Source organism: Microcaecilia unicolor, chromosome 1 (assembly GCF_901765095.1).
Source record: "Microcaecilia unicolor chromosome 1, aMicUni1.1, whole genome shotgun sequence".
NCBI lineage: Eukaryota > Metazoa > Chordata > Amphibia > Gymnophiona > Siphonopidae > Microcaecilia > Microcaecilia unicolor.
Genome location: NC_044031.1, coordinates 16,541,935 through 16,613,754, shown reverse-complemented (window position 1 = coordinate 16,613,754; position 71,820 = coordinate 16,541,935). Strand labels below are relative to the sequence as shown.

At 47.5% G+C, this 71,820-nt stretch overlaps 1 protein-coding gene across 1 annotated transcript; it reads left to right on the top strand.

Annotated features, from left to right (window-relative positions):
• Positions 1-14,442: 14,442 nt before the first annotated feature.
• On the top strand, positions 14,443-43,390 carry LOC115463223 (oocyte zinc finger protein XlCOF6-like). The gene is made up of 3 exons (XM_030193540.1): positions 14,443-14,477; positions 40,336-41,808; positions 41,893-43,390. Exons 1-3 carry the CDS (start codon positions 14,444-14,446, stop codon positions 42,993-42,995), a joined length of 2,610 nt encoding a protein of 869 aa, XP_030049400.1. The 5' UTR covers position 14,443; the 3' UTR covers positions 42,996-43,390.
• The last annotated feature ends 28,430 nt before the right edge of the window (positions 43,391-71,820 follow it).

Genomic DNA, 71,820 nt, shown 5'->3' with positions numbered 1-71,820 from the left:
TATTTAAGAGATTTGAGGATATTTCATTACAATTTCCTGCTACACGTAAATGCAAGTGAGGTAAATTAGATCAATATTTATCTGTTTCTTTATTCATTAATGAATCTTTGTAATTGATGCTCAGATGTTTTATTGGGTTTATTTTGATTTTGCTCACACCTTTTTCAGTAGGTAGGTCAAGGTGAAGGCGGTAATTGGGAAGCAAAACCGGTGCTGGGCAGACTATGGTCTATGCCCTGATTGTAACTGAATAGAGATGGGTGGGCTGGAGTGTAAATTTTAAGGGGCTTCGATGTTAGCTTCAGAACTTTTAGTACAAGAACAGTGCAGGACAGACTTTTACGGTCTGTGCCCTGAGAAATGCAAGGAGAAATCAAACTCGTATCACATACAGTGGCTTACCGAGCACGGGGCGGTCCGCCGTGTGGCTGTCGGCTCCGCTGGTTCCCTGCCCCCTCTGCCTTGGAACAGGTTGCTTCCTGTTCTAGGGCAGAGGGAGCAGGGAACCAGTGGATCCGACAGCCGCGCGGATGCTGCCAGCAGGTAAGAATGCAACAGGGGGGGACACCGCTGCACCCGTTGGGGGTTTGCGCAGTGGCGATCTGCCCCGGGTGGCCGTGGCGTTTCTAGGGGGGCTGACACCCGGGGCGGATCACCGATGCGCCCCGCCCCCCGGGTGCAGCACCCCCCCTCCCGGTGCAGCGCAACTCCCTCCCGGTGAAAGAACCCCCCTGGGTGCACGCCGCTGGTGGGGGGGGGGGGTGCCGCGCGCCGCTCAGCTTCGTTTGTTTCCATGCTCCCTCTGCCCCGGAACAGGAAGTAAACTGTTCCGTGGCAGAGGGAGCATGAAAACGAACGAAGCTGACCGGCACGCAGCACCCCCCCCCAGCGGCATGCACCCCCCCTTGGTATGCCACTGCCGGGTGGCAGCCGAACAAGAATCGCCACTGATCACATACCATGTAAAATGAGTTTATGTTATGGGGCAGACTGGATGGACTGTTCAGGTCTTTATCTGCCGTCATTTACTATGTTGCATTCAGGTACTCTGGGTCTTTCCCTGTCCCTGGAGGGCTCATGTTCTGTTCATTGTGTTGTACCTTTGAAGCACATTATACCTATGCTATTTCATTGGTGTTTACAATTTGGTTTACCTTATTGCATAGATTTTGTTTATCTATATATTCAGCTACTTTTTCATACCAAGGTACTAAATGGTAGAACTCCTTGCCTGGTACTTACTCTCCCCCCTCCCTTTCATTGTGCTTTATTATTGACTTGTTTATATATTCAGGATTCTTTCCTTATTGCTATGTGTGGGTTTATGTATTTTGTGTTCAGATTTTGTAGCATTTAAGCCCACCACCACTCAGAACTGAAAGCTGCAGAAACATCCGGCCAGAGGTGGCAGCACCTGTTTTTGTCTCAGTCGGTGCTTCCTCTCTCTGCTCTCATGGGCTGTCTGCAATGTGCCAGTTAGTGACTCTATGACATGAGACAAGGAGGCTGGAAAGAGCTGAAGCCAGTGGGCGGAGCTTGGCGTCAGTTTAGTTCACGCAAAACAATAGGGAGGGAAAAGCAACAAGATCCCGCCCCTTTCAAACAGCCTCACCTACCACCTACCTAGGGATTGGTCAGAATGTTCCTGGGGTGGAGTGAAGGGGCGGAGTTTCACTTCCCTCTTCTCTTTCTTTCTCAGCAGTGCAGCATAATCCAGACCTGTCCCTGGAGTGGCTGCAAGGAGGGAGCTGGACTGGAGGTGGAGGTGTGGAGAAGGGCAAGAGGATGGAGCAGGTAGGAGACTGGCAGGAGGTGGGCAGCAGGGGAAGCAGTGCCAGGCAATGCCACACACACACAAGAAGAAATGAGCCTGGCACTGCTCAATCCATTCCCTGCTGTAGCCCCTCAGGCTCTTCTTCCTCATTCTCCTCCCCTCAGTGGCAGGAGGTGGGCAGCAGGGGATGCAGTGCCAGGCAATGCCACACACAGAAGAAATGAGCCTGGCACTGCTCAATCCATTCCCTGCTGTAGCCCCTCAGGCTCTTCTTCCTCATTCTCCTCCCCTCACTGGCAGGAGGTGGGCAGCAGGGGATGTAGTGCCAGGCAATGCCACACATACAGAAGGCTCTTCTTCCTCATTCTCCTCCCCTCACTGGCAGGAGGTGGGCAGCAGGGGATGCAGTGCCACACACAGAAGAAATGAGCCTGGCACTGCTCAATCCATTCCCTCCTGTAGCCCCTCAGACTCTTCTTCCTGATTCTCCTCCCCTCACACAGCAGCTGCTGCTCTTCTTCCTGATTCTCCTCCCCTCACTGGCAGGAGGTGGGCAGCAGGGGATGCAGTGCCACACACAGAAGAAATGAGCCTGGCACTGCTCAATCCATTCCCTGCTGTAGCCCCTCAGGCTCTTCTTCCTGATTCTCCTCCCCTCACTGGCAGGAGGTGGGCAGCAGGGGATGCAGTGCCAGGCAATGCCACACACACACACAGAAAAGAAGAAATGAGCCTGGCACTGCTCAATCCATTCCCTCCTGTAGCCCCTCAGACTCTTCTTCCTCATTCTCCTCCCCTCACACAGCAGCTGCTGCTCTTCTTCCTGATTCTCCTCCCCTCACTGGCAGGAGGTGGGCAGCAGGGGATGCAGTGCCACACACAGAAGAAATGAGCCTGGCACTGCTCAATCCATTCCCTCCTGTAGCCCCTCAGACTCTTCTTCCTGATTCTCCTCCCCTCACACAGCAGCTGCTGCTCTTCTTCCTGATTCTCCTCCCCTCACTGGCAGGAGGTGGGCAGCAGGGGATGCAGTGCCACACACAGAAGAAATGAGCCTGGCACTGCTCAATCCATTCCCTGCTGTAGCCCCTCAGGCTCTTCTTCCTGATTCTCCTCCCCTCACTGGCAGGAGGTGGGCAGCAGGGGATGCAGTGCCAGGCAATGCCACACACACACACAGAAAAGAAGAAATGAGCCTGGCACTGCTCAATCCATTCCCTCCTGTAGCCCCTCAGACTCTTCTTCCTCATTCTCCTCCCCTCACACAGCAGCTGCTGCTCTTCTTCCTGATTCTCCTCCCCTCACTGGCAGGAGGTGGACAGCAGGGGATGCAGTGCCAGGCAATGCCACACACAGAAGAAATGAGCCTGGCACTGCTCAATCCATTCCCTGCTGTAGCCCCTCAGGCTCTTCTTCCTCATTCTCCTTCCCTCACTGGCAGGGGGTGGGCAGCAGGGGATGCAGTGCCAGGTAATGCCACACACACACAAGAAGAAATGAGCCTGGCACTGCTCAATCCATTCCCTGCTTTAGCCCTTTTTCTCAGCTCTCACCCTTCAACATTTCCTTCCTTCCATTCATCCATCTCCTTCGTCGCTGTCGTCGTACCTCTCCTACTCTTCTCCGTACTCTCTTGCTCCTTCTCCTGCTCTCCGCTGGGGACATTAATCCCAATCCTGGTCCTCCACATTAGCTGTCATCCTATTTGTGCAGGTCACACCGTGATATCTTCAATCTAATTTCTGTTCCTTTCCCCTCCTTCCCTGCCTTTCTCTTGCACTCTGTGGAATGCCCGCTCTGTCTGTAACAAACTTTCTTACATCCATCACCTCTTTATCTCTCGTACTCGCCATCTGCTTGCCCTAACTGAAACTTGGCTTTACTCTGAAGACTCTGCTTCAGTCGTGGCCCTATGCCATGGAAGTTATCTTTTCTCCCATACTCCTTGCCCGGTTGGCCGCGGAGGTTGATTTGTTTTTGAGGCCTTTGCAGCTTGTGTAGTGCAGATTTAGATATCCTATATAATAATTCTCACTTCCAACGTTCGAATGTGCCTGGGACTTTAATATTCCCTTATCTCTTGTTTGTCCTGTTTGTCTGTCATAATTAGATTGTAAACTCTGACGAGCAGGGACTGTCTCTTCATGTTCAAGTGTACTGCGTACGTTTAGTAGTGCAATAGAAATGATAAGTAGTAGTAGTAAAAGAGACAGCTGAGGGGAAATATGATTGAGCTATACAAAATCCTAAGTGGTGTAGAAGTGAATCGATTTTTTTTTACTCCTTCAAAAGGTACATAGATAGGGAACACTCAATGAAATTACATGGAAATACTTTTCCTTGTCATCAACAGCAGATAAATCTATTAACTGATGGGTTGTATCCGCCTATCAGCTGGTGGAGATAGAGAACACTGAAAGCACATGGTGTTCCTGGACACCCAACTCCGTCTGCCTTCAGTATATCTCTATCTCCCAGCAGGGGTGGACGTCGCTTTCTCAGCTCCTGGATTTCTGCCTGGGGTGGCTCCTGTGCTTTGCCAGTAGAGCGGGGGGTGTTGTGGCTGCTGGTGCCCACTTTAAAGGCATACTTGGTTTTCCCTGTCCCTGCCTTACCCCATTCCCTCTCCTCCCGGAGTTCCTCTGTGGCTGGCTGCCTGCCTCTAACTTTCCTCACAGAGCTCCTGGTACGGTGCAGCTTGACTGAAGCTTGTTTGATTCCAGAGGTGAGAGTGGTGCCCAGCTCCTCCGGGGAGGTTCCCACTGACAGCGCTCTGTGCGGGGTAAGTTTTGGCGTGAAGGGGTTAAGCGCTGCTCCCACTGTGGGAAACGCAGATCAGCAGCGGGGCTTTGCAGCACATGCTGCCTAGATGCTGTGTTGGAGGCGCCGCGTTACTCGATCCTCGCAGTTTCGGAGGTCTGAGTGCAGGGGGATGTCTCGTTTCGAGTTTTCTAGAGGAGCTATTGTCTCCGCTTCCCCCAATGTGGGGGCGGATGTACAGGGTGAGTTTTTCCCCTGAATTTGTGCTGCTGATGCATAAGGCTTTTATGTTAAAAAGAGCACTGCCTGAGGCTCCTGACAATTCCTTGCGGACTGGGTTGCCTCCAGTTCTTGATAGCCCAGCATCTGCTGGAGACTTTATTTCTTCCCCCGAGCCTTTGGCTGATGCTAAGCGTAGACGAGTGAATACCTCATCTGAGGGGGACTCTTCACTCTGTTCTCCCCCGTGTTCTAGTTTCGGGGAGTCTGAGGGGGCTGGCAGGCCCTCATGGACTGATGATCCAGACGAAGGTGGCTGCTTGCCACAGGAGTTGGATGACCCTAAAGCGGTTAGGATTTTCCACCGTGACGAGCTGCCAGCTCTCATTTCTGATGCCTTACAGACCCTTTGAATTGAAGATCCTGACAAGGGCGCTGCCTCTTCTATTAATCCTCGGATGGCTAGTACTAAGAAGCCTTCTCGGGTTTTTCCCATGCATGCTTCCATCCAAGAGCTTATTTCAGCTCAATGGTCTGACCCTGATGGTCCCTTGAAGATGGCCAGGGCTATGTGTCACCTTTACCCTCTGAGTGAAAGTCAGTTGGCCCTCTTTGGGATGCCTAAAGTTGGATGCGTTAGTCACAGCTGTGACTAAAAAGACTACTCTCCCGGTGGAGGGAGGGGTCGCTTTGAAAGATATGCAGGATCGGCGGCTGGAATCCACGCTGAAGCGGTCCTTTGATATCTCGGGCCTTTCCTAAGGGGCGGCTATTTGCAGTTCCTATGCAGCCCGGGCCTGCCTTTCCTGGTTGCATCAGGCGGTTGAGCAGCCCGCCGATGGAGCGGGTTCCCTCGCTGAGGTCGGCCGCGTATAGAGTCTACTCTATTTTGTTTTGGCTGATACCCTGTTTGATCTGGTCAGAGCTTCGGCTAAGCAGATGTCGGTGGCGGTTGCTGCCCGCCGCCTTCTTTGGCTCCGGCATTGGGCAGCTGACATGGCCTCTAAACAAAGGCTGGTGAGGTTACCCTTTCGGGGCCTTCTTTTATTTGGGGAGGATTTGGAGAAGATTATTAAGGACCTAGGGGACTCTAAGTTCCAACGGTTGCCTGAGGATAGGCCGAGGCCTTCTTCCAAAAGTCCTTCTTTTCCCTCCTCTTCCAGGCCACGTTTTCGCAAAGCTCACAGGTATCGCCCGGGGCGCTCTGCGGGGTTTGTTCAACGTACCCGTTTTCAGCAGAGGAACTCCTTTCATTCAGACAAATGCGCTGCAGTGTCTGGGCAACGTCCAGGAGTTCAGGGGCGTCCTCCATAATGATGGGGCGCTGGCCACTCAACAGTTCCCACAGTAGGGGGTCGTCTCTCCCTCTTTCTCGAGGAGTGGACAAAGATTACTTCGGATCAGTGGGTCCTGGACCTGATCAGAGAAGGTTACCGACTAGAATTCGCTGCCCCGGTGGGAGACGCGTTTTTGGAGTCCCGATGCGGCACTGCCGCCAAGCGGGCAGCAGTAAACGAGACCTTGCAGGTGTTGCTGAAACTCAGAGCGGTGGTTCCGGTTCTTCCCGCCAAACGCAGCTGCAGTCGCTACTTCATCTATTTTGTGGTGCCTCAAAAAGGCGGGTCGTTCAGACCTATCCTCGACTTACGCAGAGTCAACAAGGGCTTAGGAGTACGACACTTCCGCATGGAAACCCTGCGCTCTGTCATTGCGGCAGTACAGCCAGGAGAGTTTCTCACGTCACTGGACCTCAAGGAAGTGTATTTGCATATTCCCATCTGGCCGCCGCATCAGCGGTTTCTCTGGTTTGGGGTATTGAGCCAACATTTCCAGTTTCGCACCTTGCCTGACATGGCCTCTAAACAAAGGCTGGTGAGGTTACACTTTCGGGGCCTTCTTTTATTTGGGGAGGATTTGGAGAAGATTGTTAAGGACCTAGGGGACTCTAAGTCCCAACGGTTGCCTGAGGATAGGCCGAGGCCTTCTTCCAAAAGTCCTTCTTTTCCCTCCTCTTCCTGGCCATGTTTTCGCAAAGCTCGCAGGTATCACCCGGGGTGCTCTGCGGGGTTTGTTCAACGTACCCGTTTCCAGCAGAGGAACTCCTTTGGTTCAGACAAATGCACTGCAGCGTCCGGGCAACGTCCAGGAGTTCAGGGGCGTCCTCCATAATGATGGGGCGCCGGCCACTCGTCGGTTCCCACAGTAGGGGGTCGTCTCTCCCTCTTTCTCGAGGAGTGGACCAAGATTACTTCGGATCAGTGGGTCCTGGACCTGATCAGAGAAGGTTACCAACTAGAATTCGCTGCCCCGGTGGGAGACGCGTTTTTGGAGTCCCGATGCGGCACTGCCGCCAAGCAGGCAGCAGTAAACGAGACCTTGCAGGTGTTGCTGAAACTCGGAGCGGTGGTTCCGGTTCCTCCTGCCAAACGCAGCTGCAGTCGCTACTCCATCTATTTTGTGGTGCCTCAAAAAGGCGGGTCGTTCAGACCTATCCTCGACTTACGCAGAGTCAACAAGGGCTTAGGAGTACGACACTTCCGCATGGAAACCCTGCGATCTGTCATTGCGGCGGTACAGCCAGGAGAGTTTCTCACGTCACTGGACCTCAAGGAAGCGTATTTGCATATTCCCATCTGGCCGCCGCATCAGCGGTTTCTCTGGTTTGGGGTATTGAGCCAACATTTCCAGTTTCGCACCTTGCCTGACATGGCCTCTAAACAAAGGCTGGTGAGGTTACACTTTCGGGGCCTTCTTTTATTTGGGGAGGATTTGGAGAAGATTGTTAAGGACCTAGGGGACTCTAAGCGGGCAGCAGTAAACGAAACCTTGCAGGTGTTGCTGAAACTCGGAGCGGTGGTTCCGGTTCTTCCCGCCAAACGCAGCTGCAGTCGCTACTCCATCTATTTTGTGGTGCCTCAAAAAGGCTCTCCCAAACGCAGTTCTAGCTCACCACCGCATTGCTGGTATTTGACTACCCCACCACCTGGATGAGCCAAATTCAAGACCCCTGATGACGCTTTTATAGCGAAACATGAGCATGTTGGGTCCTGGTCGTATGGTGGAATACTATAAGAATAGGAGAGATTGAAACTCTAATGGTGAAACTGGACAGTTTTGGATGTTGCTGACTGACATCATCAATGGTTGTTCAAGATTTATCACTAACGTTACAATGGTTTGTTGGCAAAAAGGACAGAACTGTTTTACAAGTTGATGACTCAATGAGTCTGATTTGAAGCAACGCTGAATCTTGTGGGAGACTCTGGAGCAGTGGATTAATACATGACTAAAGAGCTATGATCACACATTGATGTAAAAGATTGCCAGATATATGCTATTTGAATGTGTATTAAGTACATAAGTACATAAGTAATGCCATACATGTTATTCCTGGAATTTTGGAATTTTTCCAAGTCCGTTTAGTAGTGGTTTATGGACTTGTCCTTTAGGAATCCGTCCAACCCCTTTTTAAACTCTGCTAAGCTAACCGCCTTCACCACTTTCTCCGGCAACGAATTCCAGAGTTTAATTACACGTTGGGTGAAGAAAAATTTTCTCTGATTTGTTTTAAATTTACTACACTGTAGTTTCATCGCATGCCCCCTAGTCCTAGTATTTTTGGAAAGCGTGAACAGACGCTTCACATCCACCTGTTCCACTCCACTCATTATTTTATATACCTCTATCATGTCTCCCCTCAGCCGTCTCTTCTCCAAGCTGTATAGCCCTAGCCTCCTTAGTCTTTCTTCATAGGGAAGTCGTCCCATCCCCGCTATCATTTTAGTCGCCCTTCGCTGCACCTTTTCCAATTCTACTATATCTTTCTTGAGATGCGGCGACCAGAATTGAACACAATACTCAAGGTGCGGTCGCACCATGGAGCGATACAACGGCATTATAACATCCTCACACCTATTTTCCATACCTTTCCTAATAATACCCAACATTCTATTTGCTTTCTTAGCCGCAGCAGCACACTGAGCAGAAGGTTTCAGTGTGTTATCGACGACGACACCCAGATCCCTTTCTTGGTCCGTAACTCCTAACGTGGAACCTTGCATGACGTAGCTATAATTCGGGTTCTTTTTTCCCACATGCATCACCTTGCACTTGCTCACATTAAACATCATCTGCCATTTAGTCGCCCAGTCTCCCAGTCTCGTAAGGTCCTCTTGTAATTTTTCACAATCCTGTCGCGATTTAACGACTTTGAATAACTTTGTGTCATCAGCAAATTTAATTACCTCGCTAGTTACTCCCATCTCTAAATCATTTATAAATATATTAAAAAGCAGCGGTCCTAGCACGGACCCCTGAGGAACCCCACTAACTACCCTTCTCCATTGTGAATACTGCCCATTTAACCCCACTCTCTGTTTCCTATCCTTCAACCAGTTTTTAATCCACAATAGGACATTTCCTCCTATCCCATGACCCTCCAATTTCCTCTGTAGCCTTTCATGAGGTACCTTGTCAAACGCCTTTTGAAAATCCAGATACACAATATCAACCGACTCCCCTTTGTCCACATGTTTGTTCACTCCTTCAAAGAATTGAAGTAAATTGGTCAGGCAAGATTTCCCCACACAAAAGCCATGCTGACTTGGTCTCAGTAATCCATGTCCTCGGATGTGCTCTGTAATTTTGTTTTTAATAATAGCCTCTACCATTTTCCCCGGCACCGACGTCAGACTCACCGGTCTATAATTTCCCGGATCTCCCCTGGAGCCTTTTTAAAAATGGGCGTTACATTGGCCACCTTCCAATCTTCCGGTACCACGCTCGATTTTAAGGATAAGTTGTATATCACTAGCAGTAGCTCCGCAAGCTCGTTTTTCAGTTCTATCAGTACTCTAGGATGAATACCATCCGGTCCAGGAGATTTGCTACTCTTCAGTTTGCCGAACTGCCCCATTACGTCCTCCAGGTTTACCGTGAAGTCAATAAGTTTCTCCGACTCGTCCGCTTGAAATACCATTTCCGACACCGGTATCCCACCCAAATCTTCCTCGGTGAAGACCGAAGCAAAGAATTCATTCAGTCTCTCCGCTAAGTCTTTGTCTTCCTTGATCGCCCCTTTTACCCCTCGGTCATCCAGCGGCCCAACCGATTCTTTTGCCGGCTTCCTGCTTTTAATATACCGAAAAAATTTTTTACTATGTTTTTTTGCCTCTAATGCTATCTTTTTTTCATACTCCCTCTTGGCCTTCTTAATCTGCGCCTTGCATTTGCTTTGACACTCCTTATGCTGTTTCTTGTTATTTTCAGACGGTTCCTTCTTCCATTTTCTGAAGGCGTTTCTTTTAGCCCTAATAGCTTCCTTCACCTCACTTTTCAACCGGGCCGGGTGTGTTTTGCGGAGAATTGTTTGGTTTTAAATGTATTGGTGTATGGATTGGTTAATAACTATGGGTTAAGGGAATGGATTTTATTTTAGGAAAATTGTATTGATTTATTAATAAAGAAATATATTTTAAAATGTCAAACAGTTACTAGTAAGCTTCAGTATCAGGTACGCATGCTCCTGCGGATGCCTCGCCTCGAGCTTGGGACTTTGTTCAGCTCCTGGGATCAATGACGGCCACCATAGAGGTGGTTCCCTGGGTGAGAGCTCACATGAGGCTGCTGCAGCTTGCTCTGCTCCAGCAATGGTCTCTGATTTCACAGGAATACCAACGCAGACTAAAGTGGCTTCCTGCAGCCCAGCGCAGTATGGATTGGTGGCTTTCCAACAGCATGCTGCGGCAGGGGATGCCACTTGCTCTTCCTTTTTGGTGTCTGGTGATAACGGATGCTAGCCTTTTGGGCTGGGGAGCTCATTGCCGGGGACACTATGCTCAGAGTCTGTGGTCCACCGCGGAAGCGGGATGGTCCATCAATCGCTTGGAACTGAGAGTGATAATTCAGGCTCTTCTGGCCTTCCACAGGACGCTGAAGGGTCTTCCTGTCCAAGTTCTGCCAACAGCAGTGGCCTACATCTTTCGTCAGGGCGGCTCTCAGTGCAGGGCCCTTGCTGCAGAGGCGTCTCAGATTTGCGACTGGGCCGAGCGCCACTGAGAGCTGCTGTCCGCGGCTCACATAGCCGGTCAGAGCAACGTACAAGCCGATTTCCTCAGCAGACATCAAATCGACTCGGCGGAATGAGAACTGGCAGAAGAAGTTTTTCTTCAGATTTGTGCCAAATGGGGGACTCCAGGCTTGGACCTCATGGCGTCAAGCGTAAACGCCAAAGTCCCTCGCTTTTTCAGCAGAAGGAGAGATCCTCGCTCGGCGGGGTTGGATGCCCTGGCTCAACCTTGGCGCTCGGGCCTCCTGTATGTGTTCCCTCCTTGGCCCTTGGTAGGGTGAGTGCTACTTCGGATTCACCTGCACTGAGGATTGGTGATCCTCATCGCCCTGGATTGGCCAAGGCGTCCGTGGTGGTACGCAGATATCCGGCAGATGCTGGTGGACGTGCCTGTTCCTTTGACTTGGGTTCCAAACTTGTTAGTTCAGGGTCCGGTGATCCTTGCCGCTGTGGTCTTACGGCCTGGCTCTTGAGAGGGCGCAATTGAGGGACAAGGGCTATTTTAATAAGGTTATTGCCCTGCTCTTGCAGGCTCGCACACGGTCTACCTCTGCGACTTATGCTCGAATCTGGCACACTTTTGAGGCTTGGTGTACTCCAAAGTCTATCTCGCCGACTCTGGCAACAGTCTCGCGTTTGCTGGACTTTTTGTAGGACGGGCTACAAAAGGGCCTGGCCTACAATTCCCTTCGAGTTCAAGTGGCAGCGTTGGCCTGCTTCCGGAGGAGAGTCTCCGGATTGTCCCTTGCTGCTCATCCGGATATTGTCTGATTTCTCAGAGGGGCGCTTCATCTCCGTTCTCCTTTGCGGTCGCCCTGACCGGCTTGGAACCTGTGGCTTGTGTTGAAGGCGCTCCAGCAATCTCCGTTTGAGTCTCTTAAACGGGCTTCTGAGAAGGATGTGACTCTCTTTTTAGTGGCAATGACGTCGGCGAGAAGAGTGTCTGAGCTTCAGGCTCTTTCCTGTCGGGATCCTTTTTATACAGTTCTCGAAATCTGGGGTAACTGTTCGTACGGTGCCTTCTTTTCTGCCTAAGGTGGTTTCAGCATTTCACCTCAACCAGCCCATCTTTCTTCCTTTCTTCTCTAAGGAGGAGTTTCCAGACTCCTTTGGGCAATTTCTACAGTTCTCGAAATCCGGGGTAACTGTTTGTACTGTGCCTTCCTTTCTGCCTAAGGTGGTTTCAGCTTTTCACCTGAATCAGCACATTTTTCTTCCTTCCTTTTGTAAGGAGGAGTTTCCGGACTTCTGTGGGCAATTGCGCCTTTTGGATGTCCGCAGGGCTCTGTGGCAGTATCTGCATATGTCAAATGAGTTTAGGAATTCTGATCATTTATTTGTTCTGTTGGCAGGTCCCTGATGGGGGTTTCCAGCATCTAAGGCCACTATAGCCCGCTGGCTTAAGGAACTAATTTTTTCTGCTTATCTGCTTTCAGGGCGGTTGCTGCCTGAAGCGTTTAAAGCGCACTCTACGAGGGCAATGTCCTCTTCGTGGGCTGAAACGGGTGTCTTTTCTCTTCAAGAGATCTGTCGTGTGGCTACCTGGGCTTCTCAGCTCTCTTGTACGGCATTACAGGCTGGATGTGGCAGCGCGGCAGGATGCATATTTTGAAGCGCAAGTGCTTGCTCGCGGAGTTGCCTGTTCCCACCCTACTTAGGGAGTGCTTTGGTACATCCCATCAGTTAATGGATTCATCTGCTGTTGATGACAAGGAAGGGAAAATTAGGTTCTTACCTTGATAATTTTCTTTTCTTTTGTCACAGCAGATGAATCCATGATCCCTCCCTGTCTGACTTTAGTTTTTTCTACAGATGTTGCATACAGACATTGTGTCTAATCAGGAGTACTTGAAGACAAGCTATCAGAGTTACTACATGCTGTTTTTATTGCAGGAGGTTGATAACGTCCCTCCTTTGGTTATTGCTCTGGTTCAGGGGTGTTTGTTCTCTTGAGGAAAGTTTATGTTATTTTGCCTTTCTTATTCACTCTGCTTTGGAAATGTCATATACTGAAGGCAGAGGGAGTTGGGCATCCAGGAACACCATGTGCTTTCAGTGTTCCATATCTCCACCTGCTGGTAGGCGGATACAACCCATCAGTTAATGGATTCATCTGCTGTGACTAAAGGAAAGAAAATTATCAAGGTGTGAACCTAATTTTCCCTTAAAACAAATAGGAGGAAGTATTGTTTCACTCAACGAATAGTTAAGCTCTGGAACTCATTTCCAGAGTATGTGGTAACAACAATTAGTGTATCTGGATTTAAAAAAAGGTTTAGACAAGTTCCTGGAGGAAAAGTCCATAGTGTGCTATTGAGATAGACATGGGGAAGCCACTGCTTACCCTGGAATTGGTAGAATGGAATGTTGCTACTATTTGGGTTTCTGCCGGGTACTTGTGACCTGGCTTGGCCACTATTGGAAATAGAATACTGGGCTAGATGGACCACTGGTCTGTCAGTATGGCTATTCTTGTTACAAGAAATGATTTACTTTTGGAGGAAAGAGCTCTATAGCACTCGCTACTGTTTATAATTTAAGAGCAGGCACTGTATTTATAAGTTTTAGGATATTAATTTCTCCACCAATCACCAAAGGTGATAATTGCAATATTGCAATAAATTAAGTATATATCTCTGTTGAAATTCGAAAGCATGTACTCAGAGCACAAAGAGACTATTAGCTTCAGGAAAGGTTTATTTTAAAATACAATTTCACACGAGAGGTAGGTTTTTAAAAGGATAAAAGGATCTTAGAACAGAGAATTTGTGCTTAAAATAGAACAAAGTAGCAGGTAGGTTACAAGCATGCTGTGGTCCAGCTGATTGATGAGCACATGGTCAGGACAGGAGCAGGGCTTCTGCAGTGAGTGGATCTGAGTTGCTTGCAGCTGAAGAGAGAATCTGAATCTTGGGGAAACAGCTTTTGCTTTTATATCTTGCAAGCTGCAGGAGGATATGATCACAGAGTCCCAGCACTTGCTTCCTGGTTTGCACTGAATAACTTGCAAGGCATTATGGTTATTGTAGTCTGTTCACATGATCTGCAGATGTCCTGGTAGTTGATGGGAGGGGCAGGTATACCTCTGATGACAGGCAAATGTTTTGTTTATGCTTTTCCTCTGAGTTCTTTGTTTTCAATGGGGTCTCCAGACTTTCTGTCTCTTAGGTCTTTGGTTTTCGGAGATGTCTGGATGGAGCATTCAGGTACCCACCTTAGTCAAGCTTTTGTTAGGTGGGAGGGCAGAGGAAGCTATATATCTCTCTTTTGTCTTTGTTAAGTGTTTGTAATTGACTAGCCCTGCTACCAGAAATTCCCAAGGAAAAGGGGAAAGAAGGTATTGAAATGCAGTTTCAATGCATCTTTTAAAAGCTGCATTTTTATATTGATAATTCTGACAATTGGCTTATACCATAACATTCTTATGCTCTTATGCTCTAAAGCTGAATTGTTTAAAAATCTGCACAGTTACCATCCCAAAAACAAGGGCGGGAGCTGAAATTTGACTGTGTTTCTGGTTTGTGTTTCAGATGCAGGTGACATTTGAGGACGTCTTTGTCTCTTTCTCCCAGGAGGAGTGGGAGTATTTAGATGAGAAGCAGAAGGAGCTTTGGAGGGAGGTGATGAAGGAGAATTATGAGACTCTGATGTCTCTAGGTAAGAGTTTCCCGTTATTCTTAAAATGTCTTCTCAGGCACATTGGCAGTGGGTGAGGCTCAGTGCAAGAAGCCTGGGTGACTGATAATGAATGATAACGAGATGACCCATTCCATATACAATGCAAGCAAGAAAGAAAGAAAGAGGGAATCAGCAACAGAAACCAAACAACACAACAGAAGAAGTCTAGTGAACCTTGGATGGCCTCAGAGGCGAGGTCTTAGGTTGAAGGAAGCAAAGTTTATTGAAGGACCCAACACTTTACATACAAATAAAGCATTAAAACTATTAGTACAGACAACATAAATTATATAGTAAAAACATACAAATTGTAAAAAATAAAAACATAATTGTAAAAAAGTGCACAGATACCATACGATGTTCTCCCAGCATAGCATCAGGGGCAGATTGACGTATCAGGCAACTGGGCAGTGCCTGAGGGCCCAGAGCAGTGGGTGGGGGGGGGGAATACTTCCTCCACAAATCTCTCTGTCTTCAGGTCTGGAACTCCCTCTCTTACCCCCTCTCCCGCTCTAGCATTTTCCGTCTCTGACGCTCCTCCCCCAAGCCCAGCGCATTTACCTCAAACGTTCCTTTCTTCGTACAGGGTCCTGGCACATCCTGTCTGCTGCTGGCTGGGACCTTCTCTCTGCCAAGGCCTGTCCTTGCGGAAGTAAGATTTGGGTTTCTGCCAGGTACTTGTGACCTGGATTGGCCATTGCTGGAAGAAGGATACTGGGCTAGATGGATCATTGGTCCGACCCAGTATGGCTGTTCTTATGTTTGATCTTATGCTCAATCTAGGGAGGGGCTAAGCTAAGTACATAACTAATGCCATACTGGGAAAAGACCAAGGGTCCATCGAGCCCAGCATCCTGTCCACGACAGCGGCCAATCCGGGCCAAGGGCACCTGGCAAACTTCCCAAATGTACAAACAATCTATACATGTTATTCCTGAAATTGTGGATTTTTCCCAAGTCCATTTAGTAGCGGTTTATGGACTTGTCCTTTAGGAAACCGTCCAACCCTTTTTAAACTCTGCTAAGCTAACCGCCTTTACCACTTTCTCCGGCAACGAATTCCAGAGTTTAATTATACGTTGGGTGAAGAAAAATTTTCTCCGATTTGTTTTAAATCGGAGTTTCATCGCATGCCCCCTAGTCCTAGTATTTTTGGAAAGCGTGAACAGACGCTTCACATCCACCTGTTCCACTCCACTCATTATTTTATATACCTCTATCATGTCTCCCCTCAGCCGTCTCTTCTCCAAGCTGAATAGCCCTAGCCTCCTTAATCTTTCTTCATAGGGAAGTCGTCCCCCCCTGCTTTTACTGTGTTTTCTGGCAATCAATTCCAGAGTTTAATTACCTATTCAGTGAAGAACATAACATCTTAATAACAGACTATAGACTTTTCCGTCAGGAACTTGTCCAAACCTTTTTTTAAACCCAGATATGGTAACCATCGTGACCACATCCCCTGGCTGTGAGTTCCAGAGCTTAACTATTCTTTCAATGAAAAAATATTTCCTCCTATTTATTTTAAAAGTATTTCCATGAAACTTCATTGAGTGTCCCCTAGTCTTTGTACTTTTGAAAGAGTGAAAAATTGATTCACTTTTACCCTTTCTACACCATTCAGGATTTTAAGGACCTCAATCGTATCCCCCCTTATCTGTCTCTTTTCTAAGCTGAAGAGCCCAAACCTCTTTAGCCTTTCCTCATATGAAAGGAGTTCCATCCCCTTTATCATTTTGGTCACTCTTGTTTGAACTTTTCTAATTCCACTATATCTTTTTTGAGATACAGTGACCGGAATTGAACACAGTGCGCAAGGTGAGGTAGCATTATGGAATGACTAGTGGAACCCAGCCCGTTTCCTCAACAATGAAACTAGAAAAAACATGGAGTAAATCAAAAAACAACCTCACCTACAATGGATGGAAGCAGTCACACAGAAATTACAAAAATGCCATTAAACGAGCTAAAAGATCCTACTACACACAAACAATTATAACCAGCGGCACAGACATGAAAAAACAATATCAACTCATAAAAAATCTACTCAACACCAACCCAATCACATCATCACCCTCAAACTACCCATCTGCAAACCAACTATCCAAATACTTCAATGATAAAATTACCTATATTTGCAGCACGATACCCCAAGATTGTGCAAATATCGATACCTTTCTTGACGAATTGGACCCATACATAGATGAAATCCCAGCTGACCGCTCATGGACAAATTTCACCCCCCTCACCACTAAAGAAATTTCTACAGCAGGTGGTGTCGGGCTACTACTTTCACCCTCTTGTAGATTTCAACCTCTTCTTCTACCTCAGTCTCACTGTTTTTCTTCCTTCGATGTCCACTCCATCCGTCTATTTGCTCCTCTGCCTCTCCGAGTAGCAGTCATTTATCGACCCCCTGATAAGTCCCTTTCTTCCTTTCTCACTAACTTTGATGCTTGGCTTTCCTTCTTTCTCAAACCTTCATCTCCTTCCCTCATTCTTGGCATTTTAACATTCATGCTAATGATCTCTCTGACTCTTTATGCTTCGCAGTTTCTTGCTTTAACATCCTCTTTCAATCTTCAACTGTGCTCCACTGCCCCCACTCACCAGAACGGCCACTGTCTTGATCTTATCCTCTCCTCAAACTGCTTACTCTCCAGTTTCTGTCCCTCAACTCTTCCCCTCTCTGACCATCATCTGATAACTTTCACACTTAAACACCCTCCTCCCCAGTCCCGTCCAATCTTAACCAATACATTTAGGAATCTTCAGGCTATTATTGACCCTTCTACTCTGTCCTCCAGTGTTTCAAATCTCTTCTCTACTACTATGTTATCCAAGTCTGTCAATGAGGCTGTCTCTTCCTATAATACTATTCTCTCCTCTGCTCTGGATACTCTCGCTCCTCTCATTCCCCATTCTGTAAAACATACCAAACCCCAACCTTGGCTGACCTCTAGAATCCGCTACCTACGTTTCTGTGCCTGCTCTGCCGAACGCCTTTGGCTGAAATCCCGTGCCCATGCTGACTTCATACATTTCAAATTCTTGCTGACCTCCTTCCAGTCTGCTCTTTTACTTGCCAAACAGGACTATTACATCCAGTTGACTAATTCTCTTGGCTCAAACCCTCATCGTCTCTTTGCCACACTGAATTCTCTCCTCAAAGTGCCTTCACCGCCAACCCCCCCTTCACTTTCCTCCCAGACTCTGGGTTCACAAGATTAAACTTGAATTCTCAACCAGGTCACCTCCACCTCTCCTTCCCTTAGTCCATCCTCTCAACTCTCCAACCCTTGCCTCCTTTTCTGAAATCACTGAAGAGGAAACTACACATCTTCTTTCCTCCTCAAAACTAACTACCTGTTCCTCTGATCCTATTCCCACCCATCTACTTAACACTATCTCTCCTACTGTCATCCCGTTTATCTGTCATATCCTCAATCTTTCATTGTCCACTGCGACTGTTCCTGATGCTTTCAAACATGCCGTAGTCACACCACTCCTTAAAAAACCTTCATTGGACCCTACCTGTCCTTCCAACTATCGCCCCATCTCCCTCCTCTCTTTCCTATCCAAGATACTTGAACGTGCCGTTCACCGCCGTTGCCTTGACTTTCTTTCATCTCAAGCTATTCTTGATCCACTTCAATCTGGCTTTCGTGCCCTTCATTCATTCAAGTGAAACAGTGCTTGCTAAAGTCTCCAATGATTTGTTCCTAGCCAGATCCAAAGGTCTCTATTGTATCCTCATCCTTCTCGATCTATCTGCTGCTTTTGACACTGTTGATCACAGCCTACTCCTTGATACGCTGTCCTCACTTGGATTTCAGGGCTCTGTTCTTTCCAGGTTTTCTTCTTCTCTCCCAGCGTACCTTTAGTGTATACTCTAGTGGATCCTCCTCTACTTTTATTCCACTGTCAGTTGGTGTACCTCAGGGATCTGGCCTGGGACCTCTTCTCTTCTCCATCTATACTTCTTCCCTTGGTACTCTGATCTCATCCCATGGTTTTCAGTATCATCTTTATGCTGATGACTCCCAGATCTATCTCTCCACACCCGAAATCTCAGCCGAAATCCAGGCCAAAGTATCAGCCTGCCTGTCTGACATTGCTGCCTGGATGTCTCAGCGCCATCTGAAACTAAACATGACCAAGACTGAGCTTCTTATCTTTCCCCCTAAACCAACCTTTCCTCCTCCCCCATTCTCTATTTGTGTGGATAACACTCTCATCCTTCCTGTCTCATCAGCTCGTAACCTTGGGGTCATCTTCGACTCCTCCCTCTCCTTCTCTGCACATATTCAACAGACTGCTAAAACTTGTTGTTTCTTTCTCTATAATATCAGCAAAATTCGCCCTTTCCTTTCTGAGCACACTACCAGAACCCTCATCCACGCTCTTATCACCTCTCGCTTAGACTATTGCAACTTGCTTCTCACAGGTCTCCCACTTAGCCATCTCTCTCCTCTTCAATCTGTTCAAAATTCTGCTGCACGACTAATATTCCGTCAGGGTTGTTATGCTCATATTAGCCCTCTCCTCAAGTCACTTCACTGGCTTCCTATCCGTTTCCACATACAGTTCAAACTCCTCTTATTGACCTATAAGTGCATTCACTCTGCAGCTCCTCAGTACCTCTCCACTCTCATCTCTCCCTATATTCCTCCCCGGGAACTCTGATCACTGGGTAAATCTCTCTTATCTGCCCCCTTCTCCTCCACTGCTAACTCCAGACTCCGTTCCTTTTATCTTGCTGCACCATATGCCTGGAATAGACATCCTGAGCCAATACGTCAAGCTCCATCTCTGACCGTCTTCAAATCTAAGCTAAAAGCCCACCTTTTTGATGCTGCTTTTAACTCCTAACCCTTGTTCACTTGTTCAGAACCCTTATTTTATCATCCTCACTTTAATATTCCCTTATCTCTTGTTTGTCCTGTTTGTCTGTCCTAATTAGATTGTAAGCTCTGTCGAGCAGGGACTGTCTCTTCATGTTCAAGTGTACAGCGCTGCGTACGTCTAGTAGCGCTATAGAAATGATAAGTAGTACAGCAATTACCAAGCTCTCCAAATCTCACTGCCATCTCAACCCATGTCCCAACTACCTAATGAAAGATGCCCCAGAACGCTTTATCACAGATCTGACCTCCCACCTAAACTTCCTGCTCCAATAAGGCTCATTCCCTACAGAACATGGCAATATACTACTCACACCAATACCTAAAAACCCCAAGAAACCGGCGAGTGATGTCACCAACTATCGTCCAGTCGCATCCATCCCTTTGCTAATTAAATTATTGGAGAACAGGGTGACCTCCCAACTAAACGACTTTATACAAAAATTCTCCATTCTACATGAATCACAATCTGGTTTCCGTTCAGCCCACAGTACAGACACTGTCCTACTCACCCTAATATCCAAATTCAAACAGTAAATTTCACTTGGAAACAACATCCTCCTCTTGCAATTCGATTTATCCAGTGCATTCGATATGGTAAATCACAATATCCTAACCAAACTACTGGATAAACTTGGAATCGGCGGAAGCATCATTAATTGGATAAAAGGCTTCATCACCTCAAGATCTTACCAAGTAAAATCAACCTCAACTGTCTCATCTTCCTGGTCACCAAACTGCGGTGTACCTCAAGGTTCCCCTCTATCCCTGATCCTTTTCAGTCTTATGATGATCCCACTAGCAAAAGCTCTATTCAGACATGGTCTCAACCCTTTCATATATGCTGATGACGTCATTCTGACGTCATTTCCTTTTTCCGCGAAGGCGGGACTGAGGGAAGAACTCATCTGAAACAAGCAGGAAAGGCTGAAGACGGGCAGCAGCGCTTTAAATAAGCGGCACTTTGAGGGCGGTAAGAGAAACTGACGGGTAGGAGCGAGAGGGGAGGGTGGGGGCGAAGGACATCGTTGGACGTGTTTGGGAGCGGGAGGGAAGAGAATTGCTGGGCATGGATGAGTAGAGGGGGGCAGGGGAGAGAAATGCTGGGCATGGAAGGGCAGAGGGGGGCCGGGGAGAGAATTGCTGGGCATGGATGGGCAGAGGGGGGCAGGGGAAAGAAATGCTGGGCATGGATGAGTAGAGGGGGCAGGGGAGAGAAATGCTGGGCATGGATGAGTAGAGGGGGGCAGGGGACAGAATTGGGGGGCAGGGGAGAGAAATGCTGGGCATGGATGGGTAGAGGGGGGCAGGGGAGAGAATTGCTGAGCATGGATAGGCAGAGGGGGCAGGGGAGAGAAATGCTGGGCATGGAAGGGCAGAGGGGGGCAGGGGAGAGAAATGCTGGGCATGGAAGGGCAGAGGGGGGCAGGGGAGAGAATTGCTGGGCATGGATGGGCAGAGGGGGGCAGGGGAAAGAAATGCTGGGCATGGATGAGTAGGGGGCAGGGGAGAGAAATGCTGGGCATGGATGGGCAGAGGGGGGCAGGGGAGAGAAATGCTGGGCATGGATGGGTAGAGGGGGGCAGGGGAGAGAATTGCTGAGCATGGATGGGCAGAGGGGGGCAGGGGAGAGAAATGCTGGGCATGGAAGGGCAGAGGGGGGCAGGGGAGAGAAATGCTGGGCATGGAAGGGCAGAGGGGGGCAGGGGAGAGAATTGCTGGGCATGGATGAGTAGAGGGGGGCAGGGGAGAGAAATGCTGGGCATGGATGGGTAGAGAGGGGCAGGGGAGAGAGGAGAGTTTCAGGACATGGATGGAAGGAAGGGCAAGAGAAATTCTGGACATGGATGGAGGGAAGGGAGAGAGAAGAAATGCTGGACATGGAGGGAAGATAGAGGAAGGAGATTAGATGAGGGAAAAGGAAGTGAGGAGAGAAACTGCACATGGATGGAGAAAATAGGCAGAAGCTGGGTCCACTGTACAGTCAAGTCTGCAGAGGACCAGAAATGAAGAAGAAAGGAGGAAAGAAAAGAAATAAATGGAAAGGAAGCCCTGGAAACGGAGTTAAGAGGACAGATAGCAGCAGAATCAGATACTGGGCCAGCATGATCAGAGAAACAAAGTCACCAGACAACAAAGGTAGAAAAAAATAATTGTATTTTCATTATAGTGTTTGGAATATGTCCACTTTGAGAATCAGGTGCTGAACGTTAAAAGTTTATATTTATTTACTTATTTATGGCATTTTATCCCATATTAAACATGAATTAGATTGGAACCGGGGGTCATTTAATTTTTTTTTTCCTGGAGAGAGTAATGCATTGCCCCCCCCCCCCCCCCCCCGGCTATAGCCAGCTCTGCAATTTTAGGGGGGGGGCGCAGAGGTGGATGGGGGGGGGGGCACAGTGGTGGGGGGGGGGGCGCCAAGGTGGACCGGGGAGAGAGCCTGTTGTTAAAAATTTACCAGCACACCACTGGTTGTCTTTGTAGGTTTTGTTGCAGAGATGTGTCTTCAAAGATTTGTGAAAGTTACTTAGATCATCCATGGTTTTCAGGGCAGTGGGTAGTGCGTTCCATAGCTGTGTGCTCCTGTACGAGAAGGACGTGGCGTATACCTGCTTGTATGTAATTCCTTTACAGCTGGGGAAGTGCAAGTTGAGGAATTTGCGGGCTGATGTTTTGGCGTTTCTAGGAGGTAGGTCCACTAGGTTTAGCATGTATAGCGGGGCATCTGCATGAATAATTTTGTGTACAGTCATGCAGATCTTGAACTCAATGCGTTCCTTGAGTGGGAGCCAGTGAAGTTTCTCTCTTAAAGGTTTCGCACTTTCATATTTGGTTTTTCCAAATATGAGTCAGGCTGCAGTATTCTGGGCTGTTTGGAGTTTTTTAATAGTCTGTTCTTTACAGCCAGCGTACAGTGTGTTACAGTAGTCCAGATGACTTATTACCATTGACTGTACTAGGGTACGGAAGATGTTTCTCGGGAAGAAAGGTTTTACTCTTTTGAGTTTCCACATTGAGTAGAACATCTTTTTCGTCGTATTCTTCACGTGGGTATCGAGTGTGAGGTTTCGATCAATGGCGACTCCAAGAATTTTCAGATTTTCTGAAATAGGAAGAGTGCAGTATGGTGTGGTTATGGTGGAGTACTTGTTTGTGTTGTATTGAGAAGTGAGTACTAGACATTGATTTTCTTCTGCATTGAGTTGTAACTGAAATGAATCCACCCAGGAGTGCATGATTCGGAGGCTTTGGTTGATCTCGTTAGTGATTTCGTTTAGATCATGTTTGAACGGGGTGTAAATCGTGACATCGTCTACATATATGTAGGGGTTGAGGTTTTGATTGGCTAAGAGTTTGGCTAATGGTATCATCATTAAGTTGAAGAGAGTTGGTGAGGGGGGGGGGATCCTTGAGGAACTCCGCATTCCGGTATCCATGGAGGTGATATATCAGCGTTCGTTGTTACTTGGTAAGATCTAGTGGTGAGGAATCCTTCGAACCATTTGAGAACTGGGCCTCCGACTCCGAAGTACTCTAGTATATGTAATAGTATTCCATGATCAACCATGTCGAAGGCTCTAGACATGTCGAATTGCAGTAGGAGTATGTTCTTACCAGTTGCAATTGTTTTTTTGAATGAGTTCATTGCGGACACTAGTACAGTTTCGGTGCTATGATTTGATCGAAATCCTGATTGAGACTCATGTAGAATTGAGTGTTTAGTTAAGTATTCAGTGAGTTGTTTCGTCACTATGCCTTCCATCAGTTTGGTTATGAGCGGAATGGATGCAACTGGTCGATAATTGGTTATGTCCATTATGCTTTTCTTAGCATCTTTTGGCAGCGGAGTGAGTAGGATATTTCCTTTATCCGTTGGAAAGAGACCATTTTGGAGTCTGTGGTTTACATGGTTCATGAGGTCTTTTTTGAATTGTTTGGGGGCGGATCTTATTAGGCTAATAGGGCAAATGTCTAATTTGCATTGAGACTTGGCATATTTTCTAAGCCATTGTGAGAGTTCGTCTATAGAAATCATGTCGAAGTTGGTCCATGATCGATCTGCTGGGCATTCCCCAGGTTTTGGGTCTAGGCATTCAAGGATGCTTGTGTACTCGGTGGTATTGGTAGGTATCTTGCGTCGGAGCTTTATAATTTTTTTGTTGAAGTATTTTGCTAGATTGGTTGCGGATGGGGTGTCTATGTTGTTAGAGGTGATCGGTGTAGTGTTTAGGAGTTTATTTACGAGCGAGAAGAGTTTGTGTGTATCCTTGTAGTTTGGTCCTATTATGGTTTTGTAATACGTTCTCTTGGTTTGTCTGATGTTGTATTTGTATTTTCTTTGTAGCTGTTTCCATTCTTTGAGTGTGTGTTCGTCTTTTTTCTTGCTCCAAGCTGTTTCTAGTCTTCTGACCTGTGTTTTTAGTTCTTTCAATTCTTCATTAAACCATGGTATTGGGTTCTTCCTATGTGAGGTTCTGGTTTGAGGCGGTGCTATGTTGTCTAGTACTGATTTGCATCTGTTGTCCCATTCTTGTAGAAATTGGGGTGAATCTGTAGGTGTTGTCCAATTGTCGGTATAGAGTTGTTGCCAGAATGTTAGTGGGTCTATTTTGCCTCTTGTAGTATAGGTTCTTTTTTCTTGTTTGTGGATTTTTTGTTCTCCAGTGGAGGGAAATGAGTGCTTTGTAGTGATCCGACCAAGGTATGGCTGTCCATTTTGTATCTCTAATTGTGAAATTATGTTCTGATGAGAATTTGTGGGTTATGATATCTAGTGTATGTCCTTTTTTATGGGTGGGTTGCATGTTTGGCCAGTGGAGCTCCCAAAGTTGGAGGAATTCCTTGCATTCATGTACATTGCTTGCATTAGTATCTTCAAGATGAAGGTTGATATCTCCTGCTATGAGAAGGTTCTGGGTAGACACGCAAGTATTCGATATGAAATCTTTGAAGTGTGTTTGTGAATCTTGCCAATTGCCCGGGGGTCTGTAAAATAAGATTAGATTTAGTTGTTCCCATAGGTTAGGTCCCTTCAAATCCAATCTAACCGAAATTTCCGACAAAATATCCTTGGGCATGCACATCTTAACCGCTTGAGTCAACGCCTTTATGATGAAAATGAACAAAGAAAAAAACGCAATGCCTAATCCTCTCATCCCAGCACTCCGCGCCCCTCCCTACCAACCTTAACATCTCCAGCACCACAATCCCCATATCTGACAACTTAAAAATCCTTGGAGTGACATTAGATAACCATCTCTTGCTCGAAGATCACGCAAAATCAACTACAAAGAAAATGTTCAACATGATGTGGATACTGAATTTTATGGGGATTTGGTAGATCCCCCAGGTTCAGTCTGGTGTTCACATTTGGTGTTCCATTCACCAGAGAGAACCACTAGAAGGCTTAACCATATTATAATCTGGCTCCATATTGGTATGAGAGAATAAGAGTACTCACTAATACCCATTATAGCCCAAGAAACAGTACAATTGAGAATGAAGTGGATACAGCACCGTTCACGGAAGAAAGTGTGTATCAACAACTTGAAAAGCTAAAGGTGGACAAAGCCATGGGACCAGACGGGATCCACCCCAGGATATTGAGGGAGCTCAGAGAGGTTTTGGCGGGTCCTCTTAAAGATTTGTTTAATATATCCTTGCAGACGGGAAAGGTTCCGAGGGATTGGAGAACGGCGGAGGTGGTCCCTCTTCACAAAAGTGGTGATAGGGAAGAAGCTGGAAACTACAGGCCGGTAAGCCTCACTTCAGTTATTGGAAAAGTAATGGAAGCGATGCTGAAGGAAAAGATAGTGAATTTTCTGGAAGCCAATAAGTTGCAAGATCCGAGACAACATGGCTTTACCAAAGGGAAATCGTGCCAAACGAATCTCATTGAGTTCTTTGATTGGGTGACAGGAGAATTGAATCAGGGACGAGCTATGGACGTAATCTACTTAGATTTCAGCAAAGCTTTTGACACGGTTCCCCACAGGAGGCTCTTAAATAAACTGGAGGGGCTGAAGATAGGACCTGAAGTGGTGAACTGGATTAGGAACTGGTTGACGGACAGACGCCAGAGGGTGGTGGTGAATGGAATTCGCTCGGAGGAAGGAAAGGTGAGTAGTGGAGTGCCTCAGGGATCGGTGCTGGGGCCGATTCTGTTCAATATATTTGTGAGTGACATTGCCGAAGGGTTAGAAGGTAAAGTTTGCCTATTTGCGGATGATACTAAGATCTGTAACAGAGTGGACACCACGGAGGGAGTGGAAAACATGAAAAAAGATCTGAGGAAGCTAGAAGAATGGTCTAAGGTTTGGCAATTAAAATTCAATGCGAAGAAATGCAAAGTGATGCACTTAGGGAATAGAAATCCACGGGAGACGTATGTGTTAGGCGGGGAGAGTCTGATAGGTACAGGCGGAGAAAGGGATCTTGGGGTGATAGTATCTGAGGATTTGAAGGCGACGAAACAGTGTGACAAGGCGGTGGCCGTAGCTAGAAGGTTGTTAGGCTGTATAGAGAGAGGTGTGACCAGCAGAAGAAAGGGGGTGTTGATGCCCCTGTATAAGTCGTTGGTGAGGCCCCACCTGGAGTATTGTGTTCAGTTTTGGAGGCCGTATCTTGTTAAGGATGTAAAAAGAATTGAAGCGGTGCAAAGAAAAGCTAGGAGAATGGTATGGGATTTGCGTTACAAGACGTATGAGGAGAGACTTGCTGAACTAAACATGTATACTCTGGAGGAAAGGAAAAACAGGGGTGATATGATACAGACGTTCAAATATTTGAAAGGTATTAATCCGCAAACGAACCTTTTCCGGAGATGGGAAGGTGGTAGAACGAGAGGACATGAAATGAGATTGAAGGGGGGCACACTCAAGAAAAATGTCAGGAAGTATTTTTTCACGGAGAGAGTAGTGGATGCTTGGAATGCCATCCCGCGGGAGGTGGTGGAAATGAAAACGGTAACGGAATTCAAACATGCGCGGGATAAGCATAAAGGAATCCTGTGCCGAAGGAATGGATCCTCAGGAGCTTAGTCAGGATCGGGAGGCGGGGCTGGTGGTGGGAGGCGGGGATAGTGCTGGACAGACTTGTACGGTCTGTGCCAGGGCCGGTGGTGGGCAGCGGGACTGGTGGTTGGGAGGCGGGGATAGTGCTGGACAGACTTGTACGGTCTGTGCCGGAGCCGGGGTTGGGAGGCGGGGCTGGTGGTTGGGAGGTGGGGATGGTGCTGGGCAGACTTGTGCGGTCTGTGCCTGAGCCGGTGGTTGGGAGGAGGGGCGGGTGGTTGGGAGACGGGGATAGTGCTGGGCAGACTTATACGGTCTGTGCCCTGAAGAGCACAGGTACAAATCAAAGTAGGGTATACACAAAAAGCAGCAAATATGAGTTATCTTGTTGGGCAGACTGGATGGACCGTGCAGGTCTTTTTCTGCCGTCATCTACTATGTTACTATGTTACATAGAACCGACTGAGGGACGGCTGACCCGCGAGGGCCTCACTGGATTCCAGCACGGGTGAACGAGCCCGAGGCTGATCGCGACAGTCTGAGGACCTTACAGGAACTCGTATGAATGCAAGCTTTGTTCCTGAATGAGACGATTGATGGCTGCCTGGAGTAATGGAGACAGAGACTGACCATATAGGCGTCCGTGTTACAACGTACTAGATAGGCTCTCTTCCATTGCTGTCTCTTAAACATCCTTGCAGCAGTTCAGGGATTTGAATTCATTTCTTGGGTGTACTAAATGACGGCTGCGCAGGGCTGAGAAACAGAGACCAAGCTAATTGGATTCCTTGCTTACATACTTATGGATGACGGCTGTCTAAGGGTAGATTGTTCCAGCCCTTCTGCTCCAGCTTGTTCCTGTCCGCCTGATCCAGCTTCTCCCTGCTTATTCCTGTCCATCTGCTCCAGCTTGATCCGGTCCACCTGATCCAGCTTCTCCCTGCTTGTTCCAGTTCATCTGCTCCAGCTTGTTCCAGTCCGCCTGACCCAGCTCGTTCCAGTCCGTCTGCTCCAGCTTATTCCAGTCCACCTGATCCAGTTTGTTCCAGCTTCTCCCTGCTAGTTCTAGTCCGTCTGATCCAGCTTCTCCCTGCTTGTTCCAGCTCATCTGCTCCAGCTTCTCCCTGCTAGTTCCAGTCTGCCTGATCCAGCTTCCCCCTGCTTGTTCCAGCTCATCTGCTCCAGCTTGTTCCAGTCCGCCTGATCCAGCTTCTCCCTGCTTGTTCCAGTCCGCCTAATCCTGCCCACCTGCCTGCCAGCTTGTTCCAGTCCGCCTAATCCTGCCTGCCTGCCTGCTAGCCAATCAACCAACTTGCCTGCTATCACCCCTTCAACTTGCCTGCTTATCTGCCCATCAACAACCTGCTGCTGAGCGCTCCACCGCACTCACCTGTTTCTGCCTGCCTGCCCCCCTCCCACTAGCTTGTCAGCCCATTGACTTACCTGCTCTCCAGCCCATCAACTTCTTCTCAACATATCTACCAACCTACCTGCCTCAGTCACTACTCATGGCCCCTGTACACATTCTCTTCCTTGCCCTATCCCTTCCTAATCTTTTCCCCCTCCCCCTACCGCTGGCTACCGCTGAAACTCACTGCCCACCCATGTCCTCTCCAGTCCTACTCACTACTGCAATACCCTATTCACCCCCGTCCCTCACCACCTCACCATCTCTCTTGTCCCCCTCCTCCTTCCTAGCTCTCAACCTTCAACACTTCCTTCCTGCCATTAACCCATCCCCATTCCTCCTAAGTGCATCCCGTCTTCGTCGCCCTACCTCCCCCATCCTCCTCCGCACTCTCTTGCTCCTCCTCCTGCTATCCGCGGGAGACATCAATCCCAATCCAGGTCCCCCCCCACCTGTCCTCCTATCCATGCAAACGATTCTGGGATGTCTCCAATCCCATCTCTATTCCCCTCTTCCCTCCCCTTCTCATGTGCCCTGTGGAATGCCCGATCGGTCTGTAACAAACTTCCCTTCACCCACGACCTCTTCATCTCTCGTTCCCTTCAACTGCTCGCCCTAACTGAAACCTGGCTCTCCCCTGATGACTCTGCCTCAGTTGCGGCTCTATGCCATGGAGGCTATCTCTTCTCCCACACTCCCCGCATAGTTGGCCTCGGAGGAGGCGTCGGGTTACTACTCTCGCCCTCCTGTAGTTTCCAACCCCTCCTCCTACTGCAATCTCACTGCTTGTCATCCTTTGAAGCCCACGCCATCCGTCTATTCTACCCATTGCCACTCAGAGTGGCAGTCATTTACCACCCCCCTGATAAATCTCTCTCTTCCTTCCTCACTGACTTCGATGCCTGGCTTTCTGTTTTTCTTGATCCCTCATCTCCGACCCTCATTCTCGGAGACTTTAACATACACGCTGATGACCCATCCGACTCTCACGCTTCTCAGTTCCTCACTCTATCATCCTCCTTCAACCTCCAGCTGTGCTCCACCACCCCTACTCACCAAAATGGCCATTGTGTCGACCTCGTCCTCTCCTCTTCCGGCTCACCCTCCAATTTCCACGCCTCTGCTCTTCCTCTCTCTGATCATCACCTGATCACCTTCACACTTCTTCACCCCCCCTCAGCCCCGCCCAACACTAACCACTACTTCCAGGAATCTCCAGGCTATTGATCCACCCACCTTATCCTCTACTATTTCTAATCTCTTCCCCTCCATCATGTCCTCCGAGTCTGTCTACAAGGCTGTCTCCACTTACAATGCCCCTCTCTCCTCTGCTCTGGACACCCTCGCACCATCCATCTCCCGTCCCGCAAGGCGTACTAATCCCCAGCCTTGGCTGACCCCTTGCATCCGTCACCTTCGCTCCTGCGCCCGATCCACTGAACGCCTCTGGAGGAAATCTCGCACCTACTCAGATTTCCTTCATTACAAATTCATGCTATCCTCCTTCCAGTCCTCCCTATTCCTTGCCAAACAGGACTACTACACCCAATTGACCAATTCCCTCAGCTCCAACCCTCGTCGTCTCTTTGCCACCCTCAACTCCCACCCCCACCCCCCACCCCTCACTCTCTCCTCAATCACTGGCTGACTACTTCTGTGACAAGGTGCAAAAGATCAACCTTGAGTTCACTACCAGGCCACCTCCCCCCCCTTCATCCCTCAACCCTCTACCAACAAACCCTGGTCTCTTTCTCCTCCTTCCCTGAGATCACTCTGCTGCACGTCTTATATTCCGCCTGAACCGATATACTCATATCACCCCTCTCCTCAGGTCACTTCACTGGCTTCCGATCAGATACCGCATACAGTTCAAGCTTCTCCTTCTTACCTACAAATGCACTCAGTCTGCAGCCCCTCATTACCTCTCTACCCTCATCTCCCCTTACGTTCCCGCCCGAAACCTCCGCTCACAGGACAAATCCCTCCTCTCAGTACCCTTCTCCACCACCGCCAACTCCAGGCTCCGCCCATTCTGCCTCGCCTCACCCTATGCTTGGAATAAACTTCCCAAGCCCTTACGCCAAGCCCCCTCCCTACCCATCTTCAAATCCTTACTCAAAGCCCACCTCTTCAATGTTGCTTTCCTTTCAGGAAAGCTAGACTGCCCCAATCTGATGACCCCTACTTGACTGTTTGTACATTTGTCCTTTAGATTGTAAGCTCTTTGAGCAGGGACTGTCCTTCTATGTTAAATTGTACAGCGCTGCGTAACCCTAGTAGCGCTCTAGAAATGTCAAATAGTAGTAGTAGTAAAAATGTAATAGAAGAAGGAGATAAGATTGGTTTCAAAGATATATTGTTTTATTAATCAACTTACCAATGTAATACAAGATGAAATAGTACACGCGGCAATCAAGATATGGAGGTCCTTCTGGAGACCTCCACCCACATACACTTGCTGTCAGCCTTATATACTCTTTTTGCTTGCATTCAAATTAATAGACTCTCATATATTCCTATGATAACCTTCTACCCAGATAGCCCCCCCACCCCCCCCTTCTCTCACCCAACCGCAGGTGCTCTTCAGGAAGATCTCCCTCCCTTTCGGACAGATGGTCTAACACCGTTCCCTAATCTTATTTTGGGACTTCCCTATTCTGCTGTTACCACCTGAAGATGAGATCTTGGGTGCTTTCCAATTCTTCTGAGTTACGGACATTTCACAACTTGTCAACTGTAAAGAAGCTTCTTCTAACTCTGATACAGAGATGAAGGAAGCCATTTCACAGATGAGAGATTCCATTTTGATTTCAGATTCCTTGACCATTCTTTTTCTAATTAGGCCTCAGTCTGGGCTTTAGGCCGGGCTGTCACATCCGTCGCTCCCTCCGGCTGCTCCTCTGCGGGAAGCAAGGGCCGGGAGGAAGGACCTGCAGCCAGAGAGGGCTTACCCGACGGTTTCCCGGATGGGCGCCGGTTCCAGGTGCAGTCGGGGCCGAGCCGGGGTCCTTTGCGGCGATGGCTGGCCTTCTCGAGGCCGCGACTGAGAGCCGGGGCTCGCCGCGGCGATGGCCGCCCTGTCCGGGGCCGAGTCTGTGGGCCGGCGATCATGGCTTCCGGGCTCTCGGTTGCCAGCCATGGGGTTTGTGCTTGCACTAGCGGGGAGGATGGCGCCGAGACGCGATGGCCAGCGTCTCTTCCACATTCGGGCGCGGGAACCCAAAGCTCCGCCTCAGAGGAACCAGATTGGGATGCCGGTGCTGTAGCCCCGCCTGGGAAGCCGGACGGAACCAACCAGAGGGACTTCCTCAGTTGCCGGGTTCCGATTGGCCGGCCATGTCGGCTGGGGCTGGGCGGTTGAATGCTGATAGTATTTAAGGAGCGGGGCTGAAACAGGACGTTGCTTCAGGTTCTGTTTCCCTAGGCCAGTCTTTGTGTGTTCTAGTTTTCAGTACGTTCCCTTGCTCTCCTGGTTTGATCTTTGGACTGTTTCTGGACAACTCTGCTAGCCGCCTGCCCTGAACTTTTGCCTGTATTTGGACAACACTGTGAGCTGCCTGCCCTGACCTGTTGCCTGTTTTGGACGACGCTGTGAGCTGCCTGCCCTGACCTGCTGCCTGTTATTGGTCTACTCTGGCTTCCACCTATCTCCCTGCTCCCGGTTCCGGTACTGGGTCAACCCCGCAGTTCCGGAAGTCCCGTTGGCCGCCTGCAGCTGGGGGCTCAACCCCCGGTGAACGGCAGTCGCCGCGGGTGAAGACTTGGGGTTGCACGGCTGTCCTCTGAGGTCCTTCGGGGCCTTGCGGGACCTAAAGGCTCACCTCCTTTCCAGACAAGACACGGGCCTTACTTTTCCAGCAGGCTTCCGGCTGTACAAGCCATTTGATTTATAGCTTGGCCTAAGTTTCTAAGAGGCCTGATCCTTCAGGCTTGATCTTCCACCATTCCAGTAGTGGCCCTTGACTGTATTATATCTTTACAATACTGAAACGCGTAAAACCATATCTCCCCCTGAAAACATTCCGGAACTTAGTGCAATCCACAGTACTTACCCACGCCGACTACTGCAACAGTATTTTCTTAGGCTGCAAGAACCACATCCTGAAAAAACTTCGGACTGCCCAAAATACAGCTGCTAGACTCATTTTTGGCAAACCACGATTTGAAAGTGCAACACCTCTTCGAAAAAAACTTCATTGGCTCCCTATCAAACAACGAATCAATTTCAAAGTCCACACACTAATCCACAAGATTATCCACGGTGAATCTCCAGGCTATATGCTCGACTAGATCGACCTCCCCACCAGGAACATGTCTACAACCTCACGAACTTACCTCAACCTACACTACCCCAATTGCAAAGGACTCAAGTACAAAACCTATTATGGATCCAACTTCTCCTTCTTAGGCAGCCAACTCTGGAATGCCCTCCCCAGACCAATCCGATGACTCAGTGACCATCTGACCTTTCGGAAATCACTAAAAACCCATCTGTTCAGGCAAGCCTACCCAAGCGATCCAGATTAATTCCCACAAACTCATCTATTCATCACATATCCAGGATACAATGACAACGACCTAGACTACATCTCCTGCCACATTTTCCCCTGCTTATCCCTTGTTCTAGCCCCTTTCACCTCATCGACACCTCCCCAAATGCTCACCTACCCTTACTCACACCTCTACTACTCCCCTCACTCTTGCCCATGCCCCTCAGACTCATCTACCCCTCCAATTGTTCACTTACCCTTGCTCATGTTTCTCCTACTCCCCTCATCTCTGCATTTCTTCATTCTTATTTCTTTTATTACTCCGATAATACTCAACTTATTTCTCTCCCAATTACTATGTAAGCCGCATTGAACCTGCTTTGAGTGGGAAAGCGCGGGGTACAAATGTAATAAATAAATAAATATATATATCCATGTGTATCTGCCATATATGGGTCGCTTAGCCTCAGTTCCTCCTAAGTGTCACCTTGACATGTAACATGTACTTTCCAGTTACTGAGAAAGCACTCTTGCTTACATGCAGCTGCAGGAAGAAACTAAAAATATGCTGACAACAGCAAAGCAAGGAATACTGAGGGCCATCAGAGCCATATTACAGGCCTAGTATAGGAAGGAATATACACTGGCTATCTCCACCGCAAGACTTGGACAACCACAACATGACGCCCGCCACAGAAGCCTAAGGGAACGTAGAAAGGTTGTTTTACCTGCAGCGCATAATTAAGCTGTAGACTGTACCAGAGGATGTGGTCAAAGGAACTACGATAGAGGGGCTCAAAAGAGGTTTGAAGATGTTTCTGGAGGAAAAGTCCATAAAATATTTTTAGTCAGGTAGATTTGGGAGAGCCATTGCTCTTCTCTGGAAAATGAACCATGAGAATTAGATCTACTTTGTGGGATCTGCCAGGCACTAGTGACCAGACTGGCCACTATTGGAGACAGGATCAAGTGTCATGGTTGTGACTGTGATCAGGTGTCCAGACTCACCTTTTTCCAGTGATCTGGCTCTGTGGCTTCTCTGGACTGTCTTGTCCCTGCATTGATGCATCTGCTGCCTGATGTTCCTGCAATTCAAGCCTCATTCCAAGTTGTGACATCATCAGTAAAGTCCTTTATAAGCACCTTGGAACTCTCATGCCTTTGCCTTTGCAAGAGGTCTCTTAATCTTGTCTTTGTGTTCCCTGTTTAGATCCAAGCCCTGCTTGGCTTTCTTCCTGCATGCTTTGATTCCTGTGAGTCTTGTCCTTGAAGGTCTGTTCTGTGTTTCTATGAGTCTTGTACTTGAATGCTTTGTTTCTGTGTGTCTTGCTTTTGAATCTTGTTCCTGAAAGCCTGACTCTAGAGCCACACCCTGCTCTTGGTGTCTGTAACAGTTTGACTCCTTGCCTCCTGCTTTCGGTCTAGCTGTTCCAGTTGCCAAGCTAAGTCTGTCCCTGAATGCTGTTCCAGTTGCCAAGCCAAGTCCGTTCCTGAATCCTGTTCCAGTTGCCAATCCAAGTCCGTTCCTGAATCCTGTTCCAGTTGCCAAGTCAAGTCCGTTCCTGGATCCTGCTTTCAGTCTAGCCCTGCTCTTGACTCCTGGTACAGTTTGAATTTATGTGGGGAAAACTGCCCCTCTGGCATACTGGACAGCTGCCCAGATGATAGAGAGGAGTCTCCTAGAAGGCTTTCAATATAATCCCTGTTCATGACTACTTTTATCTGACCCTGGTATATGTAGGTGAGTGTAAGTTCTATGCAGTAACCATTCTAACCCAGAAGATTAAGTATCCCTCTAGATATTATTTAAGAAGGAGAGAAGACAGGTTATAAAGATATATAGAGAGTTTATTTCTTACCAAAGGAATACATCAATCAAACCAACAGCAGGTCAGGATAGCATCTGAGGCTTCTTCTGCTCCACCCACATTTTACCAATCTTATTTACTCTCTTTCTCCCATTCAACTTAATAGGACTCCATTTGATTCAATATTAAGACTTGTTTACCAGTTAACAGTTTGACCACAACGGAAAATCCTCCCCCTCTTGCCCAACGGCACTTCCTGGCAGGTGCCAGTTTTTCTGATAAACAATTTTTTCTATCTCAGACACAGGCTAAAAAGAATCCATTTTGTGACATAAAGTTTCCATTTTGATTTCAGGTTCCTTGACCTAACCTTTCTATTTCAGGCTATTTAGGCCTCAGTCCAGGCTAAAAAGGTAGGCCATGCTTTTCCAGCAAGCTCCTAGCCACTGTAGCCATTAGATTTTTGACTAGGCCTCAATGTAATAGCCTTAACTCTAAGGTTTTAGTCCTCCCACCTTTCCGGTGGGAGCCCTTGGCTGTATCATATTTATACAAGTTAAACCCTGTTTCTGCTTTCTGTTAAGCCAAGCTGTGTTCCTGCATTCTGCTAAAGCCAAGCTCTGTTCCTGCTTTCTGCTAAAGCCAAGCTCTGTTCCTGTTCCAGTTGCCAAGCCAAGTCTGTTCCTGGATCCTGTTCAAGCTGCCAAGCCAAGTCCTCTCCTGAATTGTGTTACAGCTGCCAAGCCAAGTCCATTCCTGAATCTTGTTCTTGCCTTGTTTATAGTCTTCTGTTTGTTCTTGTTGCCTTGCCCCTGCCCTGCTTTGCCTGTCTTGTTGTGCCTTTTCTTGTCTTGTCTCATTCAGTCTAGTCCTGTCCGGATCCAGTCCTTGCCTTGTCCTGGTCTTGCCTTTTTCTGGACCCAGTTTTAATCTAATCCTGTGTCTTGCCTTGTATTGCCTGGGTCCCAGTCCCAGTTTTAATCCAGTTCCGAGTCTGCCTGTCCTGTCTGGGTTCCAGTTCTGCCCCTTTTCCTTTTTCTCTGCCTTTTTCTCCTTGTCTCGCCTGGATCCAGTCTTTGTCTTGTCCATCAAGACTCCGATGGCTATTATACTAATGTGGAAAGACCAACAAGGAGCTTTTAAATATCAGCTTGAGGGAGATCATGTATGTTATTTGCATCTCTGGTAATCATCAGCATGGATATGCTGTATTTTCTGCAGCGAGGGGAATGTTAAGGGGTCTGTGTATTACTAAGGGGGCATTTTACAAATGTGAGTGGCGCTCGGTAGTGTGGGCATGTGGAATTGCCTATTTTTTAAATGGAAGTGTAAATAGCCATCTGCTAAAACAGAAATCTGCGTGCGGCCATTTAATGCCTGAGCAGGTTCACATTTAATGCAGCGGTAATTGGTCAGTGCACAATAACCACCGGATTCGCCTACACCACGGGCCCACGTAACAAAATATAAAAAATGTTTTCTGACGTGGAAAATGGCACACGGCAAACTCAGAACTACCCCTGGGTATGCCAGGTGGTAGTGCTGATTTCCCACATGGGAACCCTACTGCCCTTATACTTGCTAATTGTTTTTCTCCTACAATAGCAAAGTGGAGTGGAAAGTGTGGACTTGAAGCGTCTGTTTACTCTTTCCAAAAATACTAGGACTAGGGGGCATGCAATGAAGGTGCAAAGTAGTAAATTTAAAACAAATCAGAGAAAAGTTTCTTCATTCAATGTGTAATTAAACTCTGGAATTCGTTGCCAAAGAATGTGGTGATGGCGGTTAGCTTAGTGGAGGTTTAAAAAAGGTTTGGACAGCTTCCTAAAGGAAAAATCCATAGACCATTATTAAAATGGACTTGGGGAAAATCCACTGCTTATTTCTAGGATACTGTCAAAACCACTAGGCTCTCTCTTTCTCCACACTACTGTCCAAATCACAAAAATATAAATAGGAGAGTGTATTAGGAAACACTCTATAGATTTATACGAGGTAGAGTCTCATATAACTGCACATGGCTCTTTATCACTTCACTCCCTTGGTGACTGTATGCGCATGCACATATATTTCATCATTGACTCGTTACCTCCTCCTCCCTATGCTATAATCGGTCGCAATCTTCAATATTTATATTTTTAATTTTTGATTTATGCTTCCAAATGCATAGGTATGGTCAAAAAAACTTATCTTAAGGAGCTGGTATGCTCATCTTTTCAAACTGGTGTGCCCATATACCCCGACAGGTGACTGTTTCACAAAGCTTCGTCAAAGGGGGGCTTCCACACTGTTTAACCTAACATATTAAAACAAATACATCAATATTTTTATTATTTTCAAAATAAACATTTACATAATATAAATGTGGGAAAATCAGGAAATGTATAAGAAAATGTTTATCCTTTACATCAAGGAGAAAGAAATTATATTGTTACTTAGTCCACAATAATATGGTCAAGATACAAGGAATTCTCTTTATACTTTTGCTCCAAGAAACTGGGTCGACATATTTCTGAAGTAAAGTCTAAAGACATGGTTTCTGTCAGTCTCGAATGCAAAGGTAGCTAGGAGAGTTGTGCGCTCCATTATAATTTCTAAAGATGTTTCTAAAAGTAGTGCTACATTCAATTCTGGAACCTCTGTTGGAACTATATTAGCTCCTGTGATGTAAAAAGCCTTTATAATTGGTGGTATAGCTTCTTTAGGGATACCTAGCACTTCAGTAAAGTACTTTTTTAACATCTCAGTCAGTGATATCAAAGGAGTCTTTGGAAAATTTAGGAATCTCGGTTTGTTACGCCTGAGTTGATTGTCAAAGAAATCCATTTTCCTTTGAATTGAATCTTTATCTATTGCCATATTAGTTACTACAGTTTGTAATGTCTTTATCTCTTGAAAATTTGACTCCCATTTTCTCTCCTGCTCCTGAGCCTTCGATTCCATCGTTTGCTGAAAGTTTTTTATTTCCTTCACCTCAGAGTTAAAGGAATTGGTTAGTTCTAGTAGGGACGAATTTATGGTCTGGATCACCTCCCAAAGGTCCTCCAAGGTAACAGGTGTAGGTCTACTCCTCACGCCGAGCAGAATGAGTGGGGTTGGCAGGGGGAGGGCGAGGAATCAGTACCTCCTGCACTCTCTCCAGATGGCGTTCCACCAGGGGTTGAGAATCCAACAGAGCCGCCACTAACCTCCAAAGGACCTGCCTGAGGCTCTCCCATTGGTCCTATCTCACCGCTCGGTCTTGGCTGTACAGCTTGAAGAGGCAGACTTAAAGATGCCGCCTCTAAGCTAAGATCCCCCTGTTGTCCTGGGGATCCAACCAAAGCTGGTAGCGGAACTCCCGATGCACGAAGGCCGAAAGATTCCAGGGTCGGCTGCCGGAGCGTCGGATTTCCGCCAGGGCTCGCAGCGGCTTTTGCCCCGACTTTCCCCTTTCTCTTCACCATAATATCAAGTGACAGAAAGTATTTGCTACTGGAGCAGAGCCTAGGATTAAGAGCAGACGTGCAGCGCTCCCTCACACGGACGCCATCTTGCCGACTCGCTCAACAAATACATCAATATTAACAATGATAAACAACCCAACTCTTATTATGAGTGCTCCTTAATTGTTAATAACTTGGGTCCCAGACTTACTGTTTGTGTCATCTCTTGCTCGTGCTGACTCCGCAATACGGCAACAGCGTTGTTTTAAACTCACTAACTACCCGGAAACCGCTGTACGTAGTTTCAGTGAGCCCTCCAAAGGATGGTGTATCTAAATAAAGCAACCCCACTGCAAATACGTATTGAGACCTTTTGGCTCCACCGTTTCTAACTGGTGTATCCAGAAGGTCTCACGCTGCAATAACTTTCTGTTAAAATCCCCTCCCCTGCCATACGGATCCACCTGTTCAATAGCCATACATTTTAAATCACTGATTACATGATTCTTCGCTTTACAATGTTGTACCAAGGGGGCTCCTAAATTGCGTGCTACTATCCTAGACTGATGCTCAGTCCCTATATATAGCTTCTCACACGGGCATCTAATGTAGTATATTATTCCTAGGGTACGGCATGTGGTCTGCCCTCTCAATTTATATTTTCTACCCTCACTTCAGTTATCTCGCGCGTCTTACAATGTGGTTTCTTACATGCATAATGCCCCAGTGTACTGGGGATTAACTCTGATGTACTAGTAACATCTGGTCACTGTACTGGACGTAGTATCTCTTTCAAATTCTGGGAACGTGAAAATGCTGTCCTTAATGCATAATTTTTAAACAGGGGGTGTGACTGCATCACATCCCAATGGTGCCTTATAATGCCGGCCACTGCTTCTCCCCCTGGGACATAACGTAAAACACATGTCAGGACCTGATCATCTTGTCTACTCTGTGATCCTGGTTGTTGTATTTAGCCCGTGTGTAGGCTCCCTTTAAAATTTTATGCGGATAGTGTCTTTGTAGCAATCTAGCGCCAAGATTTTCAGAATGTATTTTAGAGTCCTCATCTTCTGTACATATCCTTTTAAAGCTGAGGAACTTCAATCTGGCACACTCATCAGTCAGATTCTCAGGTTGACCGACCGTAGTTCTGCCCTCTGGGTAGAGTTGGGGAAAATTCCAATTCCCACCCAGATTTGCAAATCTTAAATAGTATCTGTTGTCCATACAATTCAATAGAGACACAATTTTTTTTTCATCTGTGAATCATGCTTAACCGCAGATCAGGTGCTCATCTTCTCCCTCCTCCCCCCCTCCTTTATGATATTTCTTAATAACTGCCATTTCCTGAACTGTAAACATCTTTCCTAATATAGAGAGAATAGTATTCATATCTCATGATCCTAGATGCCATCTTTACAAAAGCAGACTCCATTTTATGAACCAAACTTCTTACTGTTTTTGCCATTAATTCCTCCATCTTGGCCCTTACACTGTATTTGAATGTCACACTAGATCCTAATAAGGCTTGCCAAGCGGCCCTGCTTCCGCAGGCGCTCAGCTACAAGGCCGTCATCAGATTTTCAGACCTAGTCAGTGCTTTTCAGCAGCTTAGTCTATAGAACTCGGCCCACCACTATTCCAGTGGGTGGGTTTCAAGTTGGGACACTTATTAACAAATGCCTATCTAGGATAAAACTTACAAAAAACCAAAGATCTTAATTGCCGATAAATAGGCTAATAGCACCAATCGCACAAACTCTTTTCACATTGCAATCCTTTTAATTATTTGAAAGAGAGCCCTCAGAGAAAAACCACTATCAAGGCAATATCATCGGTTTTTACCTGGTCTTTTGCCCGGTGGCGTAGCACATCTTTCTTAGGGCTATCTCTTATTTGTGAAAATAAGTGCTATGGCCAAACACTAAAGTGCTCAAAGTAAACGTGCTCGCAAAAATAATCGTGACTTATCTTTAGACGTTATTGTTGATTAAAGTTTTCTTTTTTTCCTTGTCTTGCTAATCGATTCTCAGTCCATAAAGTCCATAAAGTTCACAGTCCGCTAGATTTTACCCTGGTAATGCCCGACACCGCGGGTTTCAATGATTTCCTCAGGGACTCGGATTAACGTTATGCAGATCTTTATGAATGAATCCAATGCTGTAGACCGAGACCTTCGGTGTGCTAGGATAAGCAGCATAAAATGTATTATACTTTTTTGGGATCTTGCCAGGTGACCTGAACTGGCCACTGTTGGAAACAGGATGCTGGATCTGATGGACCTTTGGTCTGTCCCAGTATGGCAATACTTATGTACTTATGATACCTTTCAAGTATGACGAACCAGTAATTGTTTCTTAAAATCCTTTAAGGAATCAAAAGAGCCTTATAAGTAGTGGAAACTCTTAAGTCCAAAGTACGTTTTCTATTAGTTCGTCAGCCCAACATGTTTCGGCATTCAGGGGTAGAATTATAAATTGTAAAATGGACAAAGAATCCCCTGAAAGATAAACAGAAATAAAGGGGTAAAAGAATCTTCTTACAATACCCTATGCAGAGAACTAAGACAAAAAAAGACAAACCATCCACAACCCCCCCTCCCAAAAATATATATAAAATATGTACCTAGGCGGCTTTAGGTGGATTGTTTGTCCATTTTACGATTTCATAATTACTGGCTCATCATTGCTGCTTTTTGCTTGTGATACGTTTTGATGGCAGCATTTTCGACCTCCTGTTTTTTGTGTCCTACAATAATACTCAATTCTCTTTCTTTTATTTAGAACAAGAGGATCCTAAAAACAGTAATTCAGAGACACATCACTGGAAGCTCAGTGAGAAGCCTGAAGAAGAAAAGATGTTATCAGAAAGAGACAAAGAGAAAACTTCTTCCTGTTCTGACAGGGGAGAAAAGGAAAAGAATCAAAACAAACAAAAACCTTCACCAGGAGGCTCAGCTCTGTGTGAAAACAGTATCAGTAATCTCAAACAGGCAGGGGAAGAGGAGAGAAACCAGATGAGAGATCAAAGCTGTTCCTGTGATATTTGTCAGATATTCCTCAGCAATCATTTTGTTCTAAAATCACATCACAGATATGATACTGAAGAGAGACCATCTACATGTATGGACAATGGGGGAAACTTCAGTCTAAAGAGAGAACTACAGGGACAACAGAAAACAGTCCTAAAAGAGAAACATTTTATAGGTTCTGAATGTGGGAAAGGTTTCAATAGGAAGAAAAAGCTAATGCAACACAAGACAACTAATAAAGAAACTAGAATGTGTACAAGTACCGAACATGGGAAAAGCTTTACGAACAAAGCAGACATTACAAAACATAAGAAAAACATCATTGATGAGAGAATATTTTCATGTCCTGGATGTGAGAAAAGCTCCAACAAGGAAGAAAATTTCCACCAAGGACAGAGATCAGTTTCAAGTGCTGAATGTCAGAAAAGCTTTAGTCAAGAGGAAGCAGTCATAGATCACCAAAAAGCTCAAACTGCTGGGGAATCAGACACTTCTACTAAATCTGAAAAAATATTTTGCAGGAAGGCAACACTCTCAAAATACCAGGAAATCAAGAAAAATGAGAGATTATATACTTCTGCTGACAGTGGTATAAGTGCTTGTTGGAATGGAAACCTCACAATGCCCAAGAGACTTAATTCAGTAGTGAAACCATTTACCTCTACTAAGTGTGGTAAAAGCTTCACTACAGACAGTCTCCGAGACCACCTGAAAACTGACCCTGGAATGAACCCATTTACCTGTACTGACTGTAATAAAAGCTTCAGTCAGAAAGAACACCTCACAAAACACAAAAGAATCCACACCATTAAGCTATTTCCATGTAGTGAGTGTGATAAGAGCTTAAGTACGAAGGGAAAACTGATCAAACACCAGAGAATTCATACAGGAGAGAAGCCATTTACATGTAGTGAGTGTGGTAAAAGCTTTAGTAAAAAGGAAACACTGACCAGACACCACAGAATCCACACAGGTGAGAAGCCATTTACATGTACTGAGTGTGGTAAAAGCTTTAGTAAAAAGGAAACACTGACCATACATCAGAGAATCCACACAGGAGAGAAGCCATTTACATGTACTGAGTGTGGTAAAAGCTTTAGTATAAAGGAAACACTGACCACTCACCAGAGAATGCACATAGGTGAGAAGCCGTTTACATGTACTGAGTGTGGTAAAAGCTTTACTGAGAAGAAAAAACTGACCAAACATCAGAGACTCCACACAGGTGGGAAGCCATTTACATGTACTGAGTGTGGTAAAAGCTTTAGCATAATGGGACGTCTGATCATACACCAGAGAATCCACACAGGTGAGAAGCCATTTACATGTACTGAGTGTAGTAAAAGCTTTATTGCGAAGGAAACACTGACCACACACCAGAGAATGCACACAGGTGAGAAGCCGTTTACATGTACTGAGTGTGGTAAAAGCTTTACTGAGAAGAAAAAACTGACCAAACATCAGAGACTCCATATAGGTGAGAAGCCGTTTACATGTACTGAGTGTGGTAAAAGCTATGCTGAGAAGAAAACACTGACCATACACCAGAGAATCCATACAGGAGAGAAGCCATTTATGTGTAATCAGTGTGGTAAAAGCTTTAGTAAAAAGGAAACACTGACCATACATCAGAGAATCCACACAGGAGAAAAACCATTTCCATGTAGTGAGTGTGGCAAAAGCGTTAGTACAAAGGGAAAATTGACCATACACCAGAGAATCCACACAGGTGAGAAGCCGTTTACATGTAGTGAGTGTGGTAAAAGCTTTACTGAGAAGACAGCACTGACCATACATCAGAGAATTCATACAGGAGAAAAGCCATTTACATGTACTGAGTGTGGTAAAAGCTTTAGTAAAAAGCAAACACTGACCATACATCAGAGAATCCACACAGGTGAGAAGCCATTTACATGTACTGAATGTGGTAAAAGTTTTACTAAGAAGAAAACACTGACCAGACACCAGAGAATCCACACAGGTGAGAAGCCATTTACATGTACTGAGTGTGGTAAAAGCCTTAGTAAAAAGCAAACACTGACCATACACCAGAGAATCCACACAGGTGAGAAGCCATTTACATGTACTGAGTGTGGTAAAAGCTTTATTGCAAAGGAAACACTGACCACACACCAGAGAATGCACACAGGTGAGAAGCCATTTACATGTACTGAATGTGGTAAAAGTTTTACTAAGAAGAAAACATTGACCAGACACCAGAGAATCCACACAGGTGAGAAGCCATTTACATGTAGTGAGTGTGGTAAAAGTTTCATTCGGAAAGCAAAACTTATAAGACATCAAAACAATCATTTAGGAGTGAAACCATATTCATGCAGTGAGTGTGGTAAAAGTTTTAATGAGAAGGGAGCACTGACCAAACACCAGAGAATCCATACAGGAGAGAAGTGATTTCTATGTTATTCATGGCAAAAGCTTTAGTAGGAAGCAAACATTGACCACACAACAGAAATCCCACACAGGACTGAAACGATTTACAGGTACTGAGTGTGGTAAAAGCTTCACTGGGAAAGGAAGACATGTAAGACACCAGAAAATCCAATTACCCAGTGAATCGTATGGAGAGACAGAAGATCCTGAAGCAGGAACAAATCCAAGAACAAGGAAATGTGGCAGAAGAATCCAGACCTATTTTCCATTATGTTGAGAGCTAAAGGCTTCAATGAAAAGAATTTCCAACCACACCTGCATAGGCTGCCTGTACATGTTAAAATTTATGAACCCCAAAAGGAAGCTCTCTGTAGTATGATGGAAGCTTCTACAGCGAATGTTAGCAGTAAACTTGAGATCCTACTCCACGTACCCTGGCCTAGGAGTGAGGTTCATTTCTGTCATGGTATGTGGGAAACTAACTCAGCTGGAGAAATTGCCGTGAGTAAAACTATATGTATGTACTGAGTGTAGTAAAAATTTTAGCTAGAGGTGCACTTATTTAGAGCGTGTTAAATGCTCATGCTCATTATATTCCTAGGGGCATTTCAGCTTTTAGCATGCGCTTAAATCCAGTACTGCACCTTAGTAAAGTATACTTCACGGTGCAGAAAGTGGTAAAGCCTTCTTTCGGAATGTACAAATACAGTGGGAAAGATAAGTGTTACTCCAGGAAATGTACAGGGATCAAGCCCGGACACGTGAATGGTTAAGGAGAGGAGAACTGAAAACTATGGATGAGAGATTGATAGGATGGTGGATTATGGACTCGATGGTTCACAGCGAGTAGAGAAAAAACTGGTACAATCGACATCTCATAGCTGGCTGTGAAGTGCTGATGGCAGAAAAGTTTTATACACAAAGGCATAGCAAGGTGGCACATCTCATTCATTGGAAACTCTATAAACTCTTGAGTTTTCTTTTCTCTGCTTATTTTGTATTTTTATTTTTAAATGTATTTTATATAAACTGCCTAGAGGCATCACTGTGTAATGGGAAGTACATTAAATTCCTGTAAATATATACAATTACAAGATCAGTGAACCGGAAAAGCATCAGGAAAAGGTTATATCCTGGAATATATCCATCCTGACCAATAAAATCCTTAACATTGATTATAGAGGTGTCAGTCCTGAGTGATTGCTTTATGAATTGTGTGGAGAAAGAAGATCCTCCATAGTAACATAGTAGATGATGGCAGAGAAAGACCTATACGGTCCATCCAGTCTGCCCAACAAGATAAACTCATATGTGCTACTTTATATGTATACCTGACCTTGATTTGTCCCTGCCATTTTCAGGGCACAGACCATAGTAATCTGCCCAGCACTAGCCCCGCCTCCCAACCACCGGTGCTGCCACCCAATCCCTGCTAAGCTGAGGATCCATTCCTTCTGAACACGATTTCTTTATGTTTATCCCATGCATTTTTGAATTCCGTTACCATTTTCATCTCCACCACCGTCGGGCGGGCATTCCAAGTATCCACCACCCTCTCCGTGAAAAAAATACGTCCTGACATTTTTCTTGAGTCTGCCCCCCCTTCAATCTCATTTCATGTCCTCTAGTTCTACCGCCTTCCCATCTCCAGAAAAGGTTTGTTTGCGTATTAATACGTTTCAGTTATTTGAACATCTGTATCATATCACCCCTGTTTCTCCTTTCCTCCAGGTCAGCAAGTCTCTCATACATCTTGTAATGCAAATCCCATACCATTTTTGTAGCTTTTCTTTGCACTGCTTCAATTCTTTTTAGATCCTTAGCAAGATGCAACCTCCAAAACTGAACACAATACTCCAGGTGGGGCCTCACCAACGACTTCTACAGGGGCATCAACACCACCTTTCTTCTGCTGGTCACACCTCTCTATACAGCCTAGCATCCTTCTGACTACGGCTACCGCCTTGCACACTGTTTTGTGGCCTTCAGATCCTCAGATACTATCACCCCAAGATCCCTCTCCCTGTCTGTACATATCAGACTCTCCCCACCTTACACATACGTCTCCCGTGGATTTCTACTCCCTAAGTGCATTTCTTTGCATTGAATTTTATTTGCCAAACATTAGACCATTCTTCCAGCTTCTGCAGATCCTTTTTCATGTTTTTCACTCCTTCTGGGGTGTCCACTCTGTTACAAATCTGGTATCATCCGCAAAAAGGCAAACTTTACCTTCTAACCCTTCGGCAATGCCGCTCACAAATATATTGAACAGAATTGGTTCCAGCACCAATCTTTGAGGCACTCCGCTACTCATCTTTCCCTCATCCAAGCGAATTCCATTCACCACCACCCTCTGGCGTCTGTTCGTCAACCAGTTCCTAATCCAGTTCACCATGTTGGGTCCTATCTTCAGCCTGTCATGTTTATTCAAGCGCCTCCTGTGAGGAACCGTGTCAAAGGCTTTGCTGAAAGTAGATTACATCTATAGCACGTCCTTGATTCAATTCTGTGGTCACCCAGTCAAAGAATTCAATGAGATTTGTTCGTTTCGCACGATTTACCTTTGGTAAAACCATGTTGTCTCGGATCTTGCAACTTATTATCTTCTACTTTCTAATTCCACCTCCTCAATCTCACAAGGAGGGTAGATTGAGAACACAGCATGAGAGAGACTCTATGATGTCACTCACAAGGAGGTTAGATTGAGAACAAGGAGGTTAGATTGAGAACACAGCATGAGAGGGAGACCACGCCCCTCTTCCATTAATTGGTCACAAGACTCGTGAGGCAGGGGAGTGGAGGACATGATCCTGCCCCCCTGACACTGTCCTAATGGTTCCTTCCTTCCTTCCTTCCTTCTCTTATGTTTGTTCTCTCTACAAGGAGACCCTGATTCCCATTTCCCAGCACTGACCCAACAAAGCCCAGATCTGCCCCCAGGAATGAAGGGCAGGAGGATGGCTCTTGGGGTTTGTGCTGAGCAGGTAGGAGACTGGCAGCCCTGGAAACTGTTTTCTCTGCAGCATCTGAGTGAAACATCCGGCCACAGGTGGCAGCAGCTGATGTGTCTCAAGATAAAGAGGGAGTTGGTGCTGCAGCCCAGGAACTGACTCTATGATGTCACTCACAAGGAGGTTAGATTGAGAAAACAAGGAGGTTAGATTGAGAACAGCATGAGAGAGACTCTATGATGTCACTCACAAGGAGGTTAGATTGAGAACACAGCATGAGAGGGAGACCACGCCCCTTCCATTAATTGGTCACAAGGCAGGGGAGAGGAGGCTAAGATCCCGCCCCTCCGACACTGTGATTTGTCAGATTCCACCTAGGGCGGTCCTAATGGTCCAAGGGTTCCTTCCTGCTTCTCTCTGATTCCCATTTCCCAGATCTGCCCCCAGGGATGAAGAGCAGGAGGATGGCTCTTGGGGTTTGTGCTGAGCAGGTAGGAGACTGGCAGCCCTGGAAACTGTTTTCTCTGCAGCATCTGAGTGAAACATCCGGCCACAGGTGGCAGCAGCTGATGTGTCTCAAGATAAAGAGGGAGTTGGTGCTGCCTCTCTCTGCTCTCACTTCCTGCATGTGCAGCCCAGGAAGAGACTCTATGATGTCACTCACAAGGAGGTTAGATTGAGAACAAGAAGGTTAGATTGAGATAGAACACAGCATGAGAGGGAGACCACGCCCCTTCCATTGATTGGTCACAAGGCAGGGAAGAGGAGGCTAAGATCCCGCCCCTCTGACACTGTGATTTGTCAGATTCCACCTAGGGCGGTCCTAATGGTCCAGGGGATCCTTCCTTCCTGCTTCTCTCCACTGGAGACCCTGATTCCCATTTCCCAGATCTGCCCCCAGGGATGAAGGGCAGGAGGATGGCTCTTGGGGTTTGTGCTGAGCAGGTAGGAGACTGGCAGGAGGTGGGCAGCAGGGGATGCAGTGCCAGGCAATGCCACACACACACAAGAAGAAATGAGCCTGGCACTGCTCAATCCATTCCCTCCTGTAGCCCCTCTGGCTCTTCTTCCTGATTCTCCTCCCCTCCCCTCACACTGGCAGGAGGTGGGCAGCAGGGGATGCAGTGCCAGGTAATGCCACACACAAGCAAGAAGAAATGAGCCTGGCACTGCTCAATCCATTCCCTCCTGTAGCCCCTCAGACTCTTCTTCCTGATTCTCCTCCCCTCACACAGCAGCTGCTGCTCTTCTTCCTGATTCTCCTCCCCTCACTGGCAGGAGGTGGGCAGCAGGGGATGCAGTGCCAGGCAATGCCACACACACACACACACACACACACACACGCCTGGAACTGCTCAATCCATTCCCTGCTGTAGCCCCTCAGGCTCTTCTTCCTCATTCTCCTCCCCTCACTGGCAGGAGGTGGGCAGCAGGGGATGCAGTGCCAGGCAATGCCACACACTCAGAAGAAGAAATGAGCCTGGCACTGCTCAATCCATTCCCTCCTGTAGCCCCTCAAGCTCTTCTTCCTCATTCTCCTCCCCTCACTGGCAGGAGGTGGGCAGCAGGGGATGCAATGCCACACACACACAAGAAGAAATGAGCCTGGCACTGCTCAATCCATTCCCTGCTGTAGCCCCTAAGGCTCTTCTTCCTCATTCTCCTCCCCTCACTGGCAGGAGGTGGGCAGCAGGAGATGCAATGCCACACACAGAAGAAATGAGCCTGGCACTGCTCAGTCCATTCCCTGCTGTAGCCCCTCAGGCTCTTCTTCCTGATTCTCCTCCCCTCACACAGCAGCTGCTGCTCTTCTTCCTGATTCTCCTCCCGTCACACTGGCAGGAGGTGGGCAGCAAGATGCAGTGCCAGGCAATGCCACACACACACAAGAAGAAATGAGCCTGGCACTGCTCAATCCATTCCCTGCTGTAGCCCCTCAGGCTCTTCTTCCTCATTCTCCTCCCCTCACACAGCAGCTGCTGCTCTTCTTCCTGATTCTCCTCCCGTCACACTGGCAGGAGGTGGGCAGCAAGATGCAGTACCAGGCAATGCCACACACACACAAGAAGAAATGAGCCTGGCACTGCTCAATCCATTCCCTTCTGTAGCCCCTCAGGCTCTTCTTCCTCATTCTCCTCCCCTCACTGGCAGGAGGTGGGCAGCAGGGGATGCAGTGCCAGGGAATGCCACACACACACAAGAAGAAATGAGCCTGGCACTGCTCAATCCATTCCCTGCAGTAGCCCCTCAGGCCCTTCTTCCTCATTGTCCTCCCTTCACACATCTGCTGCTGCTCAGTGCATTTTGTCTAGCAAAAAAGGTGCCGGTACTCAAATGCCAGGCCACCCTTCAGGGGTGGAGTGATCATTGAAGGACTCACCCCACAATAGCCAGGACCCCTGCAACCAGTCATAGAATCTATGACAAGGCAGAATTTGTATGTAGAACCTGAGCTCTTTCATTAAAATATGAGAACCATGGGTCAAGTTTAGCAGACAGTGGAAAAGGTGCCGGTACTCAGTACCCCCAAGTACCCCCTCAAAAAAAGCCCTTCTGCTGCTCCTCCTGATTTACCAGACTCTCACTTTCCACTTTACATTCTCCCTCTTCCTCTGACTGTCACTTTCTGCTTTGCCTTCTCTTTCCTCTCTCCCTCTCCCCTGACTGTTTCTGGTTTTGTGTTTCAGATGCGGGTGACATTTGAGGACGTTGCTGTCTCTTTCTCCCAGGAGGAGTGGGAGTATTTAGATGAAGGGCAGAAGGAGCTTTGGAGGGAGGTGATGAAGGAGAATTATGAGACTCTGATGTCTCTAGGTAAGGATTTCCTGTTATTCCCCCTGTTAAAATCCCTTCTCAAGCACATTAAGGAGTGATTGGCAGTGGCTGAGTCTTAGTACAGGAAGCCGGAGTGACTGATAATGAGCGATGGCGAGATGACCCACTCTATATGCAATGAAAGCAAGCAAGAGGGAATTGGCAACACAACAGAAGTCTAGTGGGCCATGGATAGAACTGAGTGGCAAAGTCTTAAGCTGAAGGAAGCAAAGTTTACTGAAGGACCCGACATGGCCTGTGTTTCAGCAAAGTGCCTATGTCAAGGGTCTATACATACAAATAAAGCATTAAAACTATTAGTACAGAAAATATAAATTATACAGTAAAAACATACATATTAATTGTAAAAAATAAAAACATAATTGTAAAAAAGTGCACAGATACCATACGATGTTCTCACAGCATAGCATCAGCGGCGGACTGACGAATCAGGCAACTAGGCAGTGCCTGAGGGCCCAGAGCAGTGTGTTTTGGGGGGGGGGGGGGTGCAATACTTCCTCCACACATCTCTCTGTCCTCAGGTCTGGAACTCCCTCTCTCTTACCCCCTCTCCGGCATTTCCCGTCTCTGATACTCCTACCCCCGACCCCAGCGCATTTATCTCAAACGTTCCTTTCTTCGTACAGGGTCCCGGCACAGGCTGACTGGGACCTTCTCTCTGCCAAGGGCCACCCTTGCGGAAGTAGGATTTGGGTTTCTGCCAGGTACTTGTGACTTGGATTGGCCACTGCTGGAAGAAGGATACTTGCCTAAATGGACCATTGATCTGACCCAGCTATTCTTATGTTCGATCTGGGGAGGGGCTAAGCTAAATGCTTTTACTACATTTTCTGGCAAAAAATTCAAGAATAATTACCTGTTCAGTGGTGAACATAACATCTCATCAACAGACTATAAACTTTTCCTCCAGAAACTTGTCCAAACCTTTTATAAACCCAGATATGCTAACCGCTGTTACCACCCTGGCTACGAGTTCCAGAGCTTAACTATTCTTTGAGTGAAAAAATATTTCCTCCTGTTTGCTTTAAAAGTATTTCCGTGTAACTGCATTGAGTGTCCTCTAGTCTTTGTACTTTTTGAAAGAGTGAAAAATCGATTCACTTTTACTCATTCTGCACCACTCAGAATTTTAAGGACCTCAATCGTATCCCCCCCTTATCCGTCTCTTCTCCACGCTGAAGAGCCCTAACCTCTTTAGCCTTTCCTCATATGAAAGGAGTTCAATCCCCTTTATCATTTTGGTCGCTCTTCTTTGAACCTTTTCTAATTCCGCTATTTCTTTTTTGAGCAATACAGAGACATTATAATATTCATGGTCTTATTTTGCATCCCTTTCCTAATAATACCTAGATTATTTTCTTGAGTGCTGACTCCTAAGGTGGACCCTAGCATCAGGTATCTGTGACTCGGATTATTCTTTGCAATGTGTATCAGTTTGCGTTTATCTACATTAAATTTCATCTGCCATTTGGACGTCTAGTCTTTCAGTTTCCTAAGGTCTTCCTGCAGATTTCACAATCTACATGTGTTTTGACAACTTTGAATAGTTTTGTGTCATCTGCAAATTTAATTACCTCACTTGTCGTTTCGATTTCCAGATTATTTATAAATATGTTAAATAGCACCTGTCCCAGTACAGATCCCTGCGGCACTCCACTTTTCACCCTCCTCCATTGAGATAAATGACCTGACCATTTAACCCAACCCTCTGTTTTCTGTCCAATAAGCAATTCCTAATCCACACCAGAACCTTGCCTCCTATCTCATGGCTCTTTAATTTTCTCAGGAGTCTCTCATCAGGAACGTTGTCAAAAGCTTTCTGAAAATCTAGGTACACTACATCAACCGGCTCATTTATTTATTTATTTATTTTATTTGTTACATTTGTATCCCACATTTTCCCACCTATTTGCAGGCTCAATGTGGTTACGTGGTGCCGTAGTGGCGTTCGCCAGTTCCGGAATGAACAAATACAGGTGTTATTGTAATAGAATAGGATCATGTAAGGTGGGTATGTTAGGGGAACTTAGGAAGGAAGAGGGAAGTTGGGGAATGTCCATTACGATTTTTGGTTTTGTTGTGTTGCAGGTGCTCAGGCATTTATGTTGGGTCGATGGGATATGTCTTTTTGAACAGGATTGTTTTTAGTTCTTTCCGGAAATGTAGGTGATCGTACGTTGTTTTTACTATTTTTGGCAGTGTGTTCCAAAGTTGTGTGCTTAAATAGGAAACGCTGGATGCATACGTTAATTTGTATTTGAGTCCTTTGCTCCTTGGATAGTGGAGATTTAGGTATATTCGTGCTGATCTTGTTGTGTTTCTGGTTGGCAGGTCTATGGGGTCTGTCATGTATCCCGGGGCTGCGCCATAGATGATTTTATGAGCCAGGGTGCCGAGTTTAAAAGCAATACGTTCTTTGATTGGGAGCCAGTGTAGTTTTTCTCGGAGGGGTTTGGCGCTTTCAAAACGTGATTTTCCAAATATAAGCCTGGCTGCCGTGTTCTGAGCGGTCTGAAGTTTCTTTATTATATGTTCCCATTTGCATATATACATATGCAAATGAATGTGCTAATATGGATGAAGGAATTGAAATTTACAGGCAAAATTTCACAGATGCACATTTCAAAAAGCTGACATATTTCAATTACTAAATTCTGAATAAAATACTTTTATCTACCTTTGTTGTCTGATCATTTAGTTTTTCTATTCGCTTTGGTCCCAGTGTCTTCTGTTTTATGCAGTGTCTTCTTTCCAGTAGGATTCTCTCTGCTCCCCAACTTCCTAGTCCTATCCATCTCCTGCTCCTTCCCTCTGCTCCCCACCCCTCCCAGTCCTATTCATCTCCTGCTCCTTCCCTCAGCTCCCCTCCTCTCCCAGTCCCATCTATCTCCAGCTCCTTCCCTCTGCTCACCACCTCTCCCAGACCAATCCATCTCCTGGTCATTCCCTCTGCTCCCCACCCCTCCCAGTCCCATCCATCTCTTGCTCCTTCCCTCTGCTCCCCTCCTCTCCCAGTCCCATCCATCTCCTGCTCCTTCCCTCTGCTCACCTCCTCTCCCAGTCCAATCCATCTCCTGGTCCTTCCCTCTGCTCCACACCCCTCCCATCCATCTCCTGGTCCTTCCCTCTGCTCCCCACCCCTCCCAGTCCCATCCATCTTCTGTTCCTTCCCTCTGCTCACCATCCCTCCGTCCCATCCATCTTCTGCTCCTTCCCTCTGCTGTGCCTGACCTCTCCCAATCCCATCCATCTCCTGGTCCATCCCTCTGCTCCCCTCCCAGTCCCATCCATCTTCCCTCTGCTCCCCACCCCTCCCAGTCCCATCCATCTCTTGCTCCTTCCCTCTGCTCCCAGTCCCATCCATCTCTTGCTCCTTCCCTCTGCTTCCCACCCCTCCCAGTCCCATCCATCTCCTGCTCCTTCCCTCTGCTCCCCACCCCTCCCAGTCCCATCCATCTTCCCTCTGCTCCCCACCCCTCCCAGTCTCATCCATCTTCCATCTGCTCCTCACCTCTCCCAGTCCCATCCATCTCTTGCTCCTTCCCTCTGCTCCCCTCCCCTCCCAATCCCATCCATCTCTTGCTCCTTCTCTCTGCTCCCCACCCCTCCCAGTCCCATCCATCTTCCATCTGCTCATCACCCCTCCCAGTCCCATCCATCTCTTGCTCCTTCCCTCTGCTCCCCACTCCTCCCAATCCCATCCATCTTTCATCTGCTCCCCACCCCTCCCAATCTCATCCATCTTCCATCTGCTCCTCACCCCTCCCAGTTCCAACCATCTATTGCTCCTTCCCTCTGCTCCCCTCCCAGTCCCAACCATCTATTGCTCCTTCCCTCTGCTCCTCACCCCTCCCAATCCCATCCATTTTCCATCTGCTCCTCACCCCTCCCAGTCCCATCCATCTCTTGCTCCTTCCCTCTGCTCCCCACCCCTCCCAGTCCCAACCATCTATTGCTCCTTCCCTCTGCTACTCACCCCTCCCAGTCCCATCCATCTTCCATCTGCTCCTCACCCCTCCCAGTCCCATCCATCTCTTGCTCCTTCCCTCTGCCCCCAATGCTCCCAGTCCCATCCATCTCTTGCTCCTTCCCTCTGCTCCCCACCCCTCCCAGTCCCATCTATCTTCTGTTCCTTCCCTCTGCTCACCATCCCTCCGTCCCATCCATCTTCTGCTCCTTCCCTCTGCTGTGCCTGACCTCTCCCAATCCCATCCATCTCCTGGTCCATCCCTCTGCTCCCCACCCCTCCCAGTCCCATCCATCTTCCCTCTGCTCCCCACCCCTCCCAGTCGCATCCATCTCCTGCTCCTTCCCTCTGCTCCCCTCCTCTCCCAGTCCCATCCATCTCTTGCTCCTTCCCTCTGCTCCCCACCCCTCCCAGTCCCATCCATCTTCCCTCTGCTCCCCACCCCTCCCAGTCCCATTCATCTTCCCTCTGCTCCCCACCCCTCCCAGTCCCATCCATCTCTTGCTCCTTCCCTCTGCTCCCCACCCCTCCCAGTCCCAACCATCTATTGCTCCTTCCCTCTGCTCCCCACCCCTCCCAGTCCCATCCATCTCTTGCTCCTTCCCTCTGCTCCCCACCCCTCCCAGTCCCATCCATCTCTTGCTCCTTCCCTCTGCTCCCCACCCCTCCCAGTCCCAACCATCTATTGCTCCTTCCCTCTGCTCCCCACCCCTCCCAGTCCCAACCATCTATTGCTCCTTCCCTCTGCTCCCCACCCCTCCCAGTCCCAACCATCTATTGCTCCTTCCCTCTGCTCCCCACCCCTCCCAGTCCCATCCATCTCTTGCTCCTTCCCTCTGCTCCCCACCCCTCCCAGTCCCATCCATCTTCCATCTGCTCCTCACCCCTCCCAGTCCCATCCATCTCTTGCTCCTTCCCTCTGCTCCCCACCCCTCCCAGTCCCAACCATCTATTGCTCCTTCCCTCTGCTCCTCACCCCTCCCAGTCCCATCCATCTTCCATCTGCTCCTCACCCCTCCCAGTCCCATCCATCTCTTGCTCCTTCCCTCTGCTCCCCACCCCTCCCAGTCCCAACCATCTATTGCTCCTTCCCTCTGCTCCCCACCCCTCCCAGTCCCAACCATCTATTGCTCCTTCCCTCTGCTCCCCACCCCTCCCAGTCCCAACCATCTATTGCTCCTTCCCTCTGCTCCCCACCCCTCCCAGTCCCATCCATCTCTTGCTCCTTCCCTCTGCTCCCCACCCCTCCCAGTCCCATCCATCTTCCATCTGCTCCTCACCCCTCCCAGTCCCATCCATCTCTTGCTCCTTCCCTCTGCTCCCCACCCCTCCCAGTCCCAACCATCTATTGCTCCTTCCCTCTGCTCCTCACCCCTCCCAGTCCCATCCATCTTCCATCTGCTCCTCACCCCTCCCAGTCCCATCCATCTCTTGCTCCTTCCCTCTGCTCCCCACCCCTCCCAGTCCCAACCATCTATTGCTCCTTCCCTCTGCTCCTCACCCCTCCCAGTCCCATCCATCTTCCATCTGCTCCTCACCCCTCCCAGTCCCATCCATCTCTTGCTCCTTCCCTCTGCTCCCCACCCCTCCCAGTCCCAACCATCTATTGCTCCTTCCCTCTGCTCCCCACCCCTCCCAGTCCCATCCATCTCTTGCTCCTTCCCTCTGCTCCCCACCCCTCCCAGTCCCAACCATCTATTGCTCCTTCCCTCTGCTCCCCACCCCTCCCAGTCCCATCCATCTCTTGCTCCTTCCCTCTGCTCCCCACCCCTCCCAGTCCCATCCCTTCCATCTGCTCCTCACCCCTCCCAGTCCCATCCATCTCTTGCTCCTTCCCTCTGCTCCCCACCCCTCCCAGTCCCAACCATCTATTGCTCCTTCCCTCTGCTCCTCACCCCTCCCAGTCCCATCCATCTTCCATCTGCTCCTCACCCCTCCCAGTCCCATCCATCTCTTGCTCCTTCCCTCTGCTCCCAATGCTCCCAGTCCCATCCATCTCTTGCTCCTTCCCTCTGCTCCCCACCCCTCCCAGTCCCATCTATCTTCTGTTCCTTCCCTCTGCTCACCATCCCTCCGTCCCATCCATCTTCTGCTCCTTCCCTCTGCTGTGCCTGACCTCTCCCAATCCCATCCATCTCCTGGTCCATCCCTCTGCTCCCCACCCCTCCCAGTCCCATCCATCTTCCCTCTGCTCCCCACCCCTCCCAGTCCCATCCATCTCTTGCTCCTTCCCTCTGCTCCCAATGCTCCCAGTCCCATCCATCTCTTGCTCCTTCCCTCTGCTTCCCACCCCTCCCAGTCCCATCCATCTCCTGCTCCTTCCCTATGCTCCCCTCCTCTCCCAGTCCCATCCATCTCTTGCTCCTTCCCTCTGCTCCCCACCCCTCCCAGTCCCATCCATCTTCCCTCTGCTCCCCACCCCTCCCAGTCACATCCATCTCCTGCTCCTTCCCTCTGCTCCCCACCCCTCCCAGTCCCATCTATCTTCTGTTCCTTCCCTCTGCTCACCATCCCTCCGTCCCATCCATCTTCTGCTCCTTCCCTCTGCTGTGCCTGACCTCTCCCAATCCCATCCATTTCCTGGTCCATCCCTCTGCTCCCCACCCCTCCCAGTCCCATCCATCTTCCCTCTGCTCCCCACCCCTCCCAGTCCCATCCATCTCTTGCTCCTTCCCTCTGCTCCCAATGCTCCCAGTCCCATCCATCTCTTGCTCCTTCCCTCTGCTTCCCACCCCTCCCAGTCCCATCCATCTCCTGCTCCTTCCCTCTGCTCCCCTCCTCTCCCAGTCCCATCCATCTCTTGCTCCTTCCCTCTGCTCCCCACCCCTCCCAGTCCCATCCATCTTCCCTCTGCTCCCCACCCCTCCCAGACCCATTCATCTTCCCTCTGCTCCCCACCCCTCCCAGTCCCATTCATCTTCCCTCTGCTCCCCACCCCTCCCAGTCCCATCCATCTCTTGCTCCTTCCCTCTGCTCCCCACCCCTCCTAGTCCCAACCATCTATTGCTCCTTCCCTCTGCTCCCCACCCCTCCCAGTCCCATCCATCTTCCATCTGCTCCTCACCCCTCCCAGTCCCATCCATCTCTTGCTCCCTCCCTCTGCTCCCCACCCCTCCCAATCCCATCCATCTTCCATCTGCTCCTCACCCCTCCCAGTCCCATCCATCTCTTGCTCCTTCCCTCTGCTCCCCACCCCTCCCAATCCCATCCATCTTCCATCTGCTCCTCACCCCTCCCAGTCCCATCCATCTCTTGCCCCTTCCCTCTGCTCCCCACCCCTCCCAATCCCATCCATCTTCCATCTGCTCCTCACCCCTCCCAGTCCCATCCCTCTGCTCCCCACCCCTCCCAGTTCCATCCATCTTCCTTCTGCTGCTCCCACCCCCCCCGCGAGGTCCAAGATCGTGACTCCATCTACCCCCCTCTCTTCCTCCCTCCCTCCGGCGCAGGCAGCAGTCTTTTTCAGCGTTCCTGGCAGCGGTAGCGATGTACACGCTGCCTTCAGTCTGCCCCGGAAGCCTTCTCTTCAAGTTCCTGTCCCCACCTATGCGGGAACAGGAACTTGAAGAGAAGGCTTCGGGGCAGAGCCGAAGGCAGCGTGTACATCGCTACCGCTGCCAGGAACGCTGAAAAAGACAGCTGCCTGCGCCGGAGGGAGGGAGGACAAGAGTAGGGTAGACGGACACGCTCCTCTCTGTCCGCTTGGCTTCCCTGCCCTCTCTGTCTGCGTCCCGCCCAAAAGGAAATGACGTCAGAGGAAGGCGGGAAGCAGACAGAGAGGGCAGGGAAGCCAAGCGGACGGAGAGGAGCGCGTGCCTGCTTGTTTTGTTTTTTTTTAACTACTGGCGCGGCGGCACCTCGTCGTCGTTTGGCGGGGCATTGCCCCCCCTCGCCCCCCCCAGTCTACGCCCATGCATTGCAGTAGTCTACATGGCTTAGTACCATTGACTATACCAAGCCGCGGAATATCTCCCTTGGAAAAAATGGTTTAACACGTTTAAATTTCCAAATTGAGTGAAACATTTTCTTTATGGTAGATTTCGCATGGTTCTCGTGAGAGGTTCCAGTCAATTATTACTCCGAGAATTTTCAGGCTGTCAGCAATAGGAAGGGTATAAGCTGGGGTGTTTATGTTTGTGGGTTTGTATGTGTTGTATTGGGATGAGATGATGAGACAGTGTATTTTTTCTGTGTTGAGTTTTTTTTTTTTTTATGTTTCAATGATTTTTATTGACAACAATTGTAAATAAACTTTACATACAAAATCTTATGCCACAACTCAGTGTTGTCACAACAATTTGGTATTTCCCCCCAACTCCCCCCTCCCCTTCCCCCCCCCAACCCACCCAGTACAGCTGGTTAAAGTTACTAGGAAGCAGGAATTAAGTTTTGAGAATTTGTCTCTTTGCTGTCGGCTGCAGTGTGTTCCAAAATCTGCTCCAAGTCTGCCCCAGACCCCTCCCCGCCACAGGGTCTAACTCTTTAATCCCACTTCGTTCCATCTTCAACAAATCTATCATAAGTGTTCTCCACTGTGTCACAAGCGGGCCCTGCTGCTCTCTCCAACAAAGTAGAATCACCTTCTTCCCGATCAGAATTGACCTCTGTAGAAACCGTCGGTATCCGGGCAGCTCTGGTTTAGCATAGCTATACACGCCAAATAGCATCTGTGGCTGTAAGGTTAACCTCCGTTTCCAATATGTCCAGACCGCTTCAAGTACTTGTGACCAAAAGCCTTGTACCTTCGGGCAGGACCAGAACATATGTCCCAGCGTAGCCGGTACTGAAGCACACTTCGGACATGCTCCGGTGCGCCCTATAGGGTGACACATACAGCCTGAGTGCAAATTTATACTGCAGTTCCCAGTGCCGTATGAACGGAGTACTGTGTAGGATGGAAACCACAAAACTTTGCAGCACACTCTCCGATATTTCCACTGCAAGGTCTGTCGACCAGACCCTCGCTCTGCCCCTGTAATCAATGTCCTCCGTGGTATCCAATAAAAATCTATGATGGAACTTTAACGGGACTTCATTTTGTGCTCCCAGGGTCAATGCGGTAGTTATTGTATCTTGCACATCTTCGCATAAATTAACCCAGCCCAAGGATAGTGCATAATGTCTCACTTGCATGTAAGCAAACATGTCGGAGGCTGGTATTGCATATTCTCTTTGCAAGTCCGCGAAAGGTTGTAAGTGCCCCTCCTCGTTTACCAATTGGTACAGGAATTGGATGCCTTTCTGGCGCCACCGGGCGAACACTCGTGAGGTGGTTCCAACTGGAAAAATCCGGATTATGATGTAGTGACACAAAAGGTGAAGATCTTGCGGCAAAGCTGTGCCACCTGCAAAGCCATCTCCAGGTAGCTCTAGCTGATTTTAACAAATGGATTATCAACGATCTTTAAATCCTGCTTGAGCTTGTTTGAGTGCAGCAACCAGCTAAGGTGTATATTGGGGAATACCGCAGCCTCCATCTGGGTAGCTGAGAAGTCCTGGCACCCTGTCAGCCAGTCCCGTACACGCCTCATACCGCAAGCTATTGTCAGGTACCTAATATTTAGTAGACCCATTCCCCCATGCAGTTTAGGTTTTTGAAGAACACTAATTGGGAGACGGGGCCGCTTCCCCCCCCCCCCCCCCCCCCCCCCAGAGGAATCTCTGGATCACTCGGTTTAATTCCCGTTCCTCCCTCTGTTTTAAATGTAAGGGAAGCATTTGAAATGCCATCTGGGAGCCACCAGCATGTTGAACAAGGCGATACGCCCCGCCAGGGAGAGCGGGACACCCTCCCAAAACTGGAGCTTGCGCCTGGTCTCTGTCAGCAGCGGTCTCACATTAAGGTTATAAAGTAGCCTCAGGTCTACAGGTACCACCACCCCCAGGTATTTCAGCTGTTCGCTTACCCATTTTAGTGGGAATGGCCCTTGCCTATTAGCCTGTACTGAGGCTCTCAGTGGCAATGCCAAGGACTTTGTCTGGTTTAATTTGAACCCCGATAGTTGCCCATAATCCCCTATTACAGTAAGCAGGCCATCCAGCGACTGCTGGGGGTCATCTAAAATAAGCATCAAGTCATCTGCATATGCCATCAGCTTTACCTTGTGTTCTTGCATCTGCGCTCCCTTAATATTGTCTGTTTTCTGAATTGTGCACAGAAGTGGCTCTAGTGTAATTAAAAACAGAAGTGGGGATAACGGGCAGCCCTGACGGGTCCCCTTTTCAATCTCGAATTCCCCTGTCCTTACCCCATTAACCAGAATCGCAGCCCTCGGTCGTGTGTATAGTGCCTGAATAGCCTCTAGGTACCAGCCCTGTAGACCCACCCACCGGAGTGCCTCAAACATATACGGCCACTGCACCTCATCAAAGGCGCGTTCTGCGTCCAGGCTGATGACCAACCTGTCAGTGCTGGTCTCTCTAGCATGCATGATTGTGGCCAGAAGTTTCCGTAAGTTAAGCACCGACTTCCTACCTCTAACGAATCCTACCTGACCCTCACCAACCATTTGGGGTAGGATGGGGGCTATTCTATCGGCTAAAATCCTGGACAGTATCTTAATGTCCACGTTAATCAATGATATCGGCCTGGGATGTAACGGGTCTCGCCCAGGCTTTGGTATCAGGCTTATCAAGGCCGTATTTGCGTGCCTGGGGAAGCCTCCCTGTTCAACAACCATATTGTACAAGTCCAGCAGCGGCCCCACCACCCGATCTCTTAGCATCTTATAAAACTCGCCCGGGTACCCATCGGGCCCTGGCGCTGAATGAGACTTTAGCGCCTTGATACTGTGCAGAATTTCCTTAGCTGTCAACGGTGCATTTAGGGACTCTACTGCCTGTGGTGACATTTGTGGCATTCCTGACTCTTTTAAATAGTCTAGTAATCTGGTCTTCCTATTCTCTGTGTCCCCCTTTTCTTTGTAAAGAGCTGCAAAGTGTTCTCTAAAGACTGCAGCCACTTCCTCCATCTTGGTTGTGGTCCCTCCCTCCGGTGTGTGCACCACTGGGATAAAATGCCGTTTTCTGGCATTTTTAACTATTCGAGCCAGGTAACCCCCAGGCCTATCTCCAAATCTCTGGAGGTTGTATTTCCTATAAATAAGGGTACGTCTCATTCTTTCATGTAGGAGGCTATTAAGCGCCGTTTTCGCCACCATTAGGGCATCATATCAGGCTTGTGTGGGGGTTTTGGTATATGCTCTCCTCGCCTCCCTAAGTTGGCGCTCTAAAGCAAAAGCTTTTTGAGCAATATTGCGATTGCGCTGGCTTACATATGCAATTATATCCCCCCTTAGCACTGCCTTTGCTGCGGACCAGAAAAGGCCTGGGTCATCCAGGTGTTGCTCATTATGCCGTAAGTATTCGTCCCACTTCTCGAGAAGAAATTTATTAAAATCCCCAGAGGAGGAAAGGTAAGCGGGGAACCGCCATCCCGCTGAACGTTGAAAAAAGGGCTGCGTCTCCAGGTCTACCCACACTATCGCGTGGTCCGAGATCTCCTCAGGACCTATGTTTGCCTCCAGTATCTGGGAGAACAGAGATTGTGATACTAAAATGTAGTCCAGTGTGGATTGCGTGTGATGTGCTCGGGAAGTGTGTGTGTAGTCTCTTTCCGTTTGATGAAGAATTCGCCACGGGTCCACCAATCCTACTGACCCGCAGAAGGACTCTAGTATAGACTCTCCAACAGGTCCCCCGTCCCTGTGTCTACCCGATCTGTCTATACTCCCATCAAACACCTGGTTCATGTCTCCTGCTACTATCATCGGGAGATGTGCATAGCGCTGACATCTCTGCATCAAGTCTGCATAGAAGTGTTTACATTTCACCAGGGGCGCGTAAACTGCCACTAGTAACATTTCTTTCCCTTGCAAATTGAGTTGGATTCCAATGTATTTCCCTTCCCCATCTTTGAAACTTAATTTGGCTGTGTACGTCAGAGCCTTGCTCAACAGAATTGCCACTCCTCCCTTTCTGCCCACTGTTGGGGAACAGAACACCTCTCCCACTCAGTGCCATTTTATTTTTTTTTATTTTTTTTTTTTTTTTCCAATATTTTATTGGCAATTTAGCAAATTACAATCATAACCAAATAACATCAAATATCAGTAACCAATTTTTGTTCATGGTCCCCCTCCCCCCCTCCCTTTCTCCGTCAGTGGTGTTGCTTCTGATTCTTGAGATTGTTCATATATTGACCAAATGTTCGTGAATACTTTCATAGTGCCTTTCCTCTTAGCAGTCAATTTCGACATCTGATACAGAAAGTCCACTCTGCGAGCTATCAGTTGTAGTGTTGGTGTTTCAGTTTGTTTCCAGGCTCGGGCTAAGGCTATCTTGGCCGCTACAAAGTACTGAGTAGCCAATCTATGTTGTCCACTGGGTATTGAGCTAGGCCGGAAATGGAGGAGGCAATGTTCTGCTTTCTTTGGGTATGGTTGAGGCAATACTGTATTTACCAACTTCACTACTGCCTCCCAAAACAATTCCACCTTCGGACATGTCCACCAAATATGGTAAAACGTGCCCTGAAGGCCACATCCCCGCCAACATTTTCCCGAGGTCCCCGGATATATCTTTTGCAATCTATCTGGGGTATAATACCACCAGTACAATAACTTATGGCCATTTTCATTGATAGATTGTGCTGGGGATGCCTTGAGCAGATATTTGTAATTGCTCATCCAAATTGTTCTAGGGTGTGTACATTGCAAAACGTTTTCCCATTTCTTATGATAAAGAATTTGAGGGTCTGTCCTGCCCAATAGTGCAAGATATATCCGGGAGATACTACCTCTGCCCCCTCCCTTACGCATTGCTAATTCAAGAGTTGTCTCTTCTAGATCTAATTCATCTTGTGCTCGTCTTTTAATAAAATTACGCAGACAACAGTAATAAACAAGATCTTTTTCCGATAGACCATACTCTTCTTGAAGTTCCTGGAAACTAATCATATTGCCCTCCGCCCATACCTGTCCCAGTGTGTATAAGCCTGCTTTTGCCCAGTTATCAAACACCTTTTCTGATCTCCCAAGTGGGAAACCCTCCGCCCATCGTATTGCTGTTTTTCGGTAATATTTCCTTTCCGGGAACATATGCTTTCTAATTTGTAACCACGTTTGGAGCGGGTGTTTTAGACTCATAGGTAATTCCTGCAATATAGATGTCAGATCTCTCCCTGATATCCACAATATGTCCTCTATCGTGTACCTACCTATCCATGCTCTCTCCCAATGCATCCATTTCTTTATTGTCCCTGGAGCCCAGTCAGCTAGTATTCTTAATTGTGCTGCTTGGTGATATAGATAAAAATTGGGTGTTCCCATACCACCTCGGTCTAGTGTTTGATACATTGTGGCTCTATTAACCCGTGGTGGCCTTTTCCTCCATATATATCGAAACATTTTCTTATTTAATTGCGTGAAGAAGGAGGCAGGTATCGGTATGGGCAGTGCCAGAAATAAGTATAATAATTTGGGGAGCAACATCATCTTGATAGCATGTATACGCCCTTTCCAAGATATATTGAGGCCCTCCCATCTATCTAATTCCTGAAAAAGTTCAGCTATCTTTACTGGAAAATTAGCCTGAAATAGATCTTCTATCTTGGGTGTGATCTGTATTCCTAAGTATTTAATGGATTTTTGCGCCCAGGCAAATGGAAATGCTTCTCGCAGAGCCGGTATCTCTTCATTCGGTACTGTTATGTTTAATAAGGTAGATTTAGTTAAATTGGGTTTAAATCCCGACACTGCTCCATAATATGACACGTGATCTATTGCTTTTTGTACTGATATTGCAGGCTGCGCAAGAGTGAGTAGTATATCATCTGCAAAAAGTAGAAGCTTTTGCTCTTTTCGCCCTCGTACTATGCCCTTTACTTCCTCATCATTTCTCAATATACAAGCGAGCGGCTCTACCGTTAAAGCAAACAGAAGCGGGGAGAGGGCACACCCCTGCCTAGTTCCCCGCCGAAGCGGGAAGGCCGCAGTGTATGATCCATTAATTTTTAATATTGCTTTCGGGTCTTTATATAAAAGTTGCAGCCATGTTAGATACCGCCCCTTTAATCCCACCTGTCGAAGCACCGCAAAGAGGTATGCCCAATCAACACGATCGAACGCTTTTTCTGCGTCAATGGATAGTAATACTGCTGGTACTTTTTCATCTTGGGTGTATTGGATAGTATGGATGAGGCTTCGAATGTTGTCAAACGTTTGTCGCCCTATAATAAATCCCGCCTGATCTTCGTGAATCAAGTTTGGGAGCTGTTTCTGTAGCCTATGTGCTAATATTTTCGTAAAGAGTTTATAATCCACGTTGAGCAAGGATATCGGGCGGTAGGAGCTACATTGTTGGGGGTCTTTGCCTGGTTTTAAGAGCAGTGTTATTGCTGCTAGTCTCCATGTTTGTGGTATCTCTTGAACCTCTTCCAGCTCATTAAATACCCTCTCTAATATTGGGATCAGGTGTTTTGCAAATGTTTTATAAAATTTTATAGTATACCCATCTGGGCCTGGTGCTTTCCCATGTGCACTATCTTTAATTGCCCATTTAATTTCCTCCGATGTTATGGGGGCCGATAGTGTTTCGCTCTCCACTCCCTGTAATTGGGGAATACCACTCTCTTTCAAGTATCGTTCCACGATTGCTGGCTCCAATGTGGACTCTTTCTCATATAGTGAGGTATAGTATTCTAGAAAGGTTCTCTGTATTTGATCTAATTGTGTGATGTGTTCCCCGTTCGTATCTCGTATCCCCCCTATATGATTCCGCTGAACTTGTTTTTTAAGCTTATTGGCCAAAAGCCTACCCGCTTTCTCCCCAAACTCAAAATGTTCTTGCTGGGTCTGTTGTAGTTGCGCCGCTAGGCTTTCCATTTGGAGTTCGTTAAGTGCTAATCTCAACTGGTGTAACTTTTCTGCCTCATTAGTATCGTCTGGTTGTGCTTTGTGTTTCTGTTCTGCTTGCCTGAGTTCGTTCCTAACATTGTTTTCCTGGTCCATGCGAGTTTTCGATATATGGGCTCGTAGTGCTATTAGACGCCCTCTGATCACTGCCTTGAGACCTTCCCACAAGGTACTCACTCTGACCTCGCCTGTATCATTAAATTTAAGATATTCCATAATATATTGTTCTATCTCTAGTATATTTCTCTCATCATATAGTAAGGTATCGTCTAGTCGCCAATATCGTATGCCTACAAGGTGAGTTCCTAGGATAAGTGTCAGTATTACCGGGGCATGATCAGACCATGTGCGAGGTTCTATGCTAGCATCTTGTGTCTTTCTTGCTATATTTACATCTCCCAGCCAACCATCTATTCTAGAATATGTTTTATAGTTGGGGGAGTAATATGTGTAGTCCCTCTCATTACCCTTTTTCTCTCGCCAAATGTCTATCAGTCCCCACCGGGCCATTAACTGTTTCAATAATTTCCTATCTGTTTTGGCATACACTGCAGACCCTGTAGAGTTATCTATATGGGGGTGCATGGTGACATTAAAGTCTCCACCCACTAATAAGTGGCCCTGCTGGTGTTGCTTCAGAACCCCTTCTATCTGCTCCCAGAAAGGGCCCTGCCTCTGATTAGGGGCGTACACATTAAGTATAGTATACGTGGTATTATATACAGAAACCACCATCAATAGATATCTCCCTTCTTTATCACTTACAGTTTTCAAAATCTGCCATGGACGAGACGTTGCCAGCGCTATCAGAACCCCTCGCTTTTTAGGCATAGCAGCACAAGAGGAGAACTTAATAACAGAGTATCGTCCATGTTTCACCAGTTTCTCATGCACTTTTTTCAAGTGAGTTTCTTGCAAAAGGACTATATCAGCCAGCAAGCGTACCATATCTTTAAACATTAACTTTCGCTTTGTAGGTGAATTAAGCCCTCTTACATTTAAAGTAACAATTTTCAATTCTTTATCAACCATACATATAACAACTTTTAGTTATAAAATTACCACTGACTTCCCTTTCCCAATCCCCTACCTGCCTCCCCCCTCCCCTCCTCCCCAAAGCCCATGTATGACATATCCTTCCCCTTGGGTATGACATGCCTAGGAGGTAAGTGAGTTCGATCCCAAAACATTACCAGCCTGGTATTGCTGTGCATTGTTCAATCACACGCCATTATAGCCCTCTTCATTGATGTCTATTTTGACTCATTGTTAATTCCTCTATTTGTAATCCATCAGCGTTGGTTGGGCCCTGTTTGACCTGATTGCTGCCTTCTCAGCCTTCCTCGTCCTTGCGAGACACGCTGCCATCGCGCTTTAGCGCTATTCTGTGGGATAGCCTTTGGGCAGTTTGAGTGCGTAGGTTCCGCCATTGCTCCTTGGCCCAGATGTTCTTGGGCTTCCTCCAACGATGTTATTCTGCACTGTTTACCCGCTTTATAAAATAGCAGGGCAAATGGATGTTGCCATTTATATTTTATCCCTTCTGTTCGCAGTTGCGCTGTAAGTGGCTGTAGTTCTCGTCTGCGCTTGAGTGTAGTTGCCGAAATGTCTTGAAATATTTCCAGCGGATAGGTATTCCATGTGATCGGGCTATTTTCCCGTGCTTTATGCATAAGTTGATCTTTAACTTTATATTCAGCGAAGCAGGCAACTATGTCTTTAGGTACATTAGCCCGTTGTGGGCCTAGCGCCCGATGCGCCCTTTCAATTTTTATTTCCTCAGCGGTGACCACATGCTCCGATGTAGACAGGAGTTGGGCTGCTATGTCCTTTACAACTTGTTCGCAATCATTATGCTCTGGTAGTTCAGGGAGCCCTCGTATCCTAATATTGGACCTTCGGCTCCGATTTTCTAAATCTTCCACTTTATCTGTTAAAAAGCGTAAGTTCGTGCGCTGTTCCTGCACAGTGGTCTCGATGGTATTTAGGGAGTCTGCATGCTCTTCCAGGCCAATTTCTACTTCATTAACTCTGTTCCGTAATTTCTCCTCGGAGTTCTGCTCCAAGCTGGGCGAAATCCTTGCGTATCTCTTTCATTTCCGTTTTAATATCTTGGAACCAGGCTTTAAGCTGCTCCCATTTATCGGGCAGCAATTCATTATCTCCATCGTCCCCGCTTTCTTGCTGAGGCGATGATGCTCGAGACCGCATGGCGCTTTCGTTAGCGTTTATGCTCGCGGCCTGTGCTGTTTCTTTGGCCTCCCGCTGATGGTAAGCAAAAGCGGCTAAATCAGCTGGTTTAGTTTTAGTGTTCGACATCTTTGGTATCACTCGCCTTTCGCCGCTCTAATCCGCCTCCAGGGCTATTTCAAAATCGCTAAATATAGCTAAAAGCTTCGTTTTTCCAGGCTGGGTGTCGGGAGCTCCGCTATTAGACCTCCATAACGGAGCGTGACGTCACTTCCTCCCTCCACTCAGTGCCATTTTAACTTATCATGCTCCTCTAGGGATAATCTGGTCTCTTGGATGCATGCTATCTGAGCTCCATGATGTTTCAGGGCTGCTAGGATTTTAGTGCGCTTAACAGGGGACGTAATGCCGCAAACATTCCAAGAGACCAGGCGCACTCCGTTCCTCCCTAGCCTAGCCAGGTTCCTTTAAGAATTGTTCCCCAAACCTACTTTGATTGAAATCCCCTGGGGCGCCCAGCCTCCCCCCAGGGTGCCAGTGTTCCCACTGCAGCAGTTCACGTTTCTCATCCCTGCCCCCTTCCTTGCTTCCCTTTTCTGTTTGCCAGCCTACTTCCCTTATCCCTTCCCCTCCCCCATATCCCCCAACTGCCCCCCTCAACCCTGCCGCAATGCCCCTCCCTCCCCACCCTTCCCTTCCCCTCTCTGATCCGACCCATGCCGCTGGATAATGGAGTCCAGTTCTTCTATCTTATCATATGCTTTCCAGCTGCCTTTGTACTTAATCTTAAGTACTGCAGGGTATACCAACATGAATTGAGTCCCCAGTTCGTGCAGTCACCTGCATGCTGGTGTAAATTGCTTTCTTTTATCTTGGAGCTGTGCCGAGTAATCCTGATAAATTCGAACTGTCTGTCCATCAAATTTGAGCGTCTCTCTCTTCATTCTGTAGCCTCTCAGAATCTCCATCTTGTGTATATAATTGTGGACTTTCATTATAATCGTTCTGGGTGCTGGGCGGCCATCTTGTCTCCTTCCCACGCGGTGTGCCCGCTCCAAGCACAGGGGCCCCGCGTGGTCTGACAAGGCGAATTCTGCTTTCAACCACTTCTCCAACACCGAGCCCAGTACGCTGTCACCCACCGACTCCGAAATGCCCACTATGCGTAGGTTGGCCCTCCGTGACCTATTTTCTAGGTCATCGATCTTTTCAGTTAGGACTGAGACGGTGGAGGCCATATGCTGCATTTTTTGCGCCACTGGGCTCAGTTCCTCCTCCACTGCCAGAACTCGCTTCTCCAAGTCGGCTGTTCTCTGCGTGGTTTCGCCCAGCTGCGTCACGATGTTAGCAATTTGGGAGGTCAGTCGGTCCCATTTCTCTTCCATTGTTTTTTCCACCGCTTTCTCCACTGCCGCGGTCAACTGGGTAAGCTGATCCGCTGAAAAGACTGCTCCCTCCGGCGTCTGCTTCGCGTCCGCGGTTCCCTCACCCGCTTGCGGTTTTTCTTTATCTTTCTTGTTTGTGCGGCTGGCCATTGTTTTCGCCGATGGCTCCAAGTATCTTTCCATTCACCAATGACTTTGGTGTGGGGTTAGACTGCCTCAGATGACTTAATTCGGGGTTTTATTTTCAAAAACGGGTATCTGGGCCCCAAAGACCAGGAGAACACATCTCTCTCTCTCTCTATGGCATCACGTGACTCCTCTGTGTTGAGTTTTAATTGGAATGTGTTTGCCCATGAGTTCATGGTGTTCAGGCTGAGCTTGATTTCGTTGGTGATTATCCACGCCTTCAAAGAAATGAAGCAAATTGTTGAGGCAAGACTTCCCTTGGCGGAACTCATGCTGACTCCGTCCCATTAAACCATGTTTATCTATATGTTCCATAATTTTATTCTTTATAATAGTTTCCACTATTTTTTCCCAGCACTGAAGTCAGGCTTACCGGTCTGTAATTTCCTGGATCCCTTTTTAAAAATCCGCATTACAATGGCTACCCTCCAATCTTCATGTACTACAGACGATTTTAACAGGTTGCAGATTGTTAACAGCAGATCATCAATTTCATGTTTGAGTTAGAGAATGACATGGGGATGAGGATCTGCACTAAACCACAGTAATCTGCGGAAAATCCGTGGTAAAAGAAAAAAAACACATGGACGTTTACCGCGGATGTGGGAGCAAAACCATTCCCGGTCCAGAGTCTCCATGTCTGCCTTCCTCCCTCCCTTTCTCTGTGTTATTCAGCCAGGCAGTGGTGTGCTGGAGCTGGCTCGCATGAGCTGTTTGTTAATTTTTTAAGAATTTTGGGGAGCCGGTTGTTAAACTTTAACAACCAGCTTCCAAAATTTTGGCTCAGGTCCCTTCTTGGCATCGTTGTCCTCCTCCTCCCCCTCCTCTCCTGTGGCTTGTTCCAGTGGCATAGCTACGGGGAGGGGCCTCAGGGGCTCAGGCTCCCCCAACAATAGTAGCCAGCCAGGTGTTTTTTTTACTTCCTCAGGCTCCATATGCTCCCTGTCCCAGCAGTCAGGCAGCTGAGCTCTCCCTCCCTTCCTTCGGGTCCGGCTGGTGTGTAATCCTTTCCCTTGCCCCTGGGGAGGGGAAAACACTTCAGCCCTAGAGGCTGGAATAAGAGAGACAGTCAGACTTAGATGTAGGCGCAACCAGTAAAAATCTTTATTGGTATCTCACTAAGCCAGTACAAAATAATTGTTTTCTCTGGAGCAGGTTGTCACTCAGTAGCCAGACGCACAGACAGAATAACAAAACTGCTCAGCAAAAAACCTTCTTACCATCACATATATACTGTTGTAAGTTTCATTTCTCCTGAATCATGTGATTTCTCTTCAACTAACTTGGGATCATATATGGATTTTCCTGTAATATTCTGTTATTTTTTATATGTATACTGTGAGAGTGCAGGTGAAAGGGGATCCGGGAAGGCACGAAGAAAGGGGGTACAGGGAACCGGGGAATCCCAACGGGGCAGATTTCATGTGCACAACACCCACATTCAGAAAGCTGGGCTACCGGAGGCAGAGAGGTTGGCGGGGTTAAGGAAGAAGGGGAGGAACTACCAGTCCCAGAATCCTTCTCTTCCCCACCCGGCTGTGCAAGAGTTAGGGGAGGAGATAGAAGATTGGGAAATGGTCTCTGAGGAAGGTGATGTGGGCCAGCTGGAGAGATTGGGGGCGGGGGAAGTAGAAGAGGAGGATAAAATGGAGATTACTGAAGGGCTAGGAGAGGAACAGATGGAGATTGGAGCCCTGGCTAAAACCCAAAAAGCTGCTGTAAGAGGGTGGCTAGCTGTACCTTGGAGAGACTGGTGGAAGACCGGAGGAGAGAGGCTGAGGCACTGGGGGAAATCTCTACTAAAGAGGAAACAGGTGCAGCCTGTGGGAGAGAAAGAGAGCTGGGCACAATTGAAACCCCAGCCTGAACCAGGTGGGAATAAAGCTGTGTAACCGTGCTGTAAGAAGGTGCAAGAAAGACTGTGTAAACTGTTTCATACTAAAAGGTCTGGGCTGCAACCTACCAAGAGGGTTTTTCCCTCTGATAATGTACTGTTCCCTAAGTGAAGTAATCTGAGCTAAAGTGAAGTGAAGTTATATGGACTGTGTTGAACCTGAGTTTGAAGTTATATGGACTGTTTTTGAACCTGAATTTGACTGTGTTGAACCGGAATGGTGCTCTGGGGCTGCTAGCCTAAACAACCTGGAGTGAAGGGTGTTGTGTTGATTTGAAGCAAGAAAATAAAAGCTCTTATTTATAAACATTGGGCTTTGAATGTGCCTCTGTGGAAGGAACGGAGGGAGGAGGAAGTCCTGGGAGTTCGCAGGGCCTGGAGCCAAGGCTCAGAGGAGCCAGACTGCTGTGGAGTGAAGGCAACAGTCGTGTGGAGGAAGAGGCAGCTAAGCAGGGTTGAGCCTGGCTGGGTCCTGGATGGGGCACCCAGCTACAATACATAAATGGCAATTTCCTACATTGTATCATCCTCTCCTCTTGTGTTCACATGCACACTTTGTGGCAGTTGGCTAATTCCTTATCAGTAACACGTGATCACAGCATGGAAAACCAGCTAACAAATAAGTAGTATGAAATACCTGGTGTCCTTCCTCTCTGAACATATATTTCTGTTGGAACATCTTAGAGTCTGCAGAGTTCTCAGTCTTTCATCACCACCAAGGTTATGTTTACAATTTACAATAACTGGTCTACCCAACCAGACTCAAATCACTTCCTAACAGAATAGGACAACAGATGCAAACTTATACTGGACGAAATAGCCCCACCACGCACTAAAACTGTACGTAGGCGCAACCCATCACCATGGTTTAACGACTTACTGAAAAACCTGAAATCACAAACCAGGAAACTAGAAAAAACATGGAGTAAATCAAAAAACAACCTCACCTACAAATGGATGGAAGCAGTCACACAGAAATTACAAAAATGCCATTAAACGAGCTAAAAGATCCTACTACACACAAACAATTATAACCAGCGGCACAGACATGAAAAAACAATATCAACTCATAAAATATCTACTCAACACCAACCCAATCACATCATCACCCTCAAACTACTCATCTGCAAACCAACTAGCCAAATACTTCAATGATAAAATTACCAATATTTGCAGCACGATACCCCAAGATTGTGCAAATATCGATACCTTTCTTGACGAATTGGACCCATACATAGATGAAATCCCAGCTGACCGCTCATGGACAAATTTCACCCCCCTCACCACTAAAGAAATTTCTACAGCAGGTGGTGTCGGGCTACTACTTTCACCCTCTTGTAGATTTCAACCTCTTCTTCTACCTCAGTCTCACTGTTTTTCTTCCTTCGAAGTCCACTCCATTCGTCTATTTGCTCCTCTGCCTCTCCGAGTAGCAGTCATTTATCGACCCCTTTCTTCCTTTCTCACTAACTTTGATGCTTGGCTTTCCTTCTTTCTCAAACCTTCATCTCCTTCCCTCATTCTTGGCATTTTAACATTCATGCTAATGATCCCTCTGACTCTTTATGCTTCGCAGTTTCTTGCTTTAACATCCTCTTTCAATCTTCAACTGTGCTCCACTGCCCCCACTCACCAGAACGGCCACTGTCTTGATCTTATCCTCTCCTCAAACTGCTCACTCTCCAGTTTCTGTCCCTCAACTATTCCCCTCTCTGACCATCATCTGATAACTTTCACACTTAAACACCCTCCTCCCCAGTCCCGTCCAATCTTAACCAATACATTTAGGAATCTTCAGGCTATTGACCCTTCTACTCTGTCCTCCAGTGTTTCAAATCTCTTCTCTACTACTATGTTATCCAAGTCTGTCAATGAGGCTGTCTCTTCCTATAATACTATTCTCTCCTCTGCTCTGGATACTCTCGCTCCTCTCATTCCCCGTTCTGTAAAACGTACCAAACCCCAACCTTGGCTGACCTCTAGAATCCGCTACCTACGTTTCTGTGCCCGCTCTGCCGAACGCCTTTGGCTGAAATCCCGTGCCCATGCTGACTTCATACATTTCAAATTCTTGCTGACCTCCTTCCAGTCTGCTCTTTTACTTGCCAAACAGGACTATTACATCCAGTTGACTAATTCTCTTGGCTCAAACCCTCGTCGTCTCTTTGCCACACTGAATTCTCTCCTCAAAGTGCCTTCACCGCCAACCCCCCCTTCACTTTCCTCCCAGACTCTGGCTGAGTTCTTTCATGATAAGGTTCACAAGATTAAACTTGAATTCTCAACCAGGTCACCTCCACCTCTCCTTCCCTTAGTCCATCCTCTCAACCCTCCAACCCCTGCCTCCTTTTCTGAAATCACTGAAGAGGAAACTACACATTTTCTTTCCTCCTCAAAACTAACTACCTGTTCCTCTGATCCTATTCCCACCCATCTACTTAACACTATCTCTCCTACTGTCATCCCGTTTATCTGTCATATCCTCAATCTTTCATTGTCCACTGCGACTGTTCCTGATGCTT

Bases quoted from the DNA above. Each gene is read 5' to 3' on its own strand.
- LOC115463223 (XM_030193540.1), top strand. From the start codon at position 14,444: ATGAAGGAGAATTATGAGACTCTGATGTCTCTAG. The intron at 14,478-40,335 runs GTAAGAGTTTCC...TCTTTTATTTAG, and splicing joins TGAGACTCTGATGTCTCTAG to AACAAGAGGATCCTAAAAAC. The intron at 41,809-41,892 runs GTGGGAAGCCAT...GAATCCACACAG, and splicing joins ACATCAGAGACTCCACACAG to GTGAGAAGCCATTTACATGT.